The sequence below is a fragment of the Panicum virgatum genome, chromosome 6K (genome assembly GCF_016808335.1).
Source record: "Panicum virgatum strain AP13 chromosome 6K, P.virgatum_v5, whole genome shotgun sequence".
NCBI lineage: Eukaryota > Viridiplantae > Streptophyta > Magnoliopsida > Poales > Poaceae > Panicum > Panicum virgatum.
Window position 1 is genome coordinate 46,352,467 of NC_053141.1, and position 68,862 is coordinate 46,421,328.

At 47.8% G+C, this 68,862-nt stretch overlaps 6 protein-coding genes, 1 long non-coding RNA gene and 1 other non-coding gene across 8 annotated transcripts; 6 read left to right on the forward strand and 2 right to left on the reverse strand.

The window, feature by feature from the left end:
- Nucleotides 1–987: 987 nt before the first annotated feature.
- On the forward strand, nucleotides 988–7,779 carry LOC120713050 (probable E3 ubiquitin-protein ligase ARI8). Its single transcript, XM_039999024.1, has 15 exons — nucleotides 988–1,377; nucleotides 1,939–2,060; nucleotides 2,644–2,746; nucleotides 2,878–2,968; nucleotides 3,228–3,400; nucleotides 3,514–3,615; nucleotides 3,714–3,802; nucleotides 4,951–5,058; nucleotides 5,144–5,234; nucleotides 5,463–5,552; nucleotides 6,057–6,104; nucleotides 6,299–6,370; nucleotides 6,467–6,560; nucleotides 6,655–6,808; nucleotides 7,051–7,779. Exons 1-15 carry the CDS (start codon nucleotides 1,171–1,173, stop codon nucleotides 7,304–7,306), a joined length of 1,800 nt encoding a protein of 599 aa, XP_039854958.1. The 5' UTR covers nucleotides 988–1,170; the 3' UTR covers nucleotides 7,307–7,779.
- Nucleotides 7,780–7,882: 103 nt separating this feature from the next.
- Nucleotides 7,883–10,263, reverse strand: LOC120713051 (calcium-dependent protein kinase 21-like). Its single transcript, XM_039999025.1, has 4 exons — nucleotides 9,552–10,263; nucleotides 9,310–9,433; nucleotides 9,061–9,204; nucleotides 7,883–8,966 (listed from the first exon to the last, which is right to left on the reverse strand). Exons 1-4 carry the CDS (start codon nucleotides 10,170–10,172, stop codon nucleotides 8,182–8,184), a joined length of 1,674 nt encoding a protein of 557 aa, XP_039854959.1. The 5' UTR covers nucleotides 10,173–10,263; the 3' UTR covers nucleotides 7,883–8,181.
- Nucleotides 10,264–11,781: 1,518 nt separating this feature from the next.
- Nucleotides 11,782–15,090, forward strand: LOC120713052 (probable RNA methyltransferase At5g51130). The gene is made up of 8 exons (XM_039999026.1): nucleotides 11,782–12,146; nucleotides 12,992–13,106; nucleotides 13,411–13,458; nucleotides 13,538–13,778; nucleotides 13,881–13,968; nucleotides 14,061–14,126; nucleotides 14,527–14,595; nucleotides 14,683–15,090. Exons 1-8 carry the CDS (start codon nucleotides 11,964–11,966, stop codon nucleotides 14,770–14,772), a joined length of 900 nt encoding a protein of 299 aa, XP_039854960.1. The 5' UTR covers nucleotides 11,782–11,963; the 3' UTR covers nucleotides 14,773–15,090.
- A 9,195-nt stretch (nucleotides 15,091–24,285) lies between these two features.
- On the forward strand, nucleotides 24,286–25,448 carry LOC120713053. The gene is made up of 2 exons (XR_005691165.1): nucleotides 24,286–24,576; nucleotides 25,078–25,448. It is a non-coding gene; the product is annotated as an uncharacterized LOC120713053 (long non-coding RNA).
- A 4,001-nt stretch (nucleotides 25,449–29,449) lies between these two features.
- Nucleotides 29,450–29,521, forward strand: TRNAT-UGU. The gene has a single exon. It is a non-coding gene; the product is annotated as a tRNA-Thr (tRNA).
- A 502-nt stretch (nucleotides 29,522–30,023) lies between these two features.
- On the forward strand, nucleotides 30,024–34,717 carry LOC120713572 (putative magnesium transporter MRS2-D). The gene is made up of 11 exons (XM_039999504.1): nucleotides 30,024–30,446; nucleotides 30,612–30,736; nucleotides 30,845–30,991; nucleotides 31,156–31,296; nucleotides 31,411–32,078; nucleotides 32,198–32,502; nucleotides 32,753–32,836; nucleotides 32,930–32,979; nucleotides 33,163–33,211; nucleotides 33,529–33,603; nucleotides 34,417–34,717. Exons 1-5 carry the CDS (start codon nucleotides 30,024–30,026, stop codon nucleotides 31,691–31,693), a joined length of 1,119 nt encoding a protein of 372 aa, XP_039855438.1. The 3' UTR covers nucleotides 31,694–32,078; nucleotides 32,198–32,502; nucleotides 32,753–32,836; nucleotides 32,930–32,979; nucleotides 33,163–33,211; nucleotides 33,529–33,603; nucleotides 34,417–34,717.
- Nucleotides 32,030–32,983, forward strand: LOC120713573 (peptidyl-prolyl cis-trans isomerase FKBP16-3, chloroplastic-like). Its single transcript, XM_039999505.1, has 4 exons — nucleotides 32,030–32,078; nucleotides 32,198–32,502; nucleotides 32,753–32,836; nucleotides 32,930–32,983. The coding sequence occupies exons 1-4, from the start codon at nucleotides 32,030–32,032 to the stop codon at nucleotides 32,981–32,983; spliced, it is 492 nt and encodes a 163-aa protein (XP_039855439.1).
- Nucleotides 34,718–39,583: 4,866 nt separating the features above from the next.
- On the reverse strand, nucleotides 39,584–40,261 carry LOC120713574 (translation initiation factor IF-2-like). Its single transcript, XM_039999506.1, has one exon. It carries the CDS (start codon nucleotides 40,259–40,261, stop codon nucleotides 39,584–39,586), a length of 678 nt encoding a protein of 225 aa, XP_039855440.1.
- Between the last annotated feature and the right edge of the window lie 28,601 nt (nucleotides 40,262–68,862).

Consider the following 68,862-nt stretch of genomic DNA (forward strand, 5'->3'; position numbering starts at 1 on the left):
GGTAAAGGTCTGTATGTCCGTCCATGACACTCAAGCACGGTTTGTTCGTTAGGTACTCAGGTATATTGAAGATCGGCCGTCCAATTTATTGGTGCTTTGATAAAAATTAGTTGATAAGTCAATAATAAAATACTCAAACCAAGGTGTAAGTAATCACTTATCGTTGTTCCTTTTCAAAGATTAAAAAAGAAAACATCTCATAGATTTAATTAGTGGTTAGATTAACCAACAATAGCTTAAATGTTTTATTTATTCTATAATCCGATAATTATACAGCCCTAGTAGTTTAATTAGTGGTTAGATTAATCAACAATAGCTTAAATATTTTATTTATTTTATAATTTGATAAATTATACCATCCTAGTAGTTTAATTAGTGGTTAGATTAATCCGAAAGCTTTAAGGGGCGCGTGGAGGGTCTTCCGCCCTAAAAACAAGATTTATTTTCAGGAGCGGGTAATGGCGTCACCCGCTCTAAAAATACTTTTCTAGGGGTGGGTCAGGTGCTATAGTAGCTTCGCTCCCTTTGTAGGAGCATGTTACATTTTGACAGCCTCTAAAAAAACAAGATGTTCCTACAAATCATTTTTGCAGTAGTGAATGTTGTTCTAAAATGTATAAGAAGAGACAAACACTACGTTCGGCTGGTGCTGCACTCATAGAGCAGCAGCCGAGCAGCCGAACAGAGTGAAAGAATACAAGCATCCGCTCAATCTTAATTAGTAGTATTGGACCAAATATTTTTCGACAAAATTTTAGGGCCTCAATTTGCATTTCGCACCGGGGCCTCGAGTTCCTGGAGACGGCCCTGACTGGGCCGATGAAATTTTCACTGAGACTAACATAATGTTTGTTTAAAACCAACTTATTATTACTTCCCGTTTAAACTTTGGCGCTTGGGGTTCGGGGACATAAATGAAGTTGGACGCCTCTAACCTCTATAAGTTTCGGTTAACCCCGTGCTAACGCTTATCACTTTCCCAAATCACCCCTCTCCCGGCGTATAGAAAACCCATTAAAAAACGCAGCCCACCATTACGGTGCCGACTCGGGCACGCAACTCCGCCGATCTCCGCCCACCCCGAATCCCCCCCTCCCCGCCTCGCCGGAACCCTAGCCCCCGCCCGCCCCCACCCCCTCCCTCCGCCGGATCCCCCGATCGCCCGGCGCGATGGACTCCGACGTCGAGATGAACGCCGCCAGCGACGAGGAGGTGATGGACGACGAGGACTACTACGACTACGACTACTGCTACAGCGACGCGGGCGACGACGGGAGCGGCGGCGGCGGCGACAGCGAAGGGGAGCTGGTGGCCGGTGACTTCGACGAGGGCCTCGAGGCCGAGGGGACCGACGAGGTGGTCTCCAGGCGCGAGCAGGTGAGGCGATGGTCGGGTGGGATGGATATGGATATGGATAGGGATAAGGCAGCGCAGTGCTTAGGGTGGCCTGGTTCCGCCGGGACCGTGGGGTTCGGGGTCCGATGCGTTTGAATAGACTGGAAAACCGGCGTGCTCGTGTGGAATGCTCGGGGTTTTTTTAGTTGTTGGGTATGTGATTCGCCAGTGAGCTGAGGCTTTTGGTGATATCTTCTGATACTGAAGCGCTGGAGTGGTAGCTGGTTAGATCGATTCATCATTAGAGTGAAGTGTTACATGATCGACATCTAATTGATGTTTATGTCAGTGCTGTGTGCCTGTGTAGCTGACAGATTGAAGCTTTTCTATAAGCGCTAAAAACATCTATTTGTGTGTTGAAATTGAGCTTAAAGCAGCGTCCAGATAGGTTGCTGGCTCCTAGATGAGTGATTTGCCACCTCAGTATCAGTACCGCACTTGGGCTCATCTTCGCTTCTGTTGCTTTACTCTCGTACCCATGATATAGTTTTGTGGGATGCTCTTGAGTTCCTCTAAAAGAGGGTTTGTGTTTGCTATGAACAGACCTTCGCTGTTTTAAGCGAAGAAGATATCTCTGGACGTCAAGAAGAAGATATAAGCAAAGTATCTGCCGTGTTATCAATTAAAAGGGAAGAGGCATGTGTTCTCCTTCATCATTATAAATGGTGAGTTTGCTATGTTAGTGCTCCACTGAATTTCATTTCTGAAGCCAGTAAACTCCTAAAAACATTTGTAATGGCGTTTATCCACATTAAACTTTATTCTAGTAATATACAAGCTACTCAAACCAAATGGTACTCTATGTCTATATCTTTGAACACAAGAGTATCATACAACAGATGGTGTGGGTTGTTTCTTATTTGTAACCACTTCCTAGGAGCTTGCTGGCCCCTCTTTTTAATGTTGAAAATTGCCTCTATGAAGCATAAGATAGAACCTGTAAATAATCCCTCAAATACTCTCTCTCGAATGGGCAGCGGATGTACTGTATGCTAATCGTAGCAGTGATTTTCTATTTTTCCATAGACTTGCATTTGTACATGAGACTCCAAAATTGAAAACTGCTATCTTTGCAAATCTGAGCCTACTAATTTCCCTTTTGGTCCCTGGGCTTCACAAAAGCCAATGCACATGGACAATGATGAATAAAATCACATCTAGAAGCAATGCACTGACATTTTTGTTTTGCCAAATTGTGTGGAAGTGGAGCTAATGCCATACATTTGCATTCTGTATTCACTGACGCAGGAACATCAGCAAGTTGAGTGATGAATGGTTTGCAGATGAAGAAAAAGTCCGCCATACTGTTGGCTTACTTTTGAATGGAAATGACCGTCCTCGCTTGAGGAAGGCAAGCTTTATTTATTTGTATTAGTTATATGCTTCTTTTTTTCATCAAATCAGCATGTCTGATCTGATAGAGCCTTTGGCCCTGGTATATGTTCATCATTTCTTAATCTCTAACATCTCTTTTCTTTGCAGCTAACTTGTGGAATATGTTTTGAAGGGTATTCTTCTGATATGATGAGCTCTGCTGGTTGTGCTCATTTTTATTGCCATGAATGTTGGGAAGGTCTCTCTCTCTCTCTGCTTTGTCTCTATGGTTGCATGTTTAGGCATGTTTTGTGATCCTTCTGTTGTGAGGAGTAGACTAATGAGAATTATTGTAGAGTATTATGCATATACATAGAATAAAAGGCAATGATATTCAATCGTAGCATGTCTAGTTTTGTTTATTAGTTCATCATATTACTTACTATTTTTACTTCAATGTAATTTTCGCCTTCATCCTAAGAAATGAAATTTCTGATGGCTCAAGTCAAATTTTGTAGGCTATATTAGTGCTGCAATAAGTGGCGGTCCAGGATGTTTATCGTTGCGGTGTCCTGATCCATCATGTGGTTCTATGGTTCTTCAAGGGATGGTTAATAAATTAGCCAAAGATGAGGATAAAGAAAAATATGCACGATTTCTCTTACGTGCATATGTTGAAGGTAGCAAGAAGGTAAATAAGTTTGAACAAGCTGACTGATTCTTCAAACTACATGGTTCCTTTTGTTTTATATCATGTTCTTTTTTCTGTAGTAACTCATTTATTGCATTTATCATTTCATGCAGACTAAATGGTGTCCAGCTCCTGACTGTACATGTGCAGTGGAGTTTCTTGGTGACGAGAACTACGATGTCTTATGCAATTGCAAGTTCAGCTTTTGCTGGAATGTATGCTGGTTCCATTCTCCTAATGACTTAGCTTTCTTTTTTATGGGTCCTAGTGATCAAGTATGTAAAGCTTCATCAATATCCATTACCGTTTGCAGTGCACCGAGGAAGCTCATCGACCAGTGAACTGTGAGACTGTTTCTAAGTGGATATTGAAGAACAGCGCAGAATCTGAAAACATGAACTGGTTTGTCACAAGCTCAATACTGTAGTACTTTATGCATTTTTCAAGTTCCGTTTTCAGTGTCACCATGTTTTAGTACAGACAGAACAGGAGTTCCTTGATTGTGTTTTGACCAATGCAATCTATTATGATTTTCCACCACCTGATTATTTGTTTTGTAACATTCCATGTTTTGGTTCAGACTGAGCACAATGCTAAGTATCAAGCTGGTAATGGTTTGGGTTAAAACCTGGTATTATGGTTTGATTTTTCTTTTGGGTTGATTTGTTTTGGTGCTAAATGGGCTGAGAGAGCTAGTGAGCTGGTTTGGTTGGGGTTAATATTTAGAATGGACCGGTTCGCCTCAGTCCCATCCAGTGGCTCGACTGCATAGTTTAGGTAGGAGAGCCACAGTGCACATCAGGAATTGGATCTGCTTTGGTTTTTGCTGTCGGCAGTTTAGTTTGGTTTGATTTTTGACTCAAGCGGATTGGTTTGGTGGGGTTTGATTGCTGAGGACAACTGTAACTAGTTCGGTGCGGTTTTGGTTTGAACTTCGAACCATTAGCACCTTGAGCTAAGTAGTTCCAGTATGTGGTTGGATCCTGATGTCCTATTTCATTGCCAACCTTTTAGCAATTTAACTGTGAGATGGTGAATAATCATGCTTAAGTTTAGTTGTACTGCACATGTTTTGGGCAAAATCATTCTGAGTGATTTAAGGTGACTTAGAAGTGGGTGGGGAAGCAAGTCCCAATATTTCTGTGAGGTTAAGTCATGTCTTTTCAACTCTGGAAAATGTGCTAGCAATTTTAAGACAGTTTTAGGATAGCCTTTTTTTTGGGTTCATCTCCAGCCTACCCTGACATGCATGGGATTAAAAGGCTTTGCTGTTACAGTTGTAATTTAGGATACCTAGTTTGCTTTGAAGTGGACTCTGAATACTTTGGGATTAATTCATTTTACATTTGTTTATCTTGCTTTCTGAAAAATTTAACGTACTAGGCACAAGCAGACAAGACTCTGATTAACAGAATCTGGCAATGCCAGCGCATAGAAATAACATTTACATGCCATTCAGATACTGTGTCAATACCATGTTTAGCTGATAATTGTGTTCCTGATGGCAAGTTGCATGAAAAGGTTTATCATGTTTTGTTCAATCATTTCAGGATACTGGCTAATTCTAAGCCTTGTCCAAAATGCAAACGGCCAATAGAGAAAAACCAGGGATGCATGCATATGACTTGCACCCCTCCTTGCAAATTCGAGTTCTGCTGGTATGGTTTCCTTCCGCTGCTTTAAAGATGTACAGTACACATGTCATGTTTTAGCTTCTTTTGTCTGAGGTTCTTTGTATTTTAGGTTATGTCTGGATGCATGGTCAGATCATGGAGAGAGAACTGGTGGCTTTTATGCCTGCAATCGTTACGAATCAGCAAAGAAAGAGGGAGTTGTATGTCTTCTTATTATGCATTTTACAGAAATTCTTTTGTAAACTTCTAGTATAATTATTATATTATTTCTGCAACTGCTGCTGCAGCGGGATTAAGTGTGTCAGTTTGATTGTAGGAGAATAGCATCTCATCTTATTTGGGATGCTGTTGTGGTTTTCTGTGGTTCCGAATGCACTGTTCTGTTCTCCATGGATATTTTGTTCTGAACTTAATTACTTATGTTGCAGTATGATGAGACTGAAGCAAGGAGGGAAAGAGCTAAAAACTCTCTTGAGCGATATATGCATTACTATGAGCGCTGGGCATCCAATCAGACAGTATGTTCATATACCCAAGTGTACATTGAATATATTTGTTTTCTGCTCGTGCTGTAATGCTATCATCGTTATCGCTTATCTTGTTATGCTATTACTCTGTCACGTAAGCTATTGTTCTTAGAGGACTACTATTTGGTAGTATTGTGTTGGCTGTGCTTAGAAGAATAATGTCTTAACCAAATAAATATGTTTTGTCAACTGTATACCATCTAGGTCTAGCATTGTTTTGAGGTCCATGAGTATGTTTGAGACTCGGTTTCATGACAATTGTCTGGGTCAAAATAATTGCTCACCTTTTGATGTGCATGCATAATATCTGATTATTTCATGCCTACCAAGAAGTTAAAGCAGCCAAAAGACATATTTTAAAACCTGATGTGCGTAGTTCTGGATACCTGGTGCATATTAGTGCTCAGCATTCAGATGCTTTCGTATTTCTTAATGTATATTTGAAGCTATCAACTGTAATTCCTGTTCTGATGTGATGTTTGCCTTTATTGTCAGTCGAGGCAGAAGGCCCAAGCGGATCTGCGCAAAGCAGAAAAGGAACAAGTAAGAAAATAAATAATATTATTATGGCCTTAAGGGCTGTCGAAGTGTTCCATGTAGAATTTATCTGCTTGTATTGGGTGGTTTCTTATATTCTTCTGCGCTCTACTATCTATATTGCAGTCTTGACTCTTGAGCCTGATTTTCTTCCATTATAGACTAACCATATGCTTTTTCGCTATTCCTCTGTGTCACAGCTTGCAAAGTTAACTGACATTTTTGGGATACCAGAGACCCAGCTGAAGTTCATAATTGAAGCTTGGTCACAGGTCTGCTATCGTAGCTTTTATATTATGGTTTCAATGAATTTTTTACTTTACAATATTTTCTCATCTGAAGCCTTTCACCACTATATTGTTTGCCAGATTATAGAATGCAGGCGAGTGCTGAAATGGACATATGCTTATGGCTACTATCTAGATGATAAAGTCAAGAGTGAATTTTTCGAGTACCTCCAAGGTTATTATTTCTATTGAATGCCAACATTATTACTGAGGTTTATTATTACTTGCGGAAACTTTCGGAACAACAATGAATACTATTTTTTTTACAGGTGAAGCTGAGTCTGGTTTGGAACGTCTGCATCAATGTGCCGAGAAAGATTTGCAAGCATTTTTGCCTTCTTCGAAACCTGATAGCAACGAAACTATGACACCATCGGTGGCGGAATTTGGTGATTTCCGCGTGAAGCTTGCTGGGCTCACAAGGTAATACATTTGCCATACTTTAGATCTTTGCGTTGCAGTATTGTTTACAATGCTTGATATAAGGGGTTCTAGTTTTTTGTTTTACCATTCTTATATTTTTGCCCAGTACCTTTGTGTGCTTCCAATATCATAGACACACTTTTTGAGCCCCTGCTCATAGAAGGGTGTCATTTTTCCATTGTTCTATTTCCTGTGCTGAGCTTTGTTTACAGTTGTGATGACTATGCTAAATTTCACTGCAGTGTTACTCGGAATTACTTTGAGAACCTTGTTCGAGCTTTGGAAGCTGGGTTGGAGGATGTCCGTGCTGCTGGCCAGGCGGGTGCTACATCCAGCGCGGCCACCAGTTCCAAGAAAGGTGGAACTAAATCCAAGAAGAAGCAACACCCTAAACCATCATCTGACCACACTGATGACAGCTGGTCCTGCGAGTGCTGCACATATCTTAACCTTCCTTCGGTGGACGCGTGCAGTGTCTGTGAAAAAAGTAGGTACTAGATGAGAGAACAGCTCAAGGGAGCCCCCTCAAGAAAATCTCAAAGCTCATGAGACTGGGTTGCTCTCCATCCTGCATTGGATGCCATGAGGTTGAGCTTTCAGCAGTTGCGATGGTGTACAGGGAGTCACCTAAGGGCCTAGGTTGCAAATGGAGTGGAGGCTGAAAAATCATTACATGTGTGTTGGGGTTCATTTGGTTTGCTGGTCTGTGTCTGTTGTTCCTTGTAAATATTAGTTGTGAAGTGGTAATCTGTGTCTATGTGGTGGGTTTTGCAGCTGACCGACCTGGGAAACTAAACTTGGAGGTAGCTCTATTTATTCCCACAAAATATTCCAGGGTCCTTGTATTTGCATCTAAGGACTTGACTATGGTTACTTACCTAGACTGCTAAGTGTATATTACCACGCCTGGCATCATGTTATCTAAAAGATGGCTAAAACTGATGGTATGCTCACTACCATTTCCCTGATCCTGTGAAAGTTTGTTTTCATCACCTATCTTGAGAGTTGTCTGTGAATATGTTTGTTCGTTGGACGCGATGCGTGTGAAATGTTCGAAAGTTGGTGTTCGCCAGCAGGCAGAGAGCCTGAGAGTTTGTAGTATACTATTCAGGGAGCTACATGTATGCTTCAAATTCAGAAATTGTATTTCGTCCTGTTCCTCTACCTCCTCCGGGCGTCCCTTTTTTTTTTTAAGTACGAGTTTGAATCTGCAAGTTCAGTCCTAGTTAGTTTACCCATCGAGAAATGAATTTTCTGTCAGATGAGCAACAACAACAGTACGTGTGTTCATCAACAGCAACCAATGTTCTTTTCGTGGTTGATTGATAGTGGCTACCCCCCTCCGAAGTCCAAATCCAAATTGGTCTGGCTTTTCACGACATGTCCTTGCAGAGCTTCCGGCTGAGGCTGTTGAAATTGGCCCTGGAGTACTGGCGCGAGCCGTTCCTCCAGTCCGTGCCGGCCTTCATCATGAGCTCGAACTCCTGGTAGCTGATGCGGCCGTCCTGGTCGGTGTCGACGTCGCGGATGATGTCGAGGATGACCTGCTCGTTGGGCCCGAGCTCCTCCCTGAGCTCCTCCAGCTCGATGAAGCCGCTGCCGTCCTTGTCGAAGTACCGGAATGCCGCCGCCAGGTACTCGTCGTTGGTCATCTTCTTGAGGTGCAGCGACACCGCCACGAACTCGTCGCAGTCGAGCGTCCCGTTGCCGTCCGTGTCCGCGGCCTCCATGAGCATCCGGATCTCCGACTCGGGCACCGGCTGGCCGTTGATGTGGAGGCCGTCCATGAGCTCCTCCAGCGACAGGTTGCCGTTCTGGTCCTTGTCCATGAGCCGGAACATCTGCACGTACTTGTCCAGCTCCTCCACGGGGAGGCTGCGCGCCACCACGCCCAGCGCCTTCTTCTTGAACTTGTTCATGGCGGAGAACTGCTGCAGCCGCGCCCGCACGGCGTCGCCCAGCGACACGTTGGGCGCCGCGTCCGCGTTCTTGAGCCACGGGTGCTCCAGGACCTGCCTCGCCGTCGGCCGGGTGGAGGGGTCCGGGTCCAGCATCCTCCGGACCAGGTCCTTGGCGTTGCCGGAAACCCGCGGCCACGGCTCCCGGCTGAAGTCGATGCCGCCGCGGAGGATCGCCTGCGCGATCTTCTCGTCGTTGTCTGCATTGATTGTTTGTTTCTTTGTTGATCAGTGTTCGTTCGGCAGCACTGCACAGAGGAAGAAATTAAAGATGGAACGATCGCCGCCGCCTACCTCCCCAGAAGGGCGGGACGCCGCAGAGGAGGATGTAGAGCATGACGCCGGCGCTCCAGACGTCCACCTCCGGCCCGTAGCTCCGCTTGAGCACCTCGGGGGCCATGTAGTAGGCGCTCCCCACAACCTCCGTGAACCGATCGCCTGCAGATGAGTAAGATTATTATTGGCGATGATGATGATCACGGGATTGGGTAAGATTATTATTGGCGAAGCAAAATGAGACGCTGCATTGCATTGCAACTGTACCGGGGTTGAAGAAGACGGAGAGGCCGAAGTCGATGACCTTGAGCGGGGAGTCCTCGGATTTGTTGGCGAACAGGAAGTTCTCCGGCTTGAGGTCCCTGTGGATCACCCCGTTGGAATGGCACAGCTGCGTGCGTCATCGATCAGAGCAACAAGATTCGGTTAGCGATCGCCAGGTCTGTGTTAAGTTATAATGTTTCTTGCTCATGATGATTGATCGGCGTGCCATCCACACCCTAGCCAACCTGGACGACGTCGACGATGGTGCGGAAGAGGTTCGCCGCGGCGCGCTCCGAGTAGTGGCCGCGCGCGACGATGCGGTCGAAGAGCTCCCCGCCCTCGCAGAGCTCCATGACGAGGTGCACGGCGCCGCTCGCCGCGGCGTCCTCGCAGCAGGCCTCGCGGAGCCGCACCACGGCGGCGCCGCCGCGCGCCGACATGCGGCGCATGATGGCCACCTCGCGCTGCACGTCGGCCGCGTGCGCCGCCGCCGCCCTGTCCTGCTGCTGCTGGGCGCCGTTGGGCCCCAGGCGGCGCGGCGCGCGGCGGCGGGGCCGCCGGATGGTCTTGCACGCGAGCGCCTCCCCCGTGGCGGCGTCCCGGCAGCGGCGCGTCACCCCGAACTCGCCGCGGCCCAGCTCCCGGCCCAGCACGTAGCGCCGCGCGAACTCGGCCGCGGTGGTGGTGCGGACCACGGCGGGCGCGGCGGCGTCCGCGCGCGGGGACGGGGACGGGGAGGCGGTGCTCGTGCTGGCGCCGTCGCTGCTGGAGCGGTCGTCGCGGTCGCGCTCGGGGACGGGGAGCACGAAGGAGATCTGCCCCCGCAGCTTCCGCGAGCAGGCGTAGGCGGAGTAGCAGCCCCCCATCGGCTCGGAGGAGAGCGCGCAGGCGGGCGGGCGCGGGCCACCGGAGGAGATGCGCCTTGCCGGCCGGCCGCCACCCCGCTTCCCCCGCCCGTGTTTGCCCTGCCCTCGCTCGGCTCGCCGCGCGCGTCGCGCCCGCGCCGTGTCGCGTGCGTTATTAACAGGAGGCTGTGTCCTGGCTGTTGTCAGAGTAGGATTGTTGTAGGAATAGGGTTGGGTTGCGTGACGCTGTAGGTAGGCGGCGCATGGTGCCGTTGCCCGGCTGGACGTTGGCATGGCAACCAACGGCTGGAAAAGCCTTGGCAATTACTGTGTGTGTGTGAGACCCTACTCTGTGTAAGCAGGCGTGCAGATCGTATGTACAACTTCCATATAAACGCTGGGGGTTGAGAAATGAAATCCAAATGGACAAAATATTTTTCTTAGGGAAAACCTGAGGTGCCATTATCTCATAGTATAAAACAAAACATCAGATAATATCTGCCAAACACCAGCTATCATGCAAGGCCTTTTTTTTTTACTCGGTATTTTTGTAAGTAACTGCATAGGCCGGTTTATTCTCTCTTTGGATTGATAGACCTACTCGTGTAGATTACAAGTTTTAAAAAAGTTTTGACTCTTAAGAACTGTAATAAATCGGCAGGATACAACTTGTGGAGTATGGTGTAGAGACGGTTGGATTCTAACAATCGGATCCTTTTAACAATCGTTTGTTTATTTTAGCTTCTAGAACTTGTAGAATTCTAGACGTGAGTTTCATTATTACCAAGAGTCAATTTCGCCGGCTGTCCTTAAACTTGTCCGTCCGAGTTCTCATTCCAGTCCCGGTACTCTTAAAATGCACGTAATAGTTCTTAAAATTGTTCCGAGTTCTCAATTCCGATCCTTAAACTTATCTCGAGTTCTAATCTCGGTCCTCGTACTCTCAAAATGCACATAATGGTCCGTAAACTTATCACGTGTTCTTATCCCAGTCCTTAAACTTATCCAACACTCTCATCAAGGTCCATATGCTTCCAAAATGCATTATTTATTTAGAAAAAAAAACTTTTGCTATTTTTTTAAAAAATGTTTGGTTTTCACATCAAGTTTGATTACCACTCAAAGTGGATCCAAAATTTATGGATAAATTATCATAAATTGAATGTGAAATATCAAAATATCTAGATAACTGTAGAAATAATCAAATATTGTATCCACGATGATTTCTCATAATTTTTTTTATCAATTTTGAGTGAGATTATAACTTGATTTGAAAATCTAAAAAGTTTGAAACAATTCATAAAAGTTTTTTCTCAATATTTTGGGAGTATATGGACTTGTTTGAGAACGTGGAAAAAATTTATGGATCATTTTGTGTATTTTGAGAGTACGAGAATCGGGATGAGAACTCAGGACAAATTGAAAAAAACCCGGATGAGAGCGTGAGATAAGTTTAAAGACTATTATGTGTATTTTAGGAGTACCGCATGAAAACTCAAAATAAGTTTAAAGACTATTATGTGCATTTTAGAAGTATCGGGACCGGAAAGAAAACTCAGGACAAATTTAAGGACGACTTGTAAAATTTACTCTTTACTAAACTGGCCCGCTCCTTTCTCAGGCCCACGGCCCAAACCGTCCTCGCCCTCCTCCATCGTCCTTCCTAAATTCGGCGCCGCATCGCAAATCGCGCGAGGGTTTCCGCCGCCGCCTCTCCCGCCGCGTTCGCCGTCGCGCCGTTTCTCTCGTCCCCAATTCGAAAAGCCTCCCTCGCGGGCCACTCGCGCATCCCGTCCCATCCCTTCCCGGAGCATGGCCACCGCGACGGAGCCGGAGGACGCGCCGTCCGCGCCCGGGGGCGCTAAAAGAGAGGCCAACAGGAAGCGGGGCAACGAACAGGGAGAGGGAGGCGCAGGAGGCGGCGGCGGCGGGCAGAAGCGGAAGAAGAAGGAGGTCTTCATCTACGGCAACTACAGGAACTACTACGGCTACCGGGTGAGCGCGAAACCGCCTTGCTTTGATGCTTTCGCCGTCCCACCCCGGAGTCCACGGCCCATTGCTGTTTACGCGTGGTCGCCAGCTGTTCGATGGTGTGCCTCACCGGAGGTTGCGGTGCTCATGGCCTCATGGGGTTTGGGTGTTTTGGATGTTTTAGTTCTTCGAATTCAGAACGGGTTTGGATGTGCCTCACCGTCCTGTAGCTGTTTGACGGAATGCTCCTGAGGTCTGACAGGCTGCAGCGCTGTTTTGCTGAGCTGCATTTGATTTAGGGCCGTGCAGTTCCGTGGCCGGGGTTTGCGCTTCTCAAGCAATCGAGGAACACAGAGAGATGACAAGGGTGGTCTGTTGTTATTTTATTGATTTGGTTTTTGTCACAATTCGTAGCATAACTTCATGGCCGCGTGCACATTGCTAAACTTGACCCCATATGTGATTGAAATAGATGGCTGCTAGTTGCTATGCGCCTATAGTTCTTAGCTAGTGTGTGGGGTGCAAGTGGCTGCCCAGTGTGTAGTTCTGGGTCACCAATTGTATCCCATTTTTATTGTTTTGAAGTCTGGATTAGTCCAATTGGATGATGACCCAATGACCCAGAGAAAGTAAATTTGCATCCCGTAAGTGTGAGCCAGGAAATGATTCAAGGGATGGAAACACTGGTACTGGCCTGAGTGTGGTTGCTGACCGGGCTAGTGAGCCAGGTATGGAGTAGATGACCTGTTACATGTAGCCTCCTTCCAAAAGATTTGCCAACATTTATACTGTATAGCGTACCAAGCCTGAGTAGCGAGACAGGGGATTTAACATTTCTCAGCTGATATGTATCTTCAATCATTCTGCAGATCGATCGTAATGTTGGTGAAGATCCTCGCCTAGAGGCATTCAACAAGCAGTGGTTTGAAAACAAGGATTGTCTTGATATTGGATGCAACCAGGGCCTGGTAACTATTGGCTTAGGTAATTCTTGGTTCTGTTTTGCTGTTCATGTGGCACTTTTCAACTGCAATTATTGTAGTCAGCTGTTGCTGTAAATGTTATATTTTATTCCTATTATTGAGTATTGGTGATGAACTCTGGTGATGAACTCTGAATTCCATTTGCTTATTGAGTATTGGCGATGAACTCTGAATTCCATTTACTAAGTTCTGATACATCATTCGTATAAAGTGCTGTGTAGTTGTTCTTGTTGCCAAAGGTCTCAAGTGCAAGATTACTGTCCTTAGAGTTTCTCACTTTTGTTTTCTTTCTTAATATTGTGCAGCCATGAAATTTAAATGTCGAAGAATCCTTGGAGTTGATATTGATTCAGGTTTGAATTGCTATAATAAACCCTTGTAAATATTTTGATTCCCCTGGTATTTTATGTGGTTGTGATCTTGCCCTGTTAGGTTTGATCGAGACTGCTAAGTGGAATCTGCGAAGGATAACGCGGCAGGATAAGGTGGCTACAAAAAATGTTAAAGCTCAAGAATCTTCAAATCCCCCATCTCAGAGCTCTGCAGGAGAAGTGGCACCTGAATTTTCAAATGGGAACAAACACAATGATCTTTTCAAAATTGTATCTTTTCGACGTGAAAATTTTGTAGAAAGTTTGGGTGGATGTTCAGAACAATATGACACTATACTTTGGTAAGTTATACACATTACGAACCGCGATCTCTCAGGAATTAATGTTTTTCTTCTTTTCATCCTCGTCGTGGCATTAGCTTATTTTGTTGTTCCAATGTGTAGTTTAAGTGTGACAAAATGGATCCACCTGAACTGGGGTGATGATGGCCTAGTTACTTTATTTGTAAAGATCTGGAGGCTTCTAAGACCGGTATGTATGACTCTTTGCTGAGTTTTTCAAAATTGTGCATCAATGGTAAGAGGAAATTACATATTTTCACTGTTGGCTCTCTTGCTTTGCAGGGCGGGGTTTTTATCATGGAGCCTCAACCTTGGACTTCATACAAGAGAAACAGATTAGTTTCAGAGGTTGGTTCTTTTGATTCAGATTGATGTCTGACACTTTCTTTTTACTGTATCAAAATTTGTGATGCTATGTAGGGCTTGCTTGACTTAGGTTAAGGGCTTAAGTCTTTACAAGTATGTGTTCTTATCTGCTGCACTTTCTGATCCTAATCATGACTACCGTATAAGCTCAAAATCCTGAGCTTACAGTGGGCCACGTTGAACAGATAATGCCTGAACATGTATTAAACAACAAAAGAAGTAGCTATTACAAGCCGAGGAAAAAGAAAAGGAAGAATACACAGGGCTGTAGATAGAACTTTAAGAGAAGTGCTTGGTTCTTCCATGCTTCTTGACCTTTAAATTTCCCTGGAGCATAAGTAAATTTGCAATTCTTACTCCCTTTTTCACTACCTGTTTTCAGGTTGCAAAAGAGAACTTCAACACCATCTGTATATACCCAGAGAAATTTCGGGAGATACTTCTAGACAAGGTGTTCTATTTTGGCTGCAAACTCTTATTCTGTTCTTGGCCCCTTCAGTGGTATTTTCACTAAACCATCTGTTTTTTGTCCTTCCAGGTTGGATTTAGGTCAGTAGAGTTGATTATGGACAGATTGGTGGGTGCCGTCACTGGTTTCGATCGTCCAATAGAAGTTTACCACAAATGATGAGACCGGATCAAGGATTGTCGCATCCCTTTCCAAATACGCATGCTCTAACCAAATGATTTGGTGGAGCGTTAAAATGCTCTCTGACTGATTGGGTACAACAAGTACGACAGTGCAAGCTTTGCATGGTGCTGGATTGCAGGTGTTATAATTTAGTGGTCAAAGTATTGAGATGGAAGGGTGGTGGTATGGTGTCGTGTTCACTACCTTTTGGGAATTTATGAGTAGATCTGTTCTTGTATAAATGTATAATAGACACCCTTGTCCTGAAAGTTTTTTTTTTAAAAAAGCATTCCATGAATTTCATGGTTGTGTTTAGCTCGCGAAAAAGTTGGGTTTTGGTATTGTATCACATTTCGTTGTTATTTGACAAATTGTTGACGCCTTTTACGGGCCAACACACGATCGCGCTAGGTCGCGCGACGCGTCCTGCGTGGAGCGGTCAGACCGGTCGCCGTGCAGAACGGCGACGATCCTACGAACGCTTGTCCGGGAGGGACCCCGTCGGGGCAAGCGCGTGTAGGGTTGCCCTAGGCTCGACAAGCCAGCTAGGCCGTTCTCAAACGCCATGGAGACGAGAGAAGAACAGCATGTAGAGGTTGGAAAAGTAGGATAAAGGTAAAAAGATAAAAGATGTGTTTTTGATAAATTCGATTAGGTTGTTCCTTCAATCGGCCGTGACCCTTTATATTTATAGGGTGGGGAAGACTTACCCCGCAAGAAATCTTGTTTACAGATCTAAATCTATTAAGAACTCTAATTGTACTCGGACTCCTCCTAGACTGGTCGGACCTACCGGTTGGTCATGCCAGACCGTCTACAAACGCCTAGACCGGTCAGACCGGTCCGTTCAGGTTACTGCCAATTTTGGTCGTCAACACAAATAATGTCCAATCATGGACTAACTAGGCTTAAAAGATTCATCTCGTGCTAATCAGTTATATTGTGCGATTAGTTATTTTTTCCAACTGTATTTAATGCTCCATGCATATGTCCAAAAAATTCATGTGACGGGTACTGTAGGAATTTTTTTTGGGAACTAAACAGGGCCATATCAGATGCTGTGTGCTCCAACTTCAGTACATGTACATCCGAAGAGAATCCCCAGTTCATTGGTCACTTGTAGCTCAAGCTTAGGCTGACCCCATTCCAAAAGGTATTCAGAAAAGCAAGTGTCCAGTCGTTGTCTGAAATGCAACTTCATTCTCAAAGCTCCAAGGAAGGCACCGGTGCACAGGTCTCTTTCCTCTTGCAGGCTCCGGACCAAGCAACGAATCCAACCACCTTCAGTTCACTCCCCAAGCCCGGCTCACTTCGGCGAAATATATGGCAACAAGACCCTCCAGGCCTCCACTATTGTGATTGTGGCACAGCCTGATCACCTGGAGCACAATGTTTTGCCTGGGTTTCAGCGGATGCCAGGACACCCACCCGTCGGCCCTGGACTACTTCCTGGCCGTGGTCGTCGTCCTCACCGCCGTCGCCGCGGCGAGGCTGCTCGCCAGCGCCATGGCGCGGTGCCTCTGCGGCGATGGAGCGGCGGGGCACCACCATGACCACCACCACCACCACCACAGCCCGTCCACCTCCGACGTCGACGAGGACGTGGGGCCGTGGGGCGGCGCCGGGCTGGCGATCTTCGGGCAGCCCAGCCACGACGTGCCGCCGCCGCCGCTGGGTGGCGGAGCAGGCTGGTGGCCGCCGCCTGGACGTTGGAGCACGCGCGCCACGTCGGTCACCCCGGCACCCTGAAGGCCTGAACCTCGGCTAGCCGTTTACTATGTACTCCTAGTAGGAACAATAATTATCTATGATGATATTATTGTTAGAGTAATTTCACTGTAGTGAAAATGAGCTAAGATTCGTTGTGCTGAAACATGTCCATCATCAGATTCAAAGTTTGGGTTTAAAGGTTTAGATTCAGCACGGGTAATTGTCCTTTTTTTACCAGCAGTAGTCTTAGAATAATATAGATCATATGTATTTCAAAAAAAGATGATTATACCCTATATTGTTCCATTACGACGAGATTCAACCAAAAGACGCAGAACATTTATCGCGTTAGCCGAATTACACGCAAGTTCGATTTGAGGGTCGGTGCCATTAGAACATGACACGTGTCTTTCCACACGTTTGGTGCAGCGGTGTCTTTGCGCCAAACCAGCAGGCAGCTGCGTAACTAAGAAACCCTCCGGATGGCGACGATGCGGCGCTGGTCCTCGCGCACGGACACCAGGAACAGCATGGCCTCGGCCTCCCCCTGCACGTTCACGAAGTGGTGCCGCGTGCCGCCGATGCCCGCGTCGAGGAAGCTCTCGCTCTCCAGCACGCGCGCCGCGCCGCCCCTCGCCACCTCCGCCACCTCGTTGCCTTCCGTCACCGTGAACGTCACGCCGCCGCACCTGACGGGGGCGCCGGCGGCGGGCTTCCTCTGGCGCGCCGCCGGCGAGAGCGCGCTGCTGTTTTCGTCGGCGGTGGAGCCCATGATCGATGGCAACCTCTTGCTGTCGCCGGACGCTACCGTTGTCCGTCGAACTTGGAGATTGATCGGTCGGCTGGAGGACCCCGGCCTGTTGGTGTGCCTTTTTGTAGACGGAAAATTTGGCCCCGACCGAGATTCGAGTCCGACACGGGATGTGAGGACTTCTGTATGGTCCACATGTCAGCTATTGAAGAAAGGCCAGTCCGTTTCCGATATGGAGAAGGCCACATTCCTATTCCCCCACACGCTAGAGGACACAGCTACGACTACGAGCTCGTCCGCGCCAGAGTCGAGCGCGCGACGTCGGCCTGGCCCTGGCCAGCGCGGCGACGGCGAGCTGGCCCTGCAGGGCGGGGTGGTTCCACCGGGGCGCGCCGGCGCCGGCATGCCCGACCCGCGGCGAGTGCGCGCGCGCGAACATCCCACCGCAATACGGCATCAGGACGCACGCCCGCGGCGCGGCGCGCTGGTCATGTCAGACAGGCGGACGGCGCCGGAGATGTACGGCATCAGGGTGCTCGCGGAGGGGGAGGCGAACGAATCCCGGGCGCGCGGCGGCTCCCCGGCGAGCCAAGGCGGCGTCCCCGCGGCGACCCGGGGAGGACGGTGCTCGGAATACCGCCCGGGGGTGGACGGTATTTCAAATACCGTCCACCCCTGGTAACCACCAGCCGTTGGATTCGTCTCGTGTGGCCCAGATCGAGCGACGACTCGGTCGTCCCCGTCCTTGTCCTGCAGGGCCAGGCGGGCAGCCGGCCGGGCAGGAGCCGGATGGGTGCCCTGCTAGCGCCATGGCGGAGGGGAGGCCGGAGGCCCTGCAGGTCCGTCTCATGGACGCGGACCCGCCGGCGGATGGGTGCCCTGCTAGCGCCATGGCGGAGGGGAGGCCGGAGGCCCTGCAGGTCCGTCTCATGGACGCGGACCCGCCGGCGGAGGCTTCGGTGTCCGTCCACGCGCTGGAAGCGGACGACGACGACGACGGGGCGGCTCCTCCCCGGTGGGTGGAGAGGGGAGCGCGGCCGCGGCACCACCGAGCGCGCCTCTGCCTGTGCCTCGGCTGGGAGAGCAGCTTCGCCGTCGACGCTGGGGAGTTCGCTGGTGCGGAGGTGGCCGGCGGGTGCGCCTACTTCGTGGCAGGGATCCGAGGTGGGCGACGACGGGAAGCGAGGAGGTCGTCCATGGCGTGTGCAGGTACAGCTTCGAGGACGGCACGGTGACGGTCGTGGACGAGTTGCCGGCCATGTTTGACAAGAAGTCCATGTGGGACGCGCCTCGGCCAAGGATATCACCGGTGCCTTCTTCACGACAGCCGGCGCTCCACGACGCAATAGATCAGGATTCAGGATGAGCTTATGTGGGAGCTCGTTTTTTCAGTTTACACATATACTAGCTTTGTACTTCCCTTTGCCTATTTTTTTTTGTATTGATCAAGGGTTTCAAAGTGTAAACATAATTAAAAAGAAATTATATTCAAGTAGTTACAATGAAACTCTTTCGTATCTGGGACGAATTGATTTAAGCTTTCAAGCAAACATTGCATGATTTTTTTTCCCCAAAGAACTCGAACGGAGGATGACGCCAACCCTGCAACTGCAACCCAGTGATTGCTGCGCGTCCCGAGTCCAACACGGGCGCCGCCACCCCCACCGATGAGGCGATGACCTCCAATCCGCTGCACCTTCACGTTGTGACGCTGCTCCCCGGCGTCCGGTCCAAATATCCGGCGATCTCCAAATATCCGAGGCGGCCTCGGATCGGAGCACGCACCGCGCCGCGGTAAGGCACCGGCCGGCCTCTCCCGGTCCTCCCGACCCGCTTCTGCCGCCTGTTGGGCAGCGAGACCACTCCAGCCTCCGAGTCCGGCGTCGGCCGGCAGCCGCCCAAACCCAGCAGCGCCGCGTCGCGTCGAGGAGGTTCATCTCTACGACGACGTCGCGTCGGAGAGGCGGACGGCGCCAAGGACGACCTCAGGGGTGCTCAGGAGAGGGAGGCGATCGAATCCCGGGCGCGCGGCGGCTCTCCGGCGAGCCAAGGCGGCGTCCCCGCGGCGACCCGGGGAGGACGGTGCTCGAAATACCATCCGGCGGTGGACGGTATTTCAAATACCGTCCACCACTGGTGCCCATCAGCCGTTGGATTGGTCACGTGTGGCCCAGATCGATCGACGACTCAGTCGTCCCCGTCCTTGTCCTGCAAACGCGGCCGGCCGGGGCGGGAGCTGGATGCCCCGCCAGCGCCATGGCGGAGGGGAGGCCGGAGGCCGAGGTCCGTCGCTCCTCTGGAACGGGTTGGAGCTCTGCGCGGGCTCATCGGCCGAGGGCGTGGGGAACGCCGCGCCGTCGCCGCTTCTTTTCGAGGAAAGCCCTCTCATGCTCTGGTCTGGCCAAGCATCCGTAGGGTCGCCGGCTCGTCGCCGCCGCCAGCGCGGGCTTCACCCAACAGGGTCTGTCTACCTCGCCGCCCTTGCCGCCGGCCGCCGGCGGGTACGAGGTGGCGAGCGCGCCGAGGGAGTTAGTCTTGGACACGGGCACACGTACGCGCGTCAATCGCGAGCTGCACCGGCGCCCGCGTGAGCACCTCGTTGCCCACGGCGACGCCGGTCACGCGCTCGGCCTTGGAAGTACAAGCGCACGCCGGCGGTGAGCTACTGCAGCGCCTCGGACTGGCTGGCGTCCATATTAATCTACGACGTTCGTTTTCTAGCCCAAATTGCGACCCAAGATTTTGCGGCCATGTTAAGCTACTGCCGCCTTAGATGCACTTGTATCACTGTCATGCTCCTCACACATTCTACACAGTTCAGATCAGAAGCTTGCAGCTCGACTGAGCTTGCTGTCCGGGGGAGAGCAGTTCGACATGGCTATGCTCTCAAGTGCGCAGGACATGTGGAGTGTGGACGATGACAGCATTATCACAGTTGAATCTGTGAATTGATCATGAGCAATTTCAAGACAATATCGGGTTCCTAGCGCTGCGATTCCAGGACATTAGCTTGGCTTATCACCGGATGCAATGGGCAACTAGCAAGATGGCCCGCGCTAGGTATCTAGAATTTCCGTACTTATATTTATATTTATTTTAAAATTTTAAAATTAATTAATTGAAATAATTTTTTTTGTTGTTTCCGGATCAAGTAAATTCTGGGACCATCAAAGTTATAATACCAACGTAAATCAATACCAGGGTAATGCCACAGGTTAATAAAACCACTAAATCATCATAAAACTTAGCGCTATATGTTCTTTTACTTTTCAACTAATTTTATAATTCCTAAACCCTCTTAACATTTAAAACATGTTTATATTTATTTGTTGTACTCTTCCGCATGCTCTATTTTGTATAGCCTAAATTTGTACGATCAATGGATCTATTCGTAGTTCATATATTTCTAACTTCAAGATCTAATGAACTTAAATATTTTCTTATAGATCAATTGATTTATTCATATTGATCAAAGTGTTTATGAGTATTTGGTAAAAAGAGATAGATATATATATAAATATTATAGGATCTAAATTTTTATCATCACTAAACAACCATCGTTTTGTAAGCAATGCCTTACCCGATGCCCTTCTGATTATCAAACGAGCTTGCGAAGCTTCCCCTAATCTTATCGTCTCCCATCCTGTTCTACTATAGCTCATAGAGATCCCATCGCTCCCAGCCTGATGATGAGAGGGAGGTGGGGCAGCCTCCTTTCTCTTAGCGTATACTATCTGTAGTTTGTTATGCTCGGATGGACCCCCCCCCCCGCGCAGTTGTGGCTATTACTGGTGCCGCTAGTGCCCTCGTCGTTGTGGCTTGCTATGATGGCTGCAGGGTGAGCTCGAATAAAGGTTCCTTCCCTCCCTCTTCTTCATCTCGCTCTGCCTGACAGAATCTCATCCCTCTTCCTTCGTTTCCTTGCTCCCTGGTTCAGCTCTTCATCTTCTTCCTTTTTTCTCTTTTTCCCCTACTTTCTCTTGCTTCCAGGTTTCTACCGATCTGGTTACTTTAGTTTTTGTTTTGGTTAGAGTCACGATAGATTTGCTTGCTTGTGCTGTGGATTTGCTTCTATTCTTCAGAGTGAATCTAAGTGGTCTTTGCATGCTAATTTTTTTGTAGCTCCAGTTTGCTTCTCATCTCACCCCGCTATCTTTTCTATCGAAGCAGTTTTGAGCTTTTTTCTCTCGGGGTTCCTGTAGACCTCTATTGTTTGTTGCATTGCAAAACTTCCCTTGGATTTGAGGATTCTGCTTTCTACATGTTGGCATCGCTTTCCTCTGCGTCCTTGGGTCACCGGTGTTGGTCTTCATCAACGAAGTATTCTTCCTCTTCAAACTCCTGGGTAGGCTTCTCGGCCCTATAGCTCCAAGCATCATTATGAGTTCCTTCGGACTCCGGAGCCTCTGGTGGCTTTCGTCGGTGAGCTTCATGGAGGTGACGACTGTGTTTTGTAGCTCGCTCGTGAATTCCTCTAGGTTCTCGCTCCTGCAGTGAGTGGAGGTGTTCGCGTGTGTCTATTCGTTTAGGCCTGGTCCATAATTAGCTCCGCTTTGGAGGACCTTTCTGTAAGATTGCTACATCTACAATATATGTTGTAAGGTTGTTTTCAAAAGAAATTTGTATGGTGCAGTCGGTCCAGCTGGACACATCTGATGTCCATAGTTTATGCTTCCCCTGTCACCCAATTATGATTTGCAACAATTAAGTGTTGTCTAATCTTTAATTTTCTTGATGAAGTTTTTATTCAACATAGATAGATCAATATCTCAACGCAAACATGCGACTTTGAAGAATAGATTGCCACACTTAATCAGCTCCTACATTGTGCGTACCGATCCCTAGCTGCACAGCTTCATTGTGACTATCAACTGCGCCTTGCTGGAAGTTTGCTTGATACTCCCTCCATCCAGTTTTGATAGATATATTTCCATATGGCACAATGACCAAGAGCACCAAGTGTGCTTATTAATCTAATAAATGCAACACAGACTTTTTGTTGGTCCTCTAATATTTTAACTGGGAACTTCTCGTTACTAGTGCTATTTATTGCCACATCCCATTCTAATAGCAAATATATCTATCATTTTTGAACATTCGAGTTTTTAAAATATATCTATCAAAACTGGATGGAGGGAGTAATAACTAATACATCATATTGCGACTCGATTTTGTGTCCTTCCCGCTCTCATGTTGCCAAACTTGCTAATTCCTCCCTTCTCTAGCGCTAGCACCCTCATCCCTTCTCCTTCTTTTGCTAACCCTGCAAAAAAATGCAAAAAGCAAGCCGTGTCGCTGCTATGACTCTATTCCATGCAATTATCCATCATCATGTAATGACCTGTTAGTTTCTTGGGTTTATTACCTTATTATCTTTCTCTATGCTATGGTTAGCTCATCTCCTAAGAAAGCAACCATTGTTTCTTTCGGACTCGGCCAACAATTGATCCGTTATATTCTGCACTGCCTGACATGCAGCTTTTTAATTGGTAACCACCGAGCTCAGGCTGTATGCGGCCAATGTTCTTGTCCTCACCTCCTCACTCCACCGAAGATGTCGTCAATCATCGCCCATGCAAGCTAGAAGTTAATTGCATTTTTTACAGCGTGGCCGAGGCGTCTGTCTAACAGTCTCATCCATTGCGGATTCTAGAGCATAAAAGATTACTCCCGATGCTTAGGTCGCGTTGCAGGTAGCAGCTGCATACAGCTTGTTGATCAGTTGAACATGGTAGCTTTTTTATATAGTGGCAAAAAAAATCTAAATCACTCGGGTGGTCCGATAGATGGGCGATGGCCAAGGCTCGTCTTCACCTCTATTTATTGCCCTCTTGCTAGTCCAATGATCATCCTCCTCTATTGAAACTTGTACCTGTCCTGGCCGCATGCAACTGTCGTCATTCTCTCGAGAACGCGCATGGGATACATATGAGAGTAGCTCGTGATGACTTTAGTGGCGCTTTAGCCACCACCATACTGCTAAGGCCGCGTTTAGTTTGCAAAAAGTAGGGTGAAAATTTACTGTAGCATGTTTCGTTGTTACTTGACAAATAATGTCCAATCATGAACTAATTAGGCTTAAAAGATTCATCTCGTGCTAATCAGTTAGACTGTGTAATTAGTTATTTTTTCAACTACATTTAATATTTCATACATGTGTCGAAAGATTTGATGCGACGGATACTGTAGAAAAAATTTTGGGAACTAAACGGGGCCTAAGTGCTAACCACTACCACCTCTCGTGGCTGGTCTCTAGCTCCAGGCATCCTGCAAGCCTAGGGACACATCTCTGTAGGTCAAGGAATGCTTGCCGCCTAGGCAGCCACCATCAACTCAACCAAGCCTATGTCTAGCCGATTGGAGAATTTTAAATGTGATGAATAAAATTTTATTCATATTCTAAATCAGTCGCAAATAAAAATAATTAATCTTCTATGAAAGCAAATCAGCAGATGCAATGCAGGAGGAGAAATAAAATCTATCCCGGATGGTCCGGACATGAGTCGCTCGCCTAGGGAGCCATGGAGCGGAAGACGATGTCGTCCTAGTGTTGTTGCCACACACGACATCACGCATATTGCCACAGTGCTTTTCCAAAATAAAAAGTGCTAATTTTCATATTTTGGTTTTGGTATGTGTTATTGTTTTTCTGGAACTGCAGATGAGAAATTAGTAAAGAGTTGCTTATCTTATTGGTTGTATATGCTTTTTCTTTTATAGAATTTATTATATGCATATTATTATCTTTTCTATTAATAATCTAATATTTTTAGTCGTATTTGATATTGACTCTTTAGATAAATCTAAGCCATTAGATCTTCATAAAATCCGACGGTGCAAGTCCTTCTTTTTTTTTAAATTAACGTGGGAATTTCTAGATCCTCTCGGCGAATGTGATGACTTCTTTTAACACTATTGTATTAAGATAAGAGTTTTGCTCCGGTAGTCCTTTTCATGAAAATAGCACAAATCTTAAAGCAGCAAAATAATTAATTTTATTTTCCCCACCTGGGTACTGTTTTGAGCCCAGCCCGACCCGTGCCCTAATGAGGCCCAACCCGTGACCAATCCGATTCATCTTCAACCTCTATCCTCTTCCTCTACATGTGCGTCCGCAGATTGGACCAGTGCTCGCCGCCTCTTCTCTGATCTCTCTTGCCTCACCGATGTGTCACCCTGCCGGATGCCTGCCCTCACCGCCTGCGACCATCACCGACGGCTGGTGAGGCACGAGCGCCGCCTTGCTGCGCCCGCCGCCGTAGCGGCATCATACATCTAGGGCGACGACCGCTGACACCTCCCAGGCGCGTCCCCTTCCCTCGCCGATCCAAATTTTCCGGGTACGGCGGCAGCTCCATCCCCCCACGGTTTTAGCTCTGACCCTCACCGGTTTCAGACCCCTCCCTGAATGCGCAGTTTCGTCAGTCTTGCAGTGATGCTAGCTTCTTCACTTTCATCAAAAGTAAATGAACACGACAAGGAATAAGTGCATTTAGTTTTGTAATTGATAAATGCTAAATAGTGTTAACTTTCTTTTACTTAACTGGTAGATGTTGCGAGATTGTACATTATCCAACTGTTATAGTCATCAGTTCTTTGAGCCAAGAATTGAGAAAGAGTCTGCCCAACATCTATTTTTTGTGTTTCTGGTAGCTGATCGGATGTGGACTGATATTTCTTCAATAATTATTGGAAGGAAAGTTGGGGATGGTTTTGAATCAATAGGAACTTGTTGGCTGAGTCAGAAAAGATTTACTATTACCAATATAATTTGTGCAACTGCTTTGTGGCGGCTCTGGAAGCTGAGAAATGACATTTATTTTCATAATGTGTATTGGAAGAGTATGAAAAGATTTGTTGAAGATAGTGGGGGCCGGCACAGAAGATACTCAGATCGGAGGTGAAATCAGCAAGAAAAAAGTCCATGAGAAGTTCCTGATGAATCTGAAGACTACGGTGGCCTGATTTCCTTCTGTGATGCTAGCATTTCTCTGGATGTATATGGCTTTAGTATCTGTAGTTCTGTTCCCAAACTTGAGCTTCTTGGTGTGCATAACACCTCCGTGCTGTAAACTGATTGAAATGGTCTTTTGCTTTGCTTAAGGTGGGTGCTGAGTCCCTAGAATTCTAAAAGAATCTTGGAGCCAAGATTGTTTACTTATTGACATCACTATCTCGACATTAAATATGATGAATTACAGTTTGAATATTACTTATACACATCACTTTGTCAACATTAAATATGATGGGTTACAGTTGAAATAGGAGTTTACAAAATGGTTACTTGAAACATGAGATTACAAAACTGAAACCAGGAACACAATGCAACCGAGGCTATTTATCAATCATTTGCAACAAAAAAGCATCAGTTCATCTTTTAGAACTCTAAGGGAAGCATCAGTTCATCCACTCTTAAGGGAAGCATAAGTCCATCAAGACTTGATTATTTCAGACATCAAGACGTGATTATTTCAGACATCAATTATTTCATACATCAAGACTTGATTATTTCAGACATCAAGAACACCCAAAGAAGAACTAACACATATTCGACAAAGGAGTGATAAACACAGGGGCTCAAGATCCTTCTTCTTGCCCACCACAATTAGTGCCTTCTTCACAGTCAGATCCTTCTTGCCCTTGTGCCACACGTTGTCAAGCACCATGGTACGGTTCGGATCAATGCACAAACATGACCAATCAGCTCCTTGTAGTTGTGGCAGCTGTGAGCACCTGAACACATTCAGATTTAGAGTTTTAATTTTGTTGATAAATACATACAAATAGCAGCAGTACATCCCAACTAAACCATATTGGTCTTTCTCAATCAGCAGAAGCTTACATATCAACAATACTGATTGTCCTGTTCATCACCACAGACCCTCCTAATTTGTTTGTGAAAGCCAATGTAATATCATTACTTCTAAATGCATACTGAGATGTTGACCTACATATTTTCAGTCAGATCAATCAGCAATTCCTTTTGACATTTTCTGATGGACTAATTTGTTGCTAATAGCCTACGACTAACTTAACATTACTAACCTACTAGTACAAAAGGTTACAAAAGTAAAAGAAAATGTAAAATTACTGAAAGGATTATTGCTTCCCTCAAGTATCTACAAGAAAACTAAAAATAGTCAATCAACATTGATCTGCTAACACTCTCATAAGAAGTGAGCAGAATAGAATCAGAGCAGTGTGCTAGACAGATATATTAACAAGATATAATATTGTCACTACGAGACATGCTATAAACTAGAGTAGATGCTTAAAGGTGAAATCATCGACTACGTAGTAAAGGAAAACCATTGCATGAAACCCAGAGAACTCAAGGCTTGTTCAGTGTAGCAGTCGAGAGCATTGTTAGTAATGGTCTGACCACATTATTTTAGTCTGAACACTGGCTGCAAGGAGAACAGTCTGTGTCTCAATAATTCTTCAATATGATTCTATAAGGATCATCAAGAAACATAAATTCAGATCAAACAGCATTTCCTTCTCACATTTTATTGATTATTTTACTGCTTTAATATTCGTGCTGTTTTTTATGAAAAGGACCACCGGAACAAAACTCTTAAGACAATAGATTGTATGGCCCCACATGTCATCTTCCTTTCCCCCGCGCACTAGAGGACAGCTACTAGGCCATCCGCGCCAATGTCAAGCGCACCACGCCAGCGCAGGTCGGCCTGGTCGCTGGCCCTGGCCAGCGGCGACGTCGAGCTCTCCATGGGCGGCCGCGTCAGGCAGTGCCACCTGGGAGCCGGCCTGGCCCGTTCGCAGCGGGTGCGCGCGGGCATCAGGGTGCACGCCATGCTTCGCGGCGCCCTGGTCGCGCCGGACGCCGGCGCCGAGAACGCGGCGGCCTGGTCCGGCACATCGTGTTAACTACAGCAAGGTAACTGGGGCAGGAGGAAGAACGGAATCGGGAAGGAAAGCAAGAAATTGGGATCACGAGGACAGAATCGTATCCATCGGGCAGAGGACAGCTTGCTTGGAGCAAGTTCTTAGTTTGTTACATCATACCCTCTCCTCACATCAAGTAGTGTATTTATCCTTGGCCACGCCCGAGCGCGCGTGCAAGCGCCTATACCAACCATTCCGGGCCGTTCACACGAGTGCTGGGTCTTGTGGGCCTTGACGAACGCCTTGGGCCTTGACTTGCTGGATCGGCGCGGCTCACACATCGCCGTTGGCGGCCTGCCGCGCCGGCGCTATACGAACTCAAGGTTCTCGAGGGGGGGGGGGGGGGCGAATCCCAGCGCGCGGCGGCTCTCCGGCGAGCCACGGAGGCGTTCACGCGACAACCCGGGGAGGACGGGACTCGAAATATCGTCCGGGGTGGACGGTATTTCAAATACCGTCCACCCCTAGTACCCTTCAGCCGTTAGATTGATCTTCTGCGGCTCGGATCGAGCGACGACTCGATCGTCCCCGTCCTTGTCCTTTCAGGCGCGCCCGGACGGGGAGCTGGATGCCACCGGCGCCGTGGCCGAGGGGAGGACGGAGGCCCAGGTCCGTCGCGTCGGGCCTCTGGAACGCGGTGGAGCACCCCCGCGGGCTCGTCGGCCGAGGGCGCGGGGAACGCCCTCGCCGCTTCAGCGCCCCCGTGCTCTGCAGCGCCTGGAATTACGGCCGCAAGCCGGCGAGGAGCCGCTGCAGCGCCTGGGACGGGCTAGCGGGCCAGGACCAGGACGTCGTAGACCGGCCGTGACGATGAGTTCGATGCCCCCGTGTGCTCGGCGAACGCGGACATCACCTGCCCCGAACGTTGTGGGCCTGTGGCAGCGTGGCCTTTGACGTCTGAATCTAGCAGGCCAATGCTTCGAAGATTATACACGGTTGAGAATTGAGATCACAAGCTAGCTCGAAGCTCGAGCGACTGAGATTGCTGTCCGGGGCAGAAGAGGTCGACATGGCTAGCTCTGTCGAGCGCGCGACGCCGGCGCAGGCCGTCCTGGCCCTGGCCAGCGGCGACCGCGAGCCGGCCCTAGGCGGAAGCGCGTGGCGGTTCCACCTGGGAGCCGGCGCCGGCATGCCCGACCAGAGGCGCATCAGGGCGCACGCGCACGCCGCCATAATCGGGCGCGCGGTGGCTCTCCGGCGAGCCAAGGCGGCGTCCCCGGGAGGACGGTATACTCCAAATACCGACCGGGGGTGGACGGTATTTCAAATACCGTCCCGCCCCTATGCCTTTCTAGCCGTTGGATCGGACTCATGCGGCCCAGATCGATCCTTGTCAGGCAGGCGCCCCGTGCGGGCAGGAGTTGGATGCCGCGCCAGCCGGCCCAGCCCCAGGGCGGAGACCGGAGGCCTAGGTCCGTCGCACCTCCAGAACATGGTCGAGCTCGTAGGCTGGAATGCCTCCGCCGCTTCCTTCGCGAGGACGGCCGCCGGCTCGATCGCATCGTCCCTCATCGCCGCCGCCAGCGCGGGCTTCATCGGACAGGGCAATGGCCAACCGACCGCGGCGGGGCCGTCGGTTCTACCTCGCTGTCCTTGCCGCCGGACGGGAATGGGGCGGCGCGCACGGAGAGGGAGTTGGCCGTGGACACGCGCACGTACGCGTCCATCTATCCCGAGCTGCGCACCTCGTTGCCCACGGCGACGCCGCGCCGTGGCCTGCTCTTCGTCGCGCTTGGTCTGGAGTACTCGTTTATCGAAGTTCCAGTTCAGCCTCACCTCAACCTTGGCTTTGATGCATCAGGGTCAGGGTTGCTCTCTGACTTCTGAATCCTAAGCTAACAAGCTCAGCTGCAAATGGAACAATTAAGAGGATCGAATTTGATCGGAACAGTGCCTGCAGCCTCTAGGACCAGACAGCTCGTTTTGTCCTTCTCTGTAGCCGGCTGCTGGCAGAACAAAACGCTCAACTTCTGTTCCCAGTCGCACAAATTAAAGCTAAAGATTGGTGGCCTCTATCTGAATATCTCCCGATAACTGAAGCTAGGCGAGTTGCCATTTCATGGATCTTGCCCACTGCCAGCACCAGCACTAGCTATCGGTGGTACTACGACCACGGATGCTCACCAGCCTGAGCATCAGATGTCAGCCGCTCGGCTCTTGGGCATATCCTTTGTTCCTTCCTGAATATTAGTGAGGTTCTGCAGCTGTCCTTTCCGGTTTTACTGTAGGACGAGGGTACTCAGATGTACTATCAGCTAGGTAGTTTCTGAAACATATAGAATAATTTTGAAATTTGTAACAAGCGCCCCTATAGCTCAGTGGTAGAGCGTCAGTCTTGTAAACTGAAGGTCCGTAGTTCGATCCTGCGTGGGGGCATTTCATTCTTTTTTTTTGCTTCTCGAGTTTTTTTACCGTGCCATGCTTAACTCTGTTCAGTTATACCGAAACTGCCCTCCTTTCCTTTCATCTTCGAATTTTTGTTGAGTTTAGATTAGAAGCATCACCAGCTCGGTGGTGTGAAAACAAGCACTCATGAATCAGTAGATCAGAAACTATAGTGTACTATCACTTATTTTAACACAAATTTCGACGCTTGCTTAGATGTGCTTCTTCCTCCCTCCGTCTGTCTTCTCGCTGAGGCTCAACCCATTTCTCTCAGCCCAAAGCGCATCGCCCCTGGTGGCAGGTGACGTGCTCGTTGACCTCACCGCATAGGAGGGAAATGTTCTTAGGCCCACAAGGCAGCGGCATCCGCTGACCTCACCGCAGCCTCGCCCGTGTGGCCACTCCCCCGCATGCTGCCGCCTCCGGCAAGCCACGCCACGGGGCACGCGCGTACAAGTAACCCGCGGCCACGCCACGGCCGGCCCCGTCCCGGATGCCCACCGCGCCAGCTGCCGGCCATGGCCGCATTGACCACGCCACCGCGGCGGGGGCGGAGTGGGCGGTGGTTTCCTCCGCGGGCGCGTGGCGGGTGGAGGCGATCGGGAAGCACCAGCTGATGCGGCGGACGGGGCTGCCGGCGCGGGACCTCCGCGCGCTCGACCCGGCGCTGTCCTACCCGTCCAGCCTCATGGGCCGGGACCGCGCCGTCGTCGTCAACCTGGAGCGCGTCCGCGCCGTCATCACCGCGTCCGAGGTGCTCGTCCCCGCGCCCCGGGCCCCCGCCGCCGGGCCGCTCGTCGGCGACCTCCACGCGCGCCTTTCCACCGCCTCGCCGCGGGGCGGCAAGGCTCTGCCGTTCGAGTTCAGGGCGCTCGAGGTGTGCCTCGAGTTCGCGTGCAAGTCCCTCGAACATGAGGTGCGATCTACTATTATTATTATTATTGCCCTGTCACTGTCAGAAAAGCTATTCTCGATTGCAGACACCCATGCTTGTTGAGTAGTAAGCTGAAGAATGATCAGAGATGGAGCTTTTTTACTGCTACAGATTCCTGAAAACTTTGCTTGATACATTTCTGATCAGACTTCCATGCTGGAGAAAGAGGCATACCCAGCGTTGGATGCGCTCACCTCCAAAGTCAGCACTCTGAATCTCGAGCGCGTGAGGCAGATAAAGAGCCGACTAGTTGCGATTTCTGGTGGAGTTCATAAGATGATTAATCGATCCAGTCTCTGAACAACGTACGGTGGTTACGCTTGCCAGCTAGCTTCAACATTTTGGGAAATACTGAAGCACTCTCGATCTTGAGCATTTTGACAGGTCAGGGATGAACTGGAGCACCTGCTAGATGACGACACGGACATGGCAGCCATGCACCTGTCGGAGAAGCTCGCGTACCAAGCAGCCGGCCAGTCGTCCAGATTCGACATCGGCAAAGAACCGGCCGAATCCGACCAAGAGTGGTACTGAACAATTCTGATCGGCGATCGCCTTCAGACAAGCTACCATTTAATTTCATTCCACGAATTTGCTCTTAATTCCACTCTGCTGGAGATGTTGGAATCTTTTTTTTTCGCGACCGGAGATGTTGGAATCTTCATCTTCGCTTTGCGTGATGTATGAGCAGGGAAGACAGCGAGGCCGAACAAGAAGACGTCGACGGCGAAGACCAAGGATCCGGAGCCTTCACGCCCAAAATCGACGAGCTGGAGAACCTGCTGGAGGCCTACTTCGTGCAGATCGACGGCACCCTGAACAAGCTCTCCACCGTACGGATGTTCTCGCCGCCGCCGGCGTAGCTCGATCGATGATTACATCATGGACTGAAAAACTAACGCGTTTCCTTTATTTGAATGATGGATTGGCTTGGGATAAAAAAAAAACTGCGGGAGTACGTGGAGGACACGGAGGACTACATCAACATCATGCTGGACGACAAGCAGAACCAGCTGCTGCAGATGGGGGTGGTGCTGTCCACGGCCACGCTCATGGTCAGCGCCGCCATCGTCGTCACCGCCGTGTTCGGCATCAACATCCACATCGCGCTCTACAGAATCCCCAGCACCACCGTCTTCTGGGAGGCCACCGGCGGCATGCTCGGAGGCGCCGCCGCGCTGTTCGCCGTCGCCATGGTCTACTACCGGAATAACGGCATACTGCGGTGACCGACCTCTTTCTGTGCTACGTGTTGATAGGTGGGCTCGACCATTCTGTGCGAACTGTAAATGTTTTCTGAACGTGCCAAACTTGGTCAATACCAAGTTCCAAATCTTAAAGTTTTGAATTTTCATCGAGGATTTTCTGTGCTCAATTTTGCAAATCTTATGATCCGTGTCAACTGGCCACTGCCATGTGGGGTCACGTCTCGCACGGGCGCAGATCCTGGTCGGCACGCTTGGCAGCCAGCCAGTGGTGGAAACCAGCGAACTCTCTATCCATTCTTGACTCTTCCCCGCCTTCCTCTGCTCGCTCGTCCGCTCCTCTCTCCCCCGTCACCGTCCATGGCGGCGTCCTCCTCCGCCTCCGCCTCGCCGCTCCTCCTCCCCTCAGGTCTGTCCGTCGCCACCGTTGTCCCCGCACGTGCAGACAGCTTCCTTTTTTTCGTTGCCGTCGCAGCTCACCCGTCCGTGCCTGGTGGAATGCGCGCCGCTTGCTGCTTGTCCGCACAGGGTCGAGGCGTGCGTCGGCGTCGAGGGCGCGGCTCCGCGGCGGCGGCGCGTCCAGGAGCAGGGCGCTGGGCTCAGAGGCGCCGTGCTGCTGCAAGGCCCTCGCCGCCGCCGGAAACGCGGCGCAATGCGGGGCGGCTGACAGTTTCGTGATCAGCAGCGGGAGTAGCACCAGGAGGGGGCTCCTAGGGGTGGCCCTGGGAGCGTCTGCCCTGGGGCTCGCCGCGCTCGATGCCGTCGCCGCCGGGCTGCCGCCGGAGGAGAAGCCCAAGCTCTGCGACGCCGCCTGCGAAAGCGAGCTCGAAAATGTTGGTTCAGTCTCTGTGTCTGTCCTCTGTCGGTCTTGGATAATGCAGCTGAGTTTTTTTTTTCAGTTTGATTGGTAAATGACTGAACAACATTCAGTACATGCTGGCTTCAGAATTGGTTGTCTGCTTGAATTTTTCAGCAGCTTTATGATATGATCACCACAATCGATATACAGGAAGAATTTCCTCAGAAAAAGAGAGAAAGAAATACAGGAAGGATGCTAAATTTGAATTGCTTCATGTTATCCAGGTGCCTATGGTAACCACAGAATCCGGCCTGCAGTACAAGGACATCAAAGTGGGCGAAGGGCCAAGCCCACCCGTTGGTTTCCAGGTTGCTGCTCATGTGGTCATGATGTTCTCACATGTTTTTTTGCTGTTTTTACTAGCCATATACTCACAGATAATTTCACTTCTTGCCATGTAGGTTGCTGCAAACTATGTTGCCATGGTACCGAATGGGCAGATATTCGACAGGTGAGATTTGTACACTTGATGCGCGACGTTCAGCTAGGGAGCTGTCTTTTATATGTACTTTGTTTACAAGGCAGAAAAGTTGTACCTGATGTTCTGTTCTCAAATTAAGATCTGCAAACTCAAATCATGCTCCTTTGGTATGGAAGCCATTCTTGTTCTTACCGTGCTTTGCTGTCTGAGCAGTTCACTAGAGAAAGGTCAGCCCTACATATTCCGGGTCGGATCAGGACAGGTATTTCTGAATATTCTGACTAATAGCATCATTCAGAAATGTGTCATAATTGGAGTGAGTGATCCAATGAATATGATAAATTGATTTGAAATCGAGGTTCTGAAGTATCCCACAACTGGACTGAGAGATGCGATTATAAATTGATTTGAATATAAAAAAACTGATATTTGAATTGTTCATCTTCATCTTCAATGCTTCAGTGCATGAATCTACTTCACCAAAAAGGAAAAAGATGGAAATAAACACTTTCTTAAAATTCTGTCAGCATGTTGGAGAATTTTTTTTTGTTCGCTAATTCATCTGTTTTGCAACTTTAGGTGATACAGGGGCTTGATGAAGGAATTTTGTCAATGAAGGTTGGAGGACTACGTCGGTTGTACATACCTGGACCAGTAAGTAGTAGTATAGACCTCACCATATATTTTTATTTGGTTTTTTGATCCGTACCATTACAATTATCGCACTTCGGAGATATACTATTATTATTCGCGATATTGTAAAGGCGCCATTACAATTTCACTGTTCCTGGAGATACACCACTAATTACCCCTTCGATGTGTTTTTTTTAAAAAAATTTATGGACCAAAATGCCCTCAATCGTCTTCAACCTCTCGTCCCCTCTCTCCTCTCTTCCATGGCATCCAGCTTCTACTCTGCCATGCTCGCTGCATCCGCTTGCTATGCTCCCCTTCACCGCACTCCTCTCCGTCGTCTCCCTCTCCCTCCACTCCCTCGACCGCCCGCGGGGCAGGGCCGGGCCGGGCGAACCCGCGGCCTGCGCACCTGGGACACAGGGCCGCGGGGGATGGCCCGCGACGGGTGGCCCGGTCGGCGCGGTGAGCAATCGAGCGGAGAAGGATGCGATGGAAGCGCGGGACGAGCGGTTGATGGGGGATGCAGGAGGTTGAAAATGAGGGCGTTTTGGTCCAAATTTTTTCATAACCACATCGAAGAGGTACATAATGGCATATTTCTAGTAATTGTGAAATTATAATGGCACGTTTGTAGTATCGCAAATTGTAATGGCATATCTCCGAAGTGTGATAATTGTAATGGTATAAACCCAATTTTTTTTTCACCCGAGCAGTCTGACCAAAATTTAAAATGAAGGCAAACAAGCTAGCAATCTGACAGAAAAGCGCTTCAGTTCCTGAAGACTCGGATATGGTAGTGATGATGGTTTCCTTTTTCTTGATGGTGAACAGTTAGCGTTTCCAAAGGGTCTTACTTCAGCTCCAGGAAGGCCAAGGGTACCTCCCAGCAGCCCCGTCGTATTCGACGTCAACTTACTATACATACCGGGTCTTGACGATGAGTGAAAACATCCTGCTGAGACAGTCAGCCTTTTTTGTGTAGTACACTGCAAGAGCAACTTCCTGTACATTCTTTTTGTTTTTTCCGGCTGCAATTCCTGTGCAAGTATTTGTGTCTGGGTACACAACAACATAGTTGAATGTACGTAAACTCACTAAAGGTACAATAATATGTCATACTATGTGACAACAATCCTCAGTGTCATGAATTGACTGAAGCCGATGAGCTAGACCGCGGATGGGGGAACGCGCCCCCACGCCGGCGTCTGCTCCAGCGCCGGCGGCCACCCCAACCTCCAAGCCTCCCACGCCGGCCGCCACTCCGGCACCGGCGTCCACCCTCTCTCCCCTCGTGCGCCCCTTCTACATGTGACAGAACTGTCAAGTTAAACGGCTTAATTAAGCGTAATGGCCATCATTTGAACGCATCAGGCGCATTAGCTTAATTAAGTGTAACCTGACAGGCTGTTTTCAACCCACAGGCCGATCAAAACACACCAGAAGTCTCGCGTGACGGCGAGCACAGACGGTACCAGCATAATATAATTTCACAAAATAGATAATGACATAAATATTTACAAAACAGCTTTAAATTTAGAATTTACATAAAATAAATGACAGCAGCGGAAAAGAATATAACCTGAGGAAGATTTTCATTAGAAACCAACTGAAATAACTTGATATAAAACGATAACTACGGAGACGTGAGGACATCACATCGAGACCACGGATGTTAATCCTGGTTAGCTTTTATACCTGAAACAGGGTAAACAACAAACCCTGAGTATACTAATACTCAGCAAGACTTACCCGACTTTTGGGTATACTTAGCCCACATATCTAGACATGCAAAGCTTTCTGGCTGGTGGATTTATTTGCAGAAAAGCATCTAAGGGTAGATCCTTAATTTCAAAATTTTAGCTCCACATTATAGTTATAAAGTTGCTACACATCTATGATTTGCAGATCCATAACAATCAATGTGAAAACATAATTGATTAAATAACATCAACATGTATCATATCATTTCGTTTCATTTTCTTACTACGATGTGACTCGAAGATTAGGGTGCTCATGTCCGAGAGCGACTGACGGCGAATCGATCCGATTTAACCTTGCAAGGTGGACCTAACCAACACGGCACGTATTTGCCCCGTCGGACAATACAAACCAACCATTCCCCTCCCCGCCTCGAACTACAGGAACCAGCCCAACGACATATGGTCAGTCGAGCTCAACGTGAGACCACCAAAAGTAAACATCTGCATCCCAATTCTCCGCGACTACTCGACTCGCCCCAGGAGTTGGGTGCGGGTTCCTGTACTTTCGAAGCAAGGCAGTACTCGGCTTACCGGTTTCGACTACCTCCTACTCCCGGTATGCGGTTAGTACAAATCAAACATGATCAGTAGGGCCGACAACGGTACGGTCCTTAACCGACACAGACGGTGCTAGACAGTTCCCGTCCGGTCTCCAATTCTTTTCCTTTCCTCCATATTCCAATATTCCATAATCAAATCATAAAGACATCCTATATCTCGCGAGCAACAGGGAATTACTCGACTTCTATCGAATTCTATTTTTAGCATGGCAAGGATAACGACATACACATACTAGTATTCCGCCCAATGGAACCTAGGAATCATGCAACTAGGGTTTCATCCAATGCCTAGAAACTTAATGCATAAACAAGTAAATATATATAACATTTCATAAGTTAAAATAATAGGTGATGCTCCGGGGCTTGCCTGGGATTAACACTAGGTCAGTGTGAGTTAGAGAATACTTGCTCGACGAACATCTTCCTTCGGTCGTGCACCTCGGGATCCATCCGTCCATCTTTTCGATGTGTCCACATTCACCGTCTTCTGGCTCGACTCTATCATCACGTCATTCTCGCGGTTCTTCTATCGTACCTAAAAGAAATGCGACAATGCATATGTATGAATGCATAGTTTCGAGTTGCTCAACAATGTAGATGTTATTATTTTTCCTTCACGATAAAGTTGCAATCCAACATAAAGTGAGTTGGTATGGGAAACTTGTCAATTAATATTCCCTGGGCAGTCATTTAGAGAGTAGTAATTTTATACAATTTAATTCATAAAATCAAAGTGGGGGTTTTCATTATATATCAAAACATACAAAAGTTATTTCTTCTAACAAAAATAAAGATAACATGCTTTATCCAAAACTATAGTTACGCATAGCTCATGGGGTTGAAATTCTGCTGCAAGGAAAAAAACTAAAGTACCAACTTATAATAAAATTTTCAGCTATTTTCATGAAGCAGATTAAACACGAACAATAAGTTAAACAACTTCTGCTGGGATAAAGATCTATTTTTACAGAACAAAGTAAGAAGTTATTGATTCTCAAAATTGGCATGCATGTTTATCTACTCATAACCAAGCTCTAGTAAAACTATGAGATTTTTCTAATGAAGGAAACTAGGGTTTTTGATTTACAAAGTTTATTCATGAATAAAACAAAAGTACTAGTCATAAATTACTAAAAATTCCCACAATTTTTCTATAGCATCTAGAAACAAAGTTAAGGCTGTCGTAAAAATTTTAGCTCAAGAAAACTAGTATATAATCCTGTGGATTTAATTCTATTTAACATAAGCATAAACCAAGATCTAATGAAACCTATAGCTAGATTTGTCAAAATGTTCTCAAATTTTTACAGTAATCTATTCATCTATGGTGTAGCACACTATCCAAAAACTAGCCTTAGTTCATGACTACATCAGGAGATACATTTGTGTGCTATTTAATCTAATCTTTATCCTAGATTAAAATAGAAGCATAATATGAACACGTGACTGTAATAAAAGTTGTAGGTTTTGATCTAAGGATTCCAAAACATTTTAGTTTTTATTTTTCTGATTTTTCTACGATTTTATATGGAATTTGCAAGTTTGCTGTTTTTGAAAACAAAAGAAAAAGGAAACGAACTTTTGCATCTAGGCCCCTGAACTTCTATTTCTTCTCAGCGTGGGTCCTTGGCGGGGTTGGGAAACAGAGGAGGGGTGGGTGGCCGGATTCCGGCACCTAGGGCCGACGGAGGTGAGGGGGATCAAGGGGATGAGCAAGAGGAGGATGAGAGGAACCTAGGGGTGTCCTCGGTTGGAGCTAGGATGGCCGGAGCGGGCGGCTCCGCGGAGAGCAGCGGCCGGCGGCGGCGGTTGGCGGTGGCGGCGGCGGTCTGGTGGCCGTGGGCGATGGTGAACGGGTCGAGGAGCACCAGTGGGAGGCAAGGAAGCTAGCTACGGGTGATGTTGGGCACGAGGAAGGCCGGAGGGGTGAGCTCCGCGGCGACCTAGGGGCGGCGGCGCTAATGGAGGGCAGCGGGCGGCCCTGGACACCGCGGGGAGCTCGGTTCGGCGCGTGGAGCAGGAAGGGGAGTAGAGGGGAGGTAGAGGGCTCATTTGCGAAGCAAAAGGAAGGAAGGAGAGCACGGCAGAGGGCGCAAGCGAGCGGGGAATTGGCGCACGGCACGGCACGGCTCGACGCGTTCGTCGCCGTGGCGCATCGACGGCCGTTCTCGGCGTGCGTGCAGGGAGATGGTGCCGCGTGGAGGGGCCGAGAGGCTTCGGGAGAACCAAGGATGGGGAAGGGCTGGGGCGCGGCGAGGCTCGACGCGTGGCCGGCGAGCTCTGTTCGGCACAGAGCAGGGAAGAGTGAGGGAGAGAAGAGAGAGTGACATGTGGGGGCCACGTGTAAGGTTTGAATTTAGCTAAACTTCATTCAAACTTTGGTGAATTCGTATTTCCATTTGAATTCCAAATTTTGGATTGTTACACTACCCGACCTCAGGAGGGCGCCCCAAGGCCTTGCGTTGGATGGAGTCGGACATGGATGATGACGACTTGCTGGTCCTCTCCTCGGAGGATGAGGAGGATGAGCGCCGCCCCCTCTCCTACCGGGATGTCATCCTCATGCCAGCGGCTTCACCTACCCCCGCAGTGGCCGCGCGGCTGCCTGCGGCGACCTCGTCTCCGGCGCGATTGCAGTCGCCTCCGCTGGCTCCTACCCCGACCGCTCCTCAACTCGTGCGACGCCGCCCCGCCTGGCGCTCTCGCCACCGCCGGGCCCCGGAACTAGTGATTGTCCTCCCCGTCCGCCGGTCGCCGCCCCCGGCGGCGCGCCAGGTTCCACACCGGGAGCAGATCTCCAACCAGCTTCGGGCCCGCCTGGGTCTGCGCCAGGGGCATGCATCACGTACACTGCCTCGACAATGCTTGGCTAGCGCCGCCGGGCAGCAGGGACGCGGCCACGCCTTCGGGGTGCCGCGGGTTGATGCTGATAGTTTCTAGGAGGTCGTCTCCAGGGCCAGCATGCGCCAGCTGCGCCGGCCTTCGCCGCCGGCAGGTGGTGCGGTGCCTGACCGTGCTCCGGGTCGTTTCTTGCCCGAGCTTTGGGGCAAGTGCCTCAACTGCCTATCCACCAGCCACAGGGTGACGACCTGTCGCATGCCGCAGCGCTCTCCGCTGCCATGGTTTCCGGCACCTGGCGCGGGACTGCAAGCGGCTGCGGAGCCCGCCGGGTGGTGGCGCTGCCGCTGCCTCTTGCGCAGCACCGACACATGAGATTTCTCGACGCTTCGTCCATTCTCACCGGGGCACGCCTCCGACATCCCAGCCGCCTCCGCCACTGCGGCACTCGCCGACGCTGGGAAGGAGGCTTGGTGGGCCCAGAGACTGTTCAAACAGGCCGGCCTACTAGAAGTGGAAGGCTGCGACTGCAGCAGAAAAAAAGGGGGTCACGGGTCCTTCAGGCCGTTCACACTCATGTTTCTCTATATTCATCCTCAAAAGAGAATATACTATCTTGGTCATCGAGATTCTTTCCTCTATACTATATTTCTCTGCACCCATCCATTCTCTAAATCTCTTCCATATAACAACTACTAGCTGTGGGATCCACGCGTTAGAATTTTTTACTTTTTTTACCCCCGGCCCGCTCTTCTTCCTCCCATTCTCTCTCTCCACCCACCCAAGCGCGTCGAGCGCGCCTCCCATGGCCGCCTCGCTCCTCCTCCTCCCCGCCACCCTCTACTCCTCCCCCTCCGCTTCCCCGCCGCCCTCTGCTCCAGGCCACGCGGGGCGGCGGCGGCGCTCCAAGCCGTGCGGGTCTCCTCCTCCCCGGTGCCTCCCTCCCTCCCTCGCCGGATCCGGGGCGAGGAACGGCGCGCGGTGGCGCCCCACCCCCGCTTCCTCCGGCGGTCGGGCCGCGACGGGGGGCGGAGCAGTAGCTGCCGGCGAGGGCGTGCGCCGGGGCCCCTGCTCGAGCGCGCCGGCCGCGGCGAGTCGGAGGCAGCCATGGCGAGGCAGAGCCGTGCGTGGCCGGGTGTGGGCGTGGCGAGCCGTGGTGGGGCGTGGCCGTGGCGTTGTGCGGCGGCGGCAGCGGGCTCTCCCTCTCGGCCATGGCGGCACGCGGCCGAGGCCATGGCGTGGCGGCGCCCTGCCGACTGCTCCGCCCGCCGGTCGAATCCCTGCTCTCGAGTGGCGGCGGCGGCGGCGGATCTGCGACGATGAACGGAAGCAGCTCAGCCTCGATTTTTCCCCTCTCTCCGGCGGCCTCGAGCTAGTCCCACGCCGCCCCCTCCCCTGCCCCTCTGGTCCTCCCCCCTGCACGAGCTCGGCTGGTGGTGGTGGGGCAGCTGCGGCGGGCGAAGGCCACGGGACGCGCGGCGCGTGGCCAGGCTCGAGCCCCCGCTTGCGCGCGGCCATGGCGGGGCCGAGCGGAGCAGAGCGGCGGGGCGGAGCGGTTGGGGGGCGGCGCGAGCAGAGGCTCGGTGGGGCCGACGTTGACGTAGGGGATCTCCTCAGCAATGGGGGATCCGCGATCGTTCTGGACGCCAGAGGACGCTTTAGAGGACCCCGCTGCAGCCCATTTTCCGGTCTAGGCATCCTCTAGGATGCTTTTGAGGACGCCAGTGCGAACAGCCTGAGGTTGCAAGGTGAAGTACAACGGCTCGTATGCGGGTCGTTGTGAGGTCGGACCCCTGCTCCCGGACCCGGTACTACAAGTGCAACAGCTATCGTGGGTGGCGGACCGGTTCTCATTGGACCAGGATCCAATGCTGCTCGAGATGTCATTGGCCTTGAGGTTCATATGCGTCGTCCCCACGTCAAGACAAGTTGGACCGTCGAAGACTCTGGTTCCTGAGGTGTGATCGATCCCTGAGCCACTCGGAGTGGATGACTCGACTCCCGCACGAGCTGACCTTTTTATGGAGCGGGTTGATGAGCTGCAAGATACTGCTCCGACTGAGTCGTGTGGGTGAGTTGGCTCATCTTTGCTGTCGGTTGTGAGCCATGTTGTGGAGCTGGCGGATCTCAAGCTCAAGTCGGCACCAGGCTTCCCAGGCCTGCATGCTGGGCCGACGGTGTCTGTGCCAGTGAGGGGGCACCAGTTGGACCGCCAATGATGGAGCCTCCCCCAGTCTATGATTTGGAGGCTGAAACTATAGTGGCAGTAAACTCAACACTGGAGGACATTGCCCAACCCTGTGTTGATCCTCAGATGACGATCACTCCATGTTTCGAGAAATCGTGAATGCCCTTCGCTTCTAGTTGCGTCGCGGCGGAGGATGTTGCTAGATATGGGCGTCGGCTCAAGACTTATATCGAGGAGGTCAGGCGTACTATCTGCTCACCTCTGGTACCAAAGCCGGTCAAGACCAAGAGGGCTCCAATCCCTCCTCCGCAAGGCCAACTTGAGCTACCAAAGCGCAGCGAGCGCTTGGCAAACCATCCTTTGGCTAGCGTTGTTTCCTCCAAGCGCGCGGAGCTGATGTGATGTGCCGCTTCAATGTCATCCCAGAGGTGGCCGCGCCAAACTCGGACTCCAAGAAGGCCCACACACAGCTATACAAAGAGAAGCTCGACGCCGGCCATTTTGAGGCTATGAGGGACCTTCTGCCGGCACTTCATAGTTCCTTGGTCGTGGGCTTCACTATTGAGTGATGTGCCCATGCTGCCGTCTGTTGAGCGCGTGTTGTTTGGGTTGTTTTAAGTGTGAGTAGTCTGTCAAGAGTTGGCCCTGTAGGAGTGCCTAATGTGTTTCGTGAGCTTTTGTTCTTTTTTTTGAGATTACACAGCGGGTTGTAAACAAACTTTTATTCTCTTCTTAATACAATGATGCGCAGCAGTTCTCCTGCGTATTCGAGAAAAAAATCCTCAGTGTCGATTGCCCCGAGCAGAGATGCTGTAGCCCGTTCGTTCACTTGCTCAGTTTTTCAGTATGGGATTGGTGTCAAATTCAGGACTGGAAAATGGCGCGCGCTGGGAAATTAAATCGGCAGCAGCGGCACTTCGAAATTGCGTGCAACGATGCGGAGCTCGACAGGGGCGCTGCGTCGGCCATCGGGCGGTATAGCGGCTACCGTGCCGTCCCACAGCACCTTGAAGCTGATTTCTATAAGCACCAAAAAAAACATCGGTGCAATGCATTGTACTATTGTCTATAGAGTATGTTTTTGGCTCCAGAAAATTTCTTTAGCACCGGTTAAACTGATGCTACCACCGGATATTCTGATGGTACCATATTTTAGCTGCAGAACTCATCAGAAAGTATCAATAGCTAGTTCAAACTATTTGTGACCGGTTAAACCAATGACTAGGCACCGGCTAGACCGATGCTTACGCAGAAATGCCCATAACGGCTACAAACGGCTACTTCGAGCTTGTGGGATATATATATATATTGATGAACTTATTGACCTAGTTCATGAGCACCAAAGAGTCATTAAGAAGCAATCAAAGAAAACCAAAAATCTTAATGCTCTCAATGATATAAATGCTTCTCTTGCTACAAATTATAAAAATTTGTTGTGCAAATTTAAATTGCTTAGCAAAGAGCACGAAGAGCTCAAATTAAAATTTGAGAGCATTAATGATGTTAATGAGCTTTTAGAAATGAAGCAAACTATTCCTTATGCAATTCCAATTTCTAGGATAGATGCCTCAACTTCTTGCATTGATTTAATTGATGAATCTTGTTCTAACCCTTGCAATGAGAAATGCAATGAGAATATTGTTGTAGAATCATGTGTGAAAGCGATCGGTTGCTCTAGCCTAAGAGGGGGAGGGGGTGAATTAGGCACTCTTAAAACCTTAAACTAGTTTGCACAAAATTAAACTAAAACAAGTTATCTAGATGTGCAACTACGGTTCACCTTAGTATAAAGCCCTCATCCCAAAAGAGTTTAGCAACCTATAGCCAATTCTTTCATGAAACTACTCTATGAAGATAAAGGCACACAAGTTGCAATATGAAATGCGGAAGCTTAAAGAGAGGGATGAGAGGAAGCGAACTCTCGACACGAGGATTTATCCCGTGGTTCGAATTGCCACAAAGGCGCCCCTACGTCCACGTTGTTGAAGCACTCACGAAGAGTATCACTTCTCGGCAATCAAGTCTCTTCCGTGAACACAATCACGGTCACCTTGATCCCGATCTTCACTAAGGGAGATTGCACATGAAGGAGGGGTCTCCGTCCCCCGCACAATGTCGTCGACGCCGCTCCGCACCAAGCTGGAGGGTCGTTGACTTGCCGGCGAGCCACCAAAGCTCCAAGGATGGCCGGCGCACCAAGATACAATGTTGGTTCACTCTAGAACCATAGCACAAGGATCTAAACCTTGCTTGATCACTCACTCAAGAGCTAACCTAGCACTAACACTCACAAAGCTTGTGCTAAGGACTAAGGATTTGATCTTTATGCTCTTGGATGGCTTGGAGGTGTTCTTGGGTGTGTGTATGACTTCCAGCAACTCCAGCAAGTTTCAAATGGCCGGGAGAGCACATATATATAGGCCTCCAAGTCGAACTAGCCATTTGTAGCCGTTAGCAGCTTTTCTGCGTAGGCATCGGAACTTCCGGTGCAGGGGCATCGATTCTTCCGCTCACTCACAATAACTGAAGTAACCGTTGGCTTCCTGACACAGCTGCAGCGACTCCAGGGACCATCGGTTAAACCGATGCATAGGGCGTCGGTTAAACCGGTCACACACAGCGCCAGGCTAGCCGTTGGACCTCCCACTTCTACTGACATCATTGCACCGACGCTATGCTCCGATGCACCATCAGTTAAATCGGTGCTGAAGACTTGGCTCCTGGGCACTTGACATCGTCTCTGGAACATAGTATGTTGAATGCACCGATGCTTGACTTGACAGCGTCGGTTCAAACGGTGCTTCACTTCTTTCTTCACTTGATCTCTAGAGGCGCTCAATCTTGCACCAATGCCAGGGCGTCGGATCTTCCAACAACCATCGGATGCACCGATGCTATATGCATCGGTTCTTCCGGTGCTACTGATTTCAGTAGAACTCGTCTAATTCAGCGTTTCTTTGAGTTCTTTCTTCATGTTTTGCTTTGTATGGCCTTTTTACATCATCCCTGGGATCTAGAAATGTTCACTCAACAAAACCATTAGTCCCATTGATTGCGTTGTTATACAATCACCAAAATCACTCGAAATAGCATAAATGGTGCCATGTTCGTTACAATGTGATGATTTCATTGCCAAAGAGAATGATGAGCTCAATCAAGAAGTGGAAAGGCTCATAAAGGACTTGCATAAATTAAAAGGCAAAGGCATTGAGAGCAATGTCTAACCTTCTTAAGATAACCGTGATGACATGGTGAAGAAGCTTGATAAGAGCTCCACCGTGCCTTGCTCAAAATGCCATCAAGAAGGTCACAAGTCTAACAAGTACCCTCAACCAAAGAAGAAGCTCCCGGATGAGAAGAATAATAAGAAATTAACAATCAAAAGTTCTCTCATCTACACCAAGCCCAACCGGAGGAACAAAAGCAATAGCACCTCCTATATGATCAAAAAGAAGATCAATGGCAAGGTGGTTGCTCACAAGGTTGGGAAGAAGGAAAGGAGTTGGAATCGCTTCATTTGGGTGCCTGAAGAAATCCTCACTAATATGAAGGGGTCTCAAATGGTGTGGGTTCCAAAGGAGACTTGAAGTCCAAGAATGGCATCGGGGGATTTGGAGGCTTGGCTAACAAAAGGATGAGTTGATGCAAGCCAAAGAAGACAAGCTCATAACTTGAACATTTATTGCCCAAGTCTCCCATAAGATAATGGCAGCTAGATTCAAATTCAAGCATAATATAGCTCCATTGCTTTTGCTAGGTTGTTTGCATGCTTTGCATTCCCTAGTGTTATATATGGTGGGTTGATTGTGCCAATTCTAACCCATGAGCAACCTACATGGTTTAATAAGGGTGTAGAAAGCTACACAAAGTTACCTTTTATGGTACATAGACTTCATAAGGTATGTATTTCATTTGTGTACCATGAACACAAGCTATATGGTAAACTTCCTATTGTTGTCAATAACTTTGTTCATATTTTGCTTGGTGATTTAAACACTAGATGCACACATTTAGGGGGAGTTCACTCTATAGTTTGTGATTTTGAGACTAACATGTTTGTAAGTTTATCTTTTGTAGTCTCACAACGGAGTTAACACTCTAAAAGAGAATGTTATTCATGTTCAATGTGAACAAACAATTATATAAGAGTGATTAGATAAATTGTGCTGCATGCATATTGAGCCATACTCTATTGAACTTAAATGCCCATATATAAGTTCATAGGCTATGTGCTCATATATTTTTTTAACCTTGATGTACCAAGTGCTCAACTTTTAAAAACTTCAATATCAAGTCACTTTTAAATTGGTACATGCAAGGTAAATAAATGATCCCTCGGAGGTATGCAAGGCTCTAACTCTTTTAATTGATATCAATGTCAATTTATTGTTATTATAGAGCTACCTCCCTGCATGATGCGATCTAAGCTTTTTTACTCAAACATCTAGTTGTGCACTTGATTTTCACATTATTATTTTATGCACACACTTTGTGGAAACCTTAGCTCATTTTATGCTAGTTCTGTAATTTTGTGATCCACCCTAGTAATGTTTTCAAATTGGTATCTTCATTGATATCATACAATTAGATCATGAGTCATGGAACCAACTCCCTAGGCTACTAACCTTCTCTTTGAGATACGTTGTCTTGCAAGACCTTTTTAGGTGATTTGATTACAAAGGAGGAGAAGTTTGGATCAAAGCAAGGTATCTTCAAAGGAGAAGAAATGCCAAGTGGATTAAATCAATATATGAGGAAGGAGTAGCAAATAAGGTGAGGAACAAATAGGGGAATTATGGATTTAGGGGGAGGCCAAACCGACGTTGGATGGTTGTAAGCATCCAACCAAGTGTGAGTGGTTTAATTTATCAATTCTTGCAAATTTTATGCTTACTTTGATTGTGTTGTCATCAATCACCAAAAAGGGGGAGATTGTAAGGAACATGGCCATATTAGGCCATTATTTGTGATTTTGGTGATTGTATGACAATACAATCAGTGGGACTAACAAGTTTGTCAAGTGAATCTTTCTAGGTCCCAAAAATATAGTAAAAAGTATTAGCAAATCAAAACATGAAGAATGAACTCAAAGAAACGCTAAATTGGACGAGTTATGCAAAAATCAGTAGCACCGATTCTTCCTATGACCCTGCACCGGTCTATCCGATAAGCATTGGTTTAACCTACGCCCAAAACTGGTTCAAATGATATGTAATTCAGCAGAATCTTATACAGAATTTTACAAGCTTTCCATAGAGTACAAGATCATCGAAATCGGAGTTCGGAGTAAAAAGTTATGGTCAAAACACGAAGAAGCTGATTTCTGTGTGGCACCGGTTAAACCGATGCCTATCACCAGTTATTCCGATGCTCAAAGTTTGGTCAAATGAGGTGGACTTTAGCAGAATCTAATAGAGAATTTCACAAGCTTTCTAAAGAGTACAAGATCATCCAAATCGGAGTTCGGAGTAAAAAATTATGGCCAACATACGAAGCGCCTTGAAGCTGATTCCTATAAACACCGGATATTCCGATGGTACTGAAAAAAGCATCAGTGTAATGAACCATACTATTATCCAGAGAGCATGATTTTGGCTCCAGAAAGTTTCTTTAGCACCGGTTAAACTGATGCTACCACCGAATATTCCGATGGTACCATAGTTTAGCTGCAGAACTCGTTAGAAAAGGCAAACGGCTAGTTCAAGCTATTAGTGACCGGTTAAACCGATGACTAGGCACCGGTTAGACCGATGCTTACGCAGAAATGCCTCCAACGGCTACTTCGAGTTTGTGGGATATATATATATGACTTCTCCCGGGCATTTGAAGCTTGCTGGAGTTCCTAGAAGTCTCATACACACCCAAGAACACCTCCAAGACATCCAAAGAGCTTAGTGATCAAATTTTTAGTCTTTAGCACACATTTGTGAGTGTTAGTACTAGATTAGCTCCTTAGAGAGTGTGAGAGCAAGGTGTTGTACCTTGAGAGCTGGTTTTAGAGTGAACCACCATTATATTTCGGTGCACCGGCCTCCTTGGAGTCTTGTGGCTCGCCGGCACGTCTTCGACCCTCCGGCTTGGTGTGGAGCAGCGTCGACGACTTTGTGCGGGGGACGTGGAGACCCCCACCCTTTGTGGAGAAGCTCCTTAGTGGAAAGCGGGATCAAGGTAACCGTGATTGTGTTCACGGAAGAGACTTGATTGGCGGAAGCAATACTCTTCGTGAGTGTTTCAACAACGTGGATGTATGGGCGTCTTTGTGCCAATCCGAACTACGGGATAAATCCTCGTGTCGAGAGTTTGGTTCCTCTCATCCCTCCTCTTTTAGCTTACGCATTTCATATTGCAATCTTTGTGTCTTTACATTCTTAGTGTAGTTCTTTGCTAGGATTGGCTATAGGTTAACAAAACTCTTTTGGGATGAGAGTTTGACACTAGACGAACTATAGTTGCACATCTAGTTAGCATGATCTAGTTTGTGTTTTGTGCAAAAGTAATTGGAGTCATATGTTAAGATTTTGAGTCTAATTCACCCCCTCCCCCTCTTAGGCTAGAGCACCCGATCACTTTCAATATTCCACTCCCACCGATGAGTGCAGCCAACTTATATATAGAGATGCAAATCATGGCCGTCACACTTCGTGGGTACGATTAAAACGGCAGATAAAATCGAACTAGAAAGAAAAAAGAAACGCAGATCAGATGTGAACTTCTTTAACATACGAATGGTTAACCATTGTCATATTTAACAACCATATAATAACCGGTCAACTTTGCTCCGTTCCAGGTGGAACTGCATAGCCTATGGTTCGGTAGTTTACTGTGTGCTTTCTATCGAGCATACGGCAATGCACACATGGTAAAGATATAATATACGACAAAGACATGTTTTGCCGTGTGTTTCATTTACACACGATAAAGTAATAAATTTTTTTGTCTTCTCACCTCGAAACTTTTTCTACTCTTCACATACAACATGTGGTACTCCATATTAAAATTTAGTACAATTTTGTATTTATTTGTTATATTTAACTAATTAATTGCATTTTAAGCAATTTTCTAAATCAAGTCAAATTTGAAGCGCAAGTAATTCAAATAATAGAATAAAATGAGTGGAATATGATATTCATGTTATTTAACATAGTTTGAGGCCTTACCTATCAAATGAAAAAAAAATTTGAACATCTTGTCCAGGAAATACGACCACGAACGTGTGTTCTAATAATTTTAAAATTCTAAAAAAAGCAATTAAAGTCTAAAAATTATGAGATTTTTTAATATCTCATGATGTCATGTGGAGGCTATGGTAAAAACTTGAGTGGCTTACAAATGGAAATATCTGTGAAGAAGAATCAGAGAGTTGAGAAGGATGCGGTTAGGTTTGGAGTGAAAGTGACGATCAAATTTGGATTTAACTTCAAAATTGTTTTTAATAGCCAATGCACAATATAAATTGTTTTGTGTAAATTTTTGGTAATTTTTGGAACTATTTGATAATTTTAATGTATCAAGTGTAATTACAAAATTTATATAAATTGAATTTGATCTATAACTATATAAAATAATGGAATACTATGAGTAGAAAGTTAAATATATATAGTTGAGTGAATTTGACAAGGTATATTCAAAGTGCATCGTAATCAATTTAGAAGAACAAAAGAAGAAGGAAACAAGAAAAATTAAAAAAATGCTTTGTCGTGTGTCAGATCAAGACACACCGTAAAGTGAAATTCAAATTTTATAAACGACCTTAGATGGAGAAATTACAAAAATAAAAATTATAGATCTCGAAAAGTTATAAAACTTTAGTTGATAACTTTTTAATTTAAATTCGTTTAGGGCCTTAAACAAGCAATTTACACTCAATTTAGTATAATATGCGGGGAAAGAAAATAAAGTATAAACACACATAAGTATATGGTGCAGTGGTAGAGAATGTTATACTGAGGGAGAGGTCGTGGGTTCGAGCTGTTCGCCGTGTGCAACACAGGCCGTAGTGAGTTTTGTAGAGATTCAGGTGTAAGGTACGTCTACAGTCTGCTGACTGACTGACAAACAGAGCCGAAGTCTACAGTCCAAGTTCAAAGAAAGCTTCCAAACTAGAAGTCTACAGTCCAAGCCTTCAGCTGCACTGGCTCCATTTTCCATAACAAATAAGAAGCATGAGACTGCAAAGCACTAGCTCCCCTATTCTAGACAAATTTCCCCCGACAAGCTTCCAAAGTAGAAGTCCACAGTTCAAGTCTTCAGTTGCACTGGCACCATTTTCCATAACAATAAACCCTATTTAGTTGGTGAAAAATTATTGGTTTTAGTACTGTAGCACATTTCATTGTTACTTGACAAATAATGTTCAATTATGGATTAATTAAGCTTAAAAGATTCATCTCGTGCTAATCAGTTAGACTGTGTAATTAATTATTTTTTTAACTGCATTTAATGCTCCATGCATATGTCTGAACATTCGATGTGACCTGTATTGTAGAATTTTTTTTTGATAACTAAGGCTGTGTTTAGTTCCCCTGTAATTTTTTTTGAAAGGGCATCTTTTCATATTTGAAGTATTAAACGTAGACTAATCACAAAATTAATTACATAACTCGTCAGTAAACTACGAGACGAATCTAATGAGTCTAATTAATCTATCGTTAGAGCATATTTACTGTAGCTTTACTGTAGTAATTTAGTGTCCAATCACGGCCTAATTAGGTTCATTAGATTCGTCTCGCGATTTACAGTCTATTTGTGTAATATAATTTTTTTTCGACTACATTTAATACATCATGCAGGTGATTTACAAAATTTTTGGAATTTTGACGTTTGGATCTAAACACAGCCTAAACAGGGCATGACTGCAAAGCACTAGCTCCCCTATTAGACAAATTTCCCCCGACAAGCATGGGGCTTGTGCAGAAAGTGCTCACAGCACTGTCCCTTTGTTGGTGCCTGATTATCAACACCAGGGAGATAGCGGCGTGCACCGCAGCAGAGAGGGGTGCTTTGGTTACCTTCAAAGCCAGCATCAATGATCCTTGTGGAAGGTTAAGTTCATGGCGAGGCAAAAACTGTTGCAACTGGAGCGGTGTTGGATGCAGCAAGAAGACCAGCCGTGTCATCCAGCTCGACCTTGGCGAATTCGCTCTCCAAGGTGAGATCAGTCCAACTCTGGCCGCTTTGACAAATTTGGTGTACCTCAACCTCAGCCAAAATGACTTTGGTAAGGTGAGCATCCCAGAATTCATAGGCTCCTTCAAGCTGTTGAGGTATCTTGATCTTTCGGGTGCCCATTTTGGTGGCCCAGTCCCTCCTCAGCTTGGTAATTTATCAAGGCTCCAACATCTTGACCTATCCGGTTCTAATATGATAACTGCCGACAACTTCCATTGGGTTTCAAAACTCACTTCCCTGAGGTATCTTGACCTCAGTTGGTTATATCTTGCTGCCTCCTTGGATTGGCTGCAGGCTGTCAATATGCTTCCTTTGCTGCAAGTGCTTCACTTGAATGATGCAAGTCTTCCTGCCACCAACCTCAATAGTCTTCCTCAGGTCAACTTCACCACCCTAAAAATACTTGATCTCAAGAGTAACACTAATCTGAATTCTTCCTTGCCGAGTTGGATTTGGAATCTATCTTCCCTTTCGGAGTTGGATCTATCTAGCTGTGGGCTATCAGGTGTGATTCCCGATGAGCTTGGAAAACTGACATCACTTAAGTTTGTTGGACTAGCGGACAACAAGTTGGAAGGATCGATACCAAGATCAGTAAGTAGTTTGTGCAATTTAGTACACCTTGATTTGTCTGGAAACCTTTTATCAGGAGATATCACAGTCATAGCGAAGACTCTGTTACCCTGCATGAAGCAGTTGCAAATCCTTGGCCTTGCTGATAACAAGTTAAAAGGAAATCTATCAGGCTGGCTTGAGCAAATGGCTAGCTTAAGAGTTCTTGATCTCAGTAAGAACTCACTATCTGGAGATGTTCCAGCCAGCATGGGCAAGCTATTGAACCTGAAACACTTGGATATTTCCTCTAATTCATTTGGAGGCATGTTATCAGAACAACACTTTGTCAATTTGTCAGGATTGGTTACTTTAGTTTTGTCATCAAATTCCTTGAAGATTGTCATGAAGCCCAGCTGGGTGCCACCCTTTCAGCTCAGAGAGATAGGAATGCATACTTGCTTGGTTGGGCCACAATTTCCAACTTGGCTGCAATCTCAAACTAGAATCGAGAAGATTGATGTAGGCAGTGCAGGCATTAGAGGTATGTTACCTGACTGGATCTGGACCTTCTCTTTATCGCTTACAAGCTTAAATGTGTCAACAAACAACATAATTGGGGAGTTGCCAGCAAGTTTGGAGCAATTGAAAATGCTGACAATTCTGAACATGAGATATAATCAACTTGAGGGAAGAATTCCTGATTTGCCGACTGGTGTTCAAGTATTGGATTTATCCCACAACTACTTGTCTGGATCATTGCCACAGATCTTTGGGGGCAATGAATTGTATTACCTGCTGCTTTCAAACAATTCTCTTAGCGGAGTAATCCCAACAGATTTATGCAACATGGTATCCATGGAAGTTATTGATCTCTCAAGTAACAATCTTTCGGGGGAGCTTCCTAATTGTTGGCATAAGAATTCGAACCTTTATATCATAGACTTTTCAAGCAATAAACTATGGGGAGAAATACCATCGACCATGGGTTCTCTAGATTCTCTCATCACATTGTACCTCGGCAAGAATAACTTATCTGGGACTTTGCCCACCTCATTACAATCATGTAAGGGGCTGGTGTTACTTGATCTTGGAGATAATAATCTGTCAGGAAACATACCAAAATGGATCGGTGACAGCCTACAAACTCTGCAGTTTCTGAATTTAAGGTCCAACGAATTTTCTGGTGAAATACCCGAAGTACTGTCACAGCTTCATGCTCTGCAATTTTTGGACTTAAGTAACAACAAACTATCTGGCCCTGTACCACATTTTCTGGGAAATTTAACAGCCTTGCACTTGGGCAGTCCAATAGGGTTCACATCACCTGTTATGGACTTCATAGTTTATGGCGTTGGGGGTGCTTACTTTTCCGTGTACATGTGTTCATTAAGAGCAACATATAAAGGTGCAGCACTCATTTTTGGAAGAATTTCGAACCTCTTAACGAGCATTGATCTCTCAGCAAACCAATTAACTGGTGAGATTCCAAGTGATATAAGATTTCTATCTGCATTAGTAAACTTAAATCTGTCCAGGAATCACATTGGAGGAAGTATTCCTGATGGAATTGGAAGCATGAGTTATTTAGAATCACTGGATCTCTCATGGAATGATCTATCAGGTTCAATACCTCAGAGCATGACGTCACTGGTGTCTTTGGCGTACCTGGATTTATCGTACAACCATCTCTCAGGAAAGATACCAAGCGATCATCAATTTGCGACTTTCTCTGGAAGTTCATTCTTGGGCAATGTGGATCTTTGTGGGGCTCCACTATCGACAATCTGTTTACCCAACAACAACAAGCATTTTGATACGATGACATACCTTTGTACGATGCTGGGTTTTGCATCTGGATTCTCGATTGTTTGCTGGATCCTCATATCCAGTGCAGCTGCAAGAAAGGTCTATTTTCAGTTCACCGATGGCATACTCGATAAGTTGCGAACTGCAGCTGACATAAAGCTTCATACCAACAGGATGTTAGCAGGACGAGACCTGTCCGTACCGACTGGAAGTCAGAACTCCATTACTCGGTACCACTTTGGAGGGCCTTCCACTGCAGCTTAGAGGAACATTTCTTTTTAGGAACAGATTTTGGACAAGCCAGGTGCTTGTGCCAATCGTGTTAAACAATCTGCCCATGTTGTGCAATATTACCATTTCTCTGTATAAATCGATTTCAACGTTCCAGTCTGGGATACACAGGCATTTTAATTTGTAAGTTTCAGTTACAGCAACGACCCATCTGAATTGTAATAATACGATAATCAATGTAAAATTGGGCGCCGTTAGCGCTACTGTAGATGATAGGAGTGAGTGACAGTGTGCCTGCAACAAACAGGAAAGAAGATGGTGGCTGTGGCTGTCTGGAGGAGGACGCGGCGGAGGTCCTTTTCGTTTCTGGGCGGTCGTGCTCTCTCCAAGTCCCATCCAGAACGCTCCACCGCCCACGAGATGGTGCGCGCTGCTTCCCCACAGCACCCACCAGCGCCGTTGCCCCAGCCAGCCGCTGGCGCTGAAAGCGGATGGGAGATGAAGTCGCCGGCGAGCCCTGTCTCCAGGGAGGCCCTGACCACCAGACGCGCCGCCACCGCCGCCGGGCTCAAGGTACAAAGATGTGCAGCTGGACGGAGGAGCCGAGCCTTCGTCGCGGACGGGACGTCGCACCCTCTCGCAGTCTCACCTAGAACACTATGCACGCGCTGCCGCCGGCGGCGCGGACGGCAGCAGACGGAAGCTCCGCAGCCGCGGCAGGGGCGCCTGGTACAGGCGGTCGGTAGTGGTGTCGGTACTCCGGGGTGAGGTGAGGAGTCACCGAGCGCTGGACTCTGTATCCTATCCAGTGAGGCCCTCGCCATCAGCCGCCGCGCCGTGCTTGCCATCAGCAGCCGCCGCCTGAGCACGGCGCGGCGCAGCTGTTCATGCGCACGCACCGGCCGCGCTCGCACACTCGGCGCAGCTCCACCGTGGTTCCTTCCGCCTCCAATCAGTGTCCGGTGCGCGCGGCTCTCCTTGGCTTCCAGAACGCACGTATCGACGCCATCTTGGCCGCCGGCGAGCGCGGGGCGTGGATGGAAGCGCGGGACGAGGGGCACGGCCACCTGGTCGAGGGGTGGACGTTACTCCATTCACCGTCCCCCCGTCCACCCTGGACGGTATTTCATTTACCGTCCAGAGTCAGGGTCATCTTGGCCGTTGAATCGAGAATATGCGGCTGAGATTCGATCGGGCGATGGGGTTGCGAGTGTTATGTGGGCCAATAGCCAGCCGAATCAGCCCAGCCCACTTGTTTTACTGACGAACGGCGACGGGACGGGCAGGGGACGTCTGGCTCCGCCACCTTCGACGGCGCTCGTCAGGATCCTTATCCTCCGTCGCCGGCAGGGGTGGAGCCATGTTGGACTTGCCGAGTGCACGTGCACCAGGGAAGAAACAAAGTTTTAGTGATTAGCTTCTAAATTTTACCACATCTGCACTCTCTAAACATCAATTAGGTGCACCACGCCCAGCAGGCAACAACAGCCATGGAGCCCACTAGGGCCAGCTTGCTTACAGATCAATTTGAGAAATTAAGGCCCACAAGAGAAGGCAAAGTGGTGCTGCGCTGCTTGTTCTGCTATTGTGCGCATTAAACCTGACGAGCCAGACGAGAAGGCGAAACGACGCCGGCGATCCAATCGACAACGTAACAAAAATAAAACCAGAGAGGCGGAAGCTAGCGAGGCGGCAGCATCGCATGTCGCAGCGGCTGTGCGGCACCACTGCACGACTTGTCGCCGCTCGCCGGAATCTGCATCGCAGCAGCAGGTTTGAGTGATCTTTGCCAACTCCTTTTTCTATCCGCTGTGCACATGCTTCTAGCTTCTTACTTTGCTCCTCCACTTTAACATTCGAATCCTTTAGAACTTATGTAGGCATGTGGCTAATCATTTTCTTTTAAGTATTAAGGCAGTGTTTTTATTTTATTGGGTTACAGGTTATCCTTACTTCAATTGAACTGTAGGATTGTTTGGATCTACAGTTGAGGCCTGAGGGTTTATTTTTGCAAGGATTCGTTGAGATTAGAGACTCTGAAAATTGATCTAATATACCAAAATCATGTCAAGTAAGTTTTATAGTTGATCAATTGACTCTTTAATTTTCTTCCTTTGATTCTTGAATAGGAGCACATAGAAAGCATGTAACTGAAATTTTTAACAATGTGTTGCAGGTGCATTTATGGAAAGATGGTTGAAAAGAAAAGCACCAGATGATGCTAATTGTGACGGAACCGCCAAACTAAAACTCTAAATTAAGCGTAATGGCCGTCATTTGAACACATCGGGCGCATTAGCTTAATGACTTAATTTGGCGATCCTTTCTCAACCCACGGCCCGATCGAAACAACACCGGTTGTCCCACGCGAAGGTGGACGCAGATGGTACAAGCACGACATAATACTTGAAAATAGAACAACGCGACACAAATAATACATAACTTCTTACAAACTAAATTTAGATACAATAATTTTATAAACCGGATTTAAAAACATACTTGATATACAAGTCTTCCAACAAATAAAACTAGAATTTACACTAGGAAAGGACTATACTACATTACTCCTAGAGATTCTGCCTAACACCACCGGTCAGACCGGTGCGTCCCACCGGTCGGACCGGTGTGCATGGGTTCCCCACGTATACACCGGTCAGACCGGTCTGAACAAAACTGCGGGCGGCACACTCTGCCCTCAAGTTTGCAACCCGCCGACTTTATAGTCTACTGGTCTCTCTCCACAACTTCCCACCCCTCTGCATCTCGGCGGATAAATTTGACGCAGCAGGAGCAGAAATCGACGTCGGGGTGCCTGAAACAAATTAATGGTGGCAACAACCCTGAGCAACTAATACTCAGCAAGGCTTACCCGACCAGTGAGTATAATTTAGCCCACATACCTAGACATGCAAGGCTTTTGGCTGGTGGTTATTTTGCAGAAAAGCGACTAAAGTAATTCCTTACTTTCAGTATTTTAGCTCCAGATTCTATACAAATTAATTCTAATCTAATGTTTGCATGAATCAACTATAGTAAACATATTGGTGCAATTAAATAATAATTCCATGTGTTCATTGTCATATTTATACATATTCTCCTCATTCTATTATGAGACTACGATGCAGCAAAGAGATCAAGGCCCTCATAACCGCGAGACACGGCGAATCGATTCGATTTAACCTTGCAAGGTGCACCTAACCAACACGGCACGCAAAAGCCCCGTCGGACCCCACGCACCGACCTTTCCCCTCCCCGCCTCGAACTACAAGAACCAGCCCAACGACATATGGTCAGCTGAGCTCAACATGAGACCACCAAAAGTAAACATATGCATCCCTATTTCTCCGCGACTACTCGACTACCCCAGGAGTTGGGTGCGGGTTCCTGTACTTTTGAAGCAAAGCAGTACTCGGCTTACCGGTTTCGACTACCTCCTACTCCCGGCATGCGGTTAGTACAACTCAATCCCCGATCAGCACTGCCGACAACGACCGGTCCTTAACCGACTCAGACGGGGCTAAGGCACACAGGAACCCTATCCTGCTGCCATACCTATACATCATCATCACTCCCCGTCCGGTCTCACATTTCCATATCACTTTCAATAACTCAGGAACTGTAATATAAACACATATAACTTATATCTCGCGAGTAACCGGAAATTACCCGACTTCTAAATATCCTATATCTCGCGAGTGACAAGAAGTCACTCGACTTCTATCGAGAACTTATTAAGCATAGCATTTCTATCGTCCTATACATGCTAGTATAACTCAAGGAACCTAAGGATCATGCAACTAGGGTTCCAATCAGCTCCTGAAACATAATGCACAAGTAATAGAAACGTATATATATGTCACAATTTAAAATAATAGGACATGCACCGGGGCTTGCCTTGAGTCTGCTGCTCAACACTCGGGTCCACTGGGCCTTGGGCCTGGTTCTCTCGCCTTTCCTTCTGCTGGGCCTACTCTAGCGACTCCGGTGGCTCCGCAACCACCTCGTATACAATCTCCTCCGCCGCGGCTGCTACATGTATGCATATGCATATGACTTGAGAATGCAAGCATGATTTACAAAAATTATAAATAACCAATAAACAAAATAAATTCTAACTAATTGCACCAACTAACCCTAATTGAACCCTATCAGCCACTGCTATACCAGTCAGACCGGTCCACTCGATCGGTCAGACCGATCCTACTATCGGAAATTTTGGACAAGTTCCTACAAAGGGTCCTCGGCCGATTGGATGTATTTCATCGGAAGTTCCGACCCCCTTGATCGGAAGTTCCGATGAACCCTTAACTGCCAACACAAAGCCCCTACTGGTCAGACCGGTCCACCCGACCGGTCAGACCGGTCCTACCCTGACCAAAATCAGGATTCTTGGCGCGGCGAAAATCGCCCACTAATTCCAATATCCTTCTAGGAACTAGTTCCAGGGTGCCATTGGAGGTGTTTGACCAGAGGGAATCACCTAAGATCATCTAGAAAAGGAGATCGACTCACATGAGCCTTCATACCTTGAGTGAACTCCTCCTTGCACGAAGAACTCGAATCCCAGGCACCCCAAGGAGGGAATCGAGGGGAAGATGAGCCACCACGTGGATTTGATCCTTTCCCCGGCCTTGGAATCAAAGGAAGAGGAAGGATTGAAGAACCTAGGGCTTGAGAAGGGGAGAGCTCGGGGAGAGTGAGTGAGAGAGCTGGTGAGGTCGAGTGCACAGGTGAGGAAGAGAGAGAGAGAGAGAGAGTGTGTGTGTGTGATTTAAATGCTGTGGGGCCCAAAACGGTTGAAACCAGTTCAACCGGTCAGACCGGTTGCTCCGACCGGTCAGACCGGTCTGGCCCAGGCTGATAGGAAAAGTTTTTGTTTAGTGATTTGTCGCGTGAGTTAGAACTAATGACCGTAATAAATTTTTAATTACATGTGATTAATACCTAAAGTGTTACACTAATAATGTTGGTAATTCTCAGCAGCAAGATGCCAATGTTACTTTTCATCCAATGCCATCAGCTCCTAAGGATATCAATTGGGAGGAGGAGATCCAATTTGATCCAGGCAAAAGGAAGGAAATAAGTGCTTATCATCCTAATCTTAGAGAAACAGTAAGAAGAAAGTACCTGGTAAATGGTCCTTGCCAACCTCGCACTCTTAATTTTCCATCTATTCGGATTGGAGATAAAAATAGAAGGTTTAATCCTGAATGGTTTGATGAATTTGGAAATTGGCTTGAGTATAGCGAGTCCACCCATAGAGCATATTGTTTTGTTTGTTTCTTGTTTAGAGACCCCACTAAGAAAGAGGCTGGGTACAAGTCGTTCGTTTTAGATGGTTGGAATTCTTGGCATTATAAAGAAAGATTAAAGGAACATGTTGGTGGTGTTAGCAGCCTTCACAATATTGCTAAGAAGAAATGTGAAGATCTGTTACACAAAGCACAACACATTGATGTTGCTCTTCATAAGCAGTTGGAGACTTCTAAAAATGCATATTTTGTTCGACTTAATGGTGCAATTGATACTGCCAGATTGCTGCTCAAGCAAGGATTGCCTTTCCGAGGACATGATGAGTCAAATACATCTTATAATAGAGGGAATTACAGGGAAGTTTATGATTTCTTAGCCAAGCATGATGCGGCTTTAGCCAAGGCATTGACAGTTGATGCTGCAGATAATAGCCTTTTGGTATCTCCTGACATACAAAAAGACATCATCAAGTGTTTTGCAGATGAGATTTTGCATTCTATCCTTGAAGATATTGGGCAAGATGTATTCTGCTTGCTAGTTGATGAATCTAGAGATGTCTCTTACAAGGAGCAAATGGCAGTCGTGCTGAGATATGTTGATAAATATGGTGTTGTGAAGGAGAGCTTTGTTGGGATTGTTCATGTCAAAGATACAACAGCTGCCAACCTCAAGTCATGTATCGATTCTTTGTTTGCTAAACTAAAGTTGAGCTTGAAACAAGTAAGAGGTCAAGGATATGATGGTGCTAGCAATATGCGAGGTGCGTTCAATGGCTTACAATCATTGATCATGAGAGAAAACAGTAGTGTGTATTATGTCCATTGCTTTGCTCATCAACTTCAACTAGTGGTTGTAGCTGTTGCTAGAAATCATACAGGCATTGCTGAATTTTTTAATAAGATTTCTACCTTGTTGAATGTGGTGGGTGGATCTGCAAAGAGAAGGGACATGATTTGAGATATCAATCTCAATGAAGTTAGTAAGGCCATGGGATGTGGGTTACTTAATACCGGAACAAGATTGAATCAGGAACAATGTCTTCAAAGACCCGGAGATACTCGTTGGAGTTCTCACTATAAATCTCTCAGAAGTTTAGTTAACTTGTTCCAAACAATTATCAAAGTACTAGAATATGTGGAAAAGGAAGACAAGGATGGAAAAGCGAGGGGTATTCTTGTGTACTTCCAATCTTTTGAATTCGTGTTCTATTTGCATCTCATGCTGACCATTTTGACTATCACAAATACCTTGTCAACGGCACTGCAACAGAAAGACCAAGATATTGTGAATGCTGTTAATTGTGTGAGATCTACTAGAAACCATTTGGACAGGGCTAGAAGAGAGGAGTGGGAGAAAGTACTTGATGAAGTATATGAGTTTTGTGATAAACATGATATTTCCAAATTGGAAATGGATGAGGCTTACATTGATCCAACTAAGCCTAGGAAAAAGACAGGAATTACCAACAAGCATCATTTTCAAGTTGATTGTTTTAATGAAATTCTTGATTGGCTACTGCAAGAGCTTGATAGTCACTTTAATGAGACTTCCTCTCAATTGCTGCATTCAATCCAAGAGATTCATTCCATGATTTCAATGTGGACAGTTTGATAAGCTTGGCTAAATTATATCCTAATGACTTTGACCATGTGGAGTTGAGGGATCTTAACGCCGAACTTTTCCTTTATATTGATGATGTGCGTGGAGATGATAGATTTGCCAACATAAATACCATTGTCGAGCTTTCTCAAAAAATGGTAGCGACAAGGAAACATCTTACCTACAGTTTGGTTTATCGGCTTTTGAAGCTAGTACTTGTATTGCTCGTCGCCACTGCTACAGTAGAGAGGATCTTTTCAGCCATGAAAACTGTGAAAACAAAGCTGCGCAACCGTATGGGAGATGACTACATCATTGTCTCATTTGCAAAGTGGAGAAAGAAAAGATGTTATAAGTTACAAACGAGGCTGTAGTGGATCGCTTTAAGAAAATAGGAAATCGCAAATACTAAGAGGTATATTTTATCATTACAATGTAGACCAATTAATATTTTGTTGGTGTTTATTGATAACTATCGGTGCTACTGTATTCTTCATTTTATTAAGCATTTATGTGCCTTGGAATATGTTAGACAAGTTTTTTTTTTCATATATATATTGAGGTGTGCACTCGGGTTCTCTTTGCTTTAGCTTCGCCCCTGATCGCCGGCCGGCCAGCCACCGCTCCGTCTCGTTCCTTGAGTTCTAGGATTGGGAGAGCACAGCGCAGCTTGCCTGGACCTGAACGGAGTTAGCTAGAGATCAGACTGGAGCTGAGCTCGATGCATCACTCCGCCGTGCTCTGTCCGGGGCGTCGGTAACTTCTCCTTCGTCTTCGACCCCACAGGCATCTCGAGCTTCAAAGGCGCAGCAGTATGGCCTCAACACCGGCGAGACCTCCATACATGTTGTCATGTTGAGTTGTTGACACTTGACAAGCTCAGGAATTAATCGCCAAAAAACATTACTGTCAGGACTCCGTTCTGATAATATCATTATCTTTTTTTATTTGAACATAAAGGCAGCTCAATTAAGACGAAAGAAATTTTATGTACAAGAAAGGTTAACCCAACGAGATGCCGAAGGAAGTGTCCGAGGGGCTAACCAACCCACGTGACGCGGTTGAGCACAAACTCGACGCACCGCCATGGATCATTGTTGCCGAGTGTAAGGATCGATGGACCAAGAGGGGGGGGGTGAATTGGGTCTTTTTCAAATTTCTAAGATAGTTAAAACAATCTTAACCTATGCAATGCTAGTAAAGCTCAATTCACCAACCGGCTAATCAAAGCAAACTACACAAGCTAACAAAGATAAAAACTAAGCAAGGTAGAGCTAAGCTATGATTTCTAAGGTCAAGCACATGAAAGATTGCATGAAAGTAAGTGCTTGAAAAGAGAGAGAGAGAGAGAGTGCAAGAGACAACCGGATTTTTCCCCGTGGTGTCGATGTGTTGGCACACCCCTAATCCACGTTGTGACACTCACTAAGAGTCTTGTCACCTCCCATGTCACCGAGACTTGGGCGCTCACTAAGAGTCTCCGTTCACCATCCCGGTGTGGTGGAGCTCAAGCCACGTACAATCTTCTTCTCCGGGCTCCCACAATCCTTGGCAAGCTCCGCGAGAAACACCTCGATCACCAAGATCGCCTAGGTGATGCCAATCACCAAGAGTAACAAGTTAGGGCCTTCACTTGAGCAAGAACCGATCACCAAGAGCGGATGCACACAAGCTTCTCTCTACTCAAGTCCTTAGCCTTGCTTCTTGAATGATCAATTTGATGGAAGATGAAGCTCAAGGTGGCTCTTGACTATTGTATAAGTGTATGGATGTTGCCTGGTGTCAAGAGTAGCAAAATGACCCATTGGAGGGGTATATATAGGCAGCTCACACGAATAGAGCCGTTTGAGAAAAGTTGCCAGAAAACTGCGTAGCGCCGGTTAATCCGACGTACCTCCAATAGTCATCGTCGGTTTAACCGATGAATGTAAACTGCCCCTTCTGAAAAACTAGCCGTTACAACTTGGGCAGATTAACCGACGTATCATCGGTTTAACCGGTGAGTGTAGTTGTCCACTGATCAACTGAAAAACCAAGTTTCTGGACAACTGCACCGACATTAACTCAAAACCATCGTCGGTTTAACCGGTGAGTACAACTTCAGAAATCCCTGAAAAAACCATCTCACTGGTCAATTGCACCGACGTCTCAATTCAAACATCGTCGGTTTAACCGGTGTATAGAACCTTGAAACACCCTGGAAAAACCAACTCTGGACTAATGCACCGACGTTCAATTCAAACGCGTCGGTTTAACCGGTGTATTGACTTGTCCAGACTCTGCTGACTTCGTTTAACCGACGTATAGAAAAATGAAAGCGTCGGTTAAACCGGTGTTAAAGACTTTTTCTGATTTTGCCTTTTCTGATTTGAGTCTTGAATGAAATCCAAATATTCTTGACATATAAGTTGAGAACCACTTATTTGATCTTCTAGGAACCTGAGTGACCATAGTGTGCATCCATTTTTGATTGACCATGTCCATGCTCAAGTTACTTGGCCTTAACCCCTCTTAATAGTGCGATCACTACAAAACTATAAAACCTATACTAACCTAAGTGTCCTTCTCAACCTTATGACACTTAGGACTAGAAAGATCCTTAGTCTTGACATATATATGAGTTGAATACCGAGATCGCCTTTTTGGATAATGAAATTGAGGGGCCTTTTTTGACATATGACCAAATGAGCGATAATGATCTATTAAGCTGCACAAACTCATTAGTCACAATAATGGTTGTCATTAATCACCGAAACATACCTTGAGGGCCTAGATGCTTACAATCTCCCCTTTTTTGGTGATTGATGACAACACAATTATAAATAACGAGAGAGCGAGAAAGATAAAACAGGATAAACACAAGCAAACTCGAAAAAAAGGACCAAAGAGCTCAACGGCTCAAACGAAATCCATAGATATGTCTCAAACCACAGCAAACTCAAGCGACAAAAGTACATATCCATGAATTAACACCAAAAGAGATAATAAAACATCAAGGTCCTGATAACTACGAGCTCTCTCTAACTCTACCCTCCCCCTGACTCCAACTCCCCCTGACTCTCTCCCCCTTTGGCGTCAAAGCACCAAAAAGGCGAGCTACTGATCCGGCTGTTGCGGCACGGCGAGGAAGCGGTCCGGGTCATCGTCGTCGTCGTCGTCGGACGGTGTACCCTCGGTGACAGATGGGAGCTGCTGGTCAGAACTGCCTGCTGGATCTGAACTGACTGGAGGTGTAGCTGTCGTCGAAGCTCGCGTGCTGGCACTGCCTGGAAGAGGGTCCGCAGAAGTGGTAACCGGCTCAGCAGAAGATGTGTCAACATCTGAAGTAGTAAGAGCTGAAGCTGCCTGCTGTGTCGACTGCTGAAGTAAAGAACCCTCTCCTCCTCCCCCTGAAGGTAGTGTCTGTGGTACGACGGGGAGGGCAACTGACTGGACTGCTGAAGGAGACTCCTATAAGAGTGAAGTCGCTGGCAGTGGTGAGAAGAGTGGATGACCGGCAGACCCAAGCAGTGCGGACATCGAGAACGTGGTCTCCGGTGTCGCTGAGATAGCTGGAGCTGCAGTAGGGGCTGGAGCTGGTGTGACTGCGAGCTGAGGTGCTCCAACACCCTGAAGGCCTGGCTGTCCTGGCTGCTCTGGCTGCTGCGGGACTAGTCCGGTGTGAGTGTACAGCTGAGTAATCATCCCGAACATCGCCATCATCCCCTGCTGCATCTGCTGGAACTGAGCGTCTGTCCTCTGTGATACTCGATCAATAAGGCCGACAAACCGCTCCTCCGCTGCAGCACGCTCTCGGGCGGCCTCCCTCTGTATGGCTGCTAGCGGAGCCTCATGGGCTCTCCTGGCCTCCTCCTGTGCTATCCGGTCCTCTCGCTGCTGAGTAACAAGCTGCTGAAGTAGAGAGGTGAGCTCGGACGGCTGAGTCACCTGAGACTCTGTAACTGTAGCTGCTGCCGGTGACTCTGGGGCTGGCTCTCTGGACCCCCCTGCCTCATGGTCGTGACTAGCTGGGGCTGCTGCTGGGAAGTACTCGACGTCCTCGGAGGAGTCTGACTCAAGCTCAGACCAGTGTATCTCATTGTCTCCTCCGGGAAGCTGGGCCTCGGTAGCTAGCAGTGCCTCATCCTCCCGTGCCACTCGGGCCTGTGCCTCAGGCGATAACTGTGCCATGGCAGCTCTCTCTGCCTGTCTGCCCCTCCTCCGGTCCTGTGGTGCTGTCGGTCGGTAAACTGGGAACCGGGGAGCCTCATCCTGACGGTACACACTGCTGACAGGTGACTCTGCAGGTACAATCATCGAGCAAATATAGCTGATCCAGTGTGCATAGGGGAACTGCCTCACGACCCCCATCCCGTCAGTGATCACATCCTCGATCTCAGCCAGAATAAAGTCAACAATATCGAACGGCTCGTGAGTGAGGATGTGAAATAGTAGCAGCTGCTGCAAACCTGTAAACCCCTCTGGGTAGCCACTCCTCGGTAGCAAAGTCCTCCGGAGGGCCATGTGAACAGTGTACGCCTCTGGGGTCAGTAGGCTGGGGACTCTGGCGTACGAAGCTGGGAACGGCTGGCGGAAGCACTGAGAGATCGCCTCGTGAGAAGGTGCAATCCCGCCAATCATGGCTCTGCGTGGTGGATCTGCATCTCGGTAAACCATCTCGTGCAGGGAGACATCAACCAAGTCAACTCCAAGAATCCCTGCTATAGTCGCCCTGGACAGACCAACGACCTGGCCTCCAAACACGAAGTGTACTGCTCTACGCTTGGGAGTGATCCAGGCTGTGGCGTAGAACACTCTAACCCAGTCCTCTATGTATCTGTTCTGCTCTATCTGGAGTAATCTGGGCAGGCCCCTAAAGTCAGCGAAGTGCTTTCTGACATCTGCTCCCCCTGCGTCTGTCCTCAGTGACACCCAGTCAAGCACTCTGTGCGGGAAGATCCTGTGGCCCCGCCTCTGGTAGGTCTCGTAGAAACTGGACTGAAGAAGCGTCCAGAACCTACAGTCGACCCTGCTGTCACGGGTCACGGGGAACCAGTCCTCCTCCCCAACACTCCACCTGAGCCTCTTGACCTTGGCCGCATTGGCCTTGGTCAAGTTCTGGAGCAGCACACCTGGCTCCAGACGCACAACAGTGTCCATACGGAACACTGTGCGCTCGGCCTCTAGGGCCTCGGCTCTACGAGATGCTGCTGCTGCTGCTCCGGACCTGCGAGGCTCGCGTCCTCGGTCCAGTGCGACGCTCGGTCGCCGGAGAAGACTCTCCTGCTGGGGACATCTGCCGAGTGCGGCCAGAACGTCGTAGAGTCGGTGACTCCTGTGTGCCCTGCCCCTGTGACTGCTCAGACTGCTCTGCCTCTGAATCTGCATCTGACTCTGCAGCTGAAACTGACTGATCTGACTCTGCTGCTGCAGTGGCCCTGGTGGCCCTGGCACCTCTGACTCGGCCCATACCTCGGCCTCTGCCCCTGCCCCTGGCTGGCGGATCTCTGATCGCTAACGGGCGAGCACGGCCTGACGCCTGCTCCTCGGTGGCCTTGGCCACCATCTCGGCCCTCTCGGCCTCTCGCTCTGCGCGAGTCCGCTTGCGGACTGGCTTCTCAACAACTACCTCCTTCCCCTTCCTCTTCTCGCGACCCATCTCGATCAGGCAAAACCTCGAACACCTGGTGAGCGTGGAGCGGCTGCGGTTGTGGTGTAGATGTGCGGCTGCGAGGACGACACGGCGTGCAGGAGCGGCGGCGTTGCGGAGTAGCAGTAGGGGCGTCTCACGGGCGGCGCGGGCAGCGCTGACGGCGTTGGCGGAGGCGCACGAGGGGCACGGTTGCGCGCGGGTGGAGCGCGAGCGGTTGCAGGCTGCGCGCATCGGCTGTGGGCGAACGCAGAGCGGCGGCGCGGATGGCGCACGGCGATATGTGGGCTGTGGCGGAGCGGCGACGGTGGTCTTGCAGGCGAGCGGCGGCGCGGGATCGTGTTAGGGCGCGGCGGCGGTTCGAGATGGAGGGACGCGGGTGAAACAGAGAAGGAAGAGAGGCGGCGGCTCGAGCAAGACTCATATATGACAGGCGGGCCCCGCGAATTTCCTTAACGCCGGTTAATCCGATGACTAGGTTTAGAACACCGGTCAATTTCATCAGTGCTGTTCACCCGAGACTCAGCAAAAAATCCTTCTGAACACCGGTTGATCCGACGATATGTAAATTGAACTCGCCGGTTGAACGCTGGTAATACCGGTTGATTGGATAGGTCAGATCTGTGTTACGTTCACCGGTTGATCCGATGCTCCGAAATTTGTATACGCCGGTTGAACGCCTGGTTTGACTGAGCTGAGGCTGAAACTTAGTAACGCCGGTTAAACCGATGAGTTAAATCCTTTTAAGCGTCGGTTTAACCGGTGAACCCAAAAACCTTCACTCAGCTCACACTTCTATGCTAAGTCCAATAAACTTATAAAATTCAAATAAACTCAAGTTAATGGACTTGTATAGGCGACTTTACCCCTCAAAATAAATAGGATAGCACATTTGCTTAAATAATTTTCTTTTCAAACACAAGGAGAAGCCGCAAAGCGAGACAAAGCTCCAAATAAAATGTATGAGCCTTGTCATAGGAATATTGAAGATAGAGAGCTTCAAACTCATTATGACATGACTCACTAGGCAATAACGCACCTAACACTTTGCTCTTTTCACTTTTCATGAATTAAGATCTTGTATATGAAACAAGTCTCATTTTCATCAAGTGATCTCCTTTGTGACCCTTACGCATGCAATGATGGTGCAAGTTATAACCACATGCGAAAGTAAGGTAAACATGAAGTGCACATCTGTATGACAAGAAATGCATAGCAAGAATTTAAATTCTACTTGTCAAGTTTGAACCCACGGGAAGCTTCTTCATGATGAGCCTTTCTACAAGCCTAGAGGAAAACAAGTGGACCACCACCTCTAGCTAAACCCTTGCTCATCACTATCTTACCATGGTTAGACAAGTGTCCTATATGTATGCATTTTTCTATATGACATGGCAACTTACATGACGTTTGCCGCATCTAACACATTAAGCTCATTCCTTAGCCTTACAAAAGTGCTCTCGTCTAAAGGTTTTGTGAATATATCCGCCAATTGCTCCTCGGATCTCACACCTTGAAGGGAAATGTCCCCCTTGGCTTCGTGATCACGCAAGAAGTGATGACGGATATCAATGTGCTTCGTGCGAGAGTGTTGAACCAGATTTTTGGCAATTTTTATGGCACTTTCATTGTCACAAAGGAGTGGGATCCTATCTAGTTTCACACCAAAGTCCAAAAGGGTTTGCTTCATATATAGGATTTGGGCACAACATGCACCAGCCGCTATATATTCCACTTCCGCGGTGGACAAAGCCACGGAATTTTGCTTCTTACTCGACCAAGAAACTAGAGAACGCCCAAGCAAGTGGCAACCCCCGGAGGTACTCTTGCGATCCACATGGCTTCCGGCAAAATCCGAATCCGAGTATCCCAAGAGATCTAAGCTAGCGCCTTTGGGGTACCACAAGCCTATGCTAGGGGTGTGCTTGAGATACCGAAGGATCCTATTCACAGCCGAGAGGTGTGATTCCTTTGTGTTTGCTTGAAAGCGGGCACACAAGCACACACTAAACATTATATCGGGCCTAGATGCGGTAAGGTAAAGCAAAGACCCTATCATAGAACGATAGAGGGATTGATCAACCGATTTACCGTCCACATCCAAGTCGAGATGCCCATTGGTTGCCATGGGTGTCTTGATTGGCTTGCACTCATCCATCTTGAACTTCTTCAAGATATCTTTAGTATATTTTTCTTGATGGTTGAATGTCCCTTCCTTCATTTGTTTGACTTGAAAACCAAGGAAGAAGGTCAATTTGCCAATCATGGACATCTCGAATCCCCTAGACATCATGGTAGCAAACTCATGGCTTAGTGAATCGTTAGTTGAGCCAAAGATAATATCGTCAACATAAATCTGACAAATGAAAAGATCCCCGTTGACGTCTTTTGTGAACAATGTGGTGTCCACCCGCCCGATCTTGAAGCCTTGCATGATTAGGAAGTCACGAAGCCTCTCATACCAAGCCCTTGGAGCTTGTTTGAGCCCATAGAGTGCCTTGTGCAACCTATAAACATGGTTAGGATTCCTCGGATCTTCAAACCCGGGAGGTTGCTCAACATAAATAAGTTCGTTAATAACGCCATTTAAGAATGCACTTTTCACATCCATTTGGTACAACTTAATGTTATGATGTGAAGAGTAAGCAAGAAGGATGCGGATAGCTTCAAGTCTTGCGACCGGAGCAAAAGTTTCACCAAAATCCAAACCTTCGACTTGAGAAAACCCTTTTGCCACAAGTCTTGCTTTGTTGCGTATCACCACCCCATATTCATCTTGCTTGTTTTGAAAGACCCACTTGGTGCCGATTAAGTTCATGTCTTTCGGAGGAGCTTCGAGGACCCAAACTTCATTGCGGGTGAAGTTGTTCAATTCTTCTTGCATGGCCATCACCCAATCCGAGTCCTCAAGCGCTTCCTCTATGCTAGTGGGTTCAATACAAGAAACAAACAAGTAATATTCGTAAAATGAAGCATGCTTGGAGCGAGTTCTTACTCCCTTGGAAGGACTACCAATGATTTGACCAATTGGATGATCCTTGGAGATGCGACCATGCTTCACTATCGGTGCTTGCGTGGATGCTTGTTGGGGTGGATCGTGGGTGACTTGTGCTTATGGTGGAACACTTTGCTCTTCTTGTTCTTGGACTTGGGGTGTTGGCGTTGGCACATCTTCTTGAGGTTGTGTATCATCTTTGTCTTGATTTTCATCCACTTGGGGTGCCATGGAGGTGCTTGGTGTAGATGAGGAAGGTCCTCCCCCTTGATCATTGCCTTCATGCACCTCTTCCGGCTTGATATCCCCAATGGACATCTTCTTCAAAGCTTCGTCAATCTCCTCATCACCTACATTTTCATAGCCAACAACCTCCTCTTGGGAGCCATTAGATTCATGAAACTCCACATCACATGTTTCTTCAACTAACCCGGAGGTTTGATTGAATACTCTATATGCTTTGGAGTTTGATGCATAACCAAGAAAGAAACCCTCATCACATCTACTTTCAAACTTACCGAGCCTTTTCTTCTTATAGGTGAAGCATTTGCAACCAAAGACTCGAAAGTAGGATATATTTGGTTTCTTCCCAGTGATGAGCTCATATGGAGTTTTCTTGAGGAGTCGGTGGGGATACACTCGGTTGGATGCATGACACGCCGTATTGATTGCTTCCGCCCAAAACTTCTCGGACG

Excerpts from the sequence above, each read along its gene's own strand:
- LOC120713050 (XM_039999024.1), top strand. The coding sequence starts at position 1,171 with ATGGACTCCGACGTCGAGATGAACGCCGCCAGCGACGAGGAGGTGATG. Across the intron at positions 3,803-4,950 it reads GAATCTGAAAACATGAACTG|GATACTGGCTAATTCTAAGC; the intron begins GTTTGTCACAAG and ends CAATCATTTCAG. Across the intron at positions 6,809-7,050 it reads AAGCTTGCTGGGCTCACAAG|TGTTACTCGGAATTACTTTG; the intron begins GTAATACATTTG and ends ATTTCACTGCAG.
- LOC120713051 (XM_039999025.1), bottom strand. The coding sequence starts at position 10,172 with ATGGGGGGCTGCTACTCCGCCTACGCCTGCTCGCGGAAGCTGCGGGGG. Across the intron at positions 9,434-9,551 it reads CCATCGTCGACGTCGTCCAG|CTGTGCCATTCCAACGGGGT; the intron begins GTTGGCTAGGGT and ends TGACGCACGCAG. Across the intron at positions 9,205-9,309 it reads CTCCGTCTTCTTCAACCCCG|GCGATCGGTTCACGGAGGTT; the intron begins GTACAGTTGCAA and ends ACTCATCTGCAG.
- LOC120713052 (XM_039999026.1), top strand. The coding sequence starts at position 11,964 with ATGGCCACCGCGACGGAGCCGGAGGACGCGCCGTCCGCGCCCGGGGGC. Across the intron at positions 13,107-13,410 it reads CCTGGTAACTATTGGCTTAG|CCATGAAATTTAAATGTCGA; the intron begins GTAATTCTTGGT and ends AATATTGTGCAG. Across the intron at positions 13,779-13,880 it reads CAATATGACACTATACTTTG|TTTAAGTGTGACAAAATGGA; the intron begins GTAAGTTATACA and ends TCCAATGTGTAG.
- LOC120713572 (XM_039999504.1), top strand. The coding sequence starts at position 30,024 with ATGCCCACCGCGCCAGCTGCCGGCCATGGCCGCATTGACCACGCCACC. Across the intron at positions 30,447-30,611 it reads GCAAGTCCCTCGAACATGAG|ACTTCCATGCTGGAGAAAGA; the intron begins GTGCGATCTACT and ends ATTTCTGATCAG. Across the intron at positions 30,737-30,844 it reads GCGATTTCTGGTGGAGTTCA|ACAGGTCAGGGATGAACTGG; the intron begins TAAGATGATTAA and ends TTGAGCATTTTG.
- LOC120713573 (XM_039999505.1), top strand. The coding sequence starts at position 32,030 with ATGGCGGCGTCCTCCTCCGCCTCCGCCTCGCCGCTCCTCCTCCCCTCA. Across the intron at positions 32,079-32,197 it reads GCCGCTCCTCCTCCCCTCAG|GGTCGAGGCGTGCGTCGGCG; the intron begins GTCTGTCCGTCG and ends TTGTCCGCACAG. Across the intron at positions 32,837-32,929 it reads GCCCACCCGTTGGTTTCCAG|GTTGCTGCAAACTATGTTGC; the intron begins GTTGCTGCTCAT and ends CTTGCCATGTAG.
- LOC120713574 (XM_039999506.1), bottom strand. The coding sequence starts at position 40,261 with ATGGCCGCGCGCAAGCGGGGGCTCGAGCCTGGCCACGCGCCGCGCGTC.